Here is a 55142-nt window from a genome sequence, read left to right as displayed (position 1 = left end):
GAATATAGAGGTGAAAGAGCAATCCCATATAAGAGTATTGTGTCAGTCAGAATAGGCCAAATTATCTGCAGTAACAAATAATACTAAAAGCTCAGTGGCTTCACACAGCAGTTTCTTTCTCACTTATGCAAAGTCTGCTGTGGGTCCAGGCCAGGGCAGCTGTCCTCCACATGTTGGCTCAGCACTGCAGGCTACTTCAGTTTCACTGCACCTCATGTCAACATTAAACTTCAGGATTCAAATGCTATTCTAAGTTATTTTTATTTTATTCTGTAAGCAAAGGAGTGATCTGAAAGGTTTGACAAAGGGAGACAATTAATGAGACTTGTATATTTATAAGATTGGTACTAAGGGCAAAGAAACCAATGAGAAGTTGTTGAAATAATCCAGTGAGAACTAATGAATCCCTTCACTAATGCATGGGCAGTGGGGAATTGAAGTTATGCGTAATGATGGGTTTGAAAGATACTTATATGTAAACAATAGGAGTTATTGATTGATGGCATATGAGGAGAAAAGGAAAATATAAATCAGGGATGACACTCAAATATCTGGCTTGTATTTCTGAGTTGATGGTAGTTCATGGACATTGTTGGTATGAGAGAATGAGCAAGTCAGGAATAGAAAAATAATGACCTCTGCCCAGTGGAACTTTCAGATGGAGGCGAGAACAGACATTTGATTTGAGGGTGAGGAACTATGGGAAGACATTTAGACTAAAGAAATAGATTTGCTAGTGATCAGTATGTAATGATATTTAAAACTGCAGTGGTGGGATGTATGAGAAATATTCAGGAAGAATGGTTAAAATTGAGCTTCTGAGCTTCATGGCTTCAGGAGAGCCATCAAGTCCCTGAAATTATATGCCAAAATTCAAGAATATGTGCCTATTTAAATGTTTCTTGGAGGAAGGCTCATTCCACAAATGTTTATTAAGGTCCTACTTTGTGCAAGTCAAAGGAATTATTGTTGGTACTGGGAATAGAGCAGTAAACAAAAAATATAAAAATACTTGTCCATTTGGAGATTGTGTTATTCTAATGGGTGGGGAGCAAGCAACAAACCAATAAAAACTTAAAATAAATACCATCTTAGCTGATGCTTACTGCCATTAAGATAAATAAAACAGGATATGGGGAGAGCAAAGCTGGGTGGAAATAGAAGTAATAGAATAGATTGGCCAGAAAGGACCTCACTGAACAGGTGACATTTTTAGAAAGAATTGAAGTGAGGGAGTAAATTACGTGGCTTTATGGGGGTATTCCAGACAGAGAATCTAGCTTTCATTAGATTCTCAATGATTCACCAGAAAGATGAAAAACCATTCCTCTGAAGTAAGAAGAGAGTCAAGAAACTGGTAGAGACAGAAGGATCCACACAGGAGTGCTGGTGATTGGTTGTGGGATTCAGAAGATATAAAGCCAAGAGGATCTGATAGACTGGAAATGGAGTGGTGTCAGAGGACTGGATGTCTTGATGAGGTTGAAGTCTAGGGTTATTGAAGGAGTCAAAGACTTAGAAAGATAAGAGATGGTGGTCAGAGAATGGGGTGTTACAAGTTTAAGGTTTCAGAGGTGGATGTGGCTTTAAGTAGAGTAGATGGTTACAATGAAATGGAAGAAGTCATCATTGAAGTGAGGAGAGCAAGCAGTGAGAGTCCAGTGTCACTCAGGATGTCAGGAGGAATTGGGAAGGAGAGGTAAGCATGGTGCCACATGCCTAAGTTCCTAATGAAAGGAACAGAGGATGGGACCAAGAGATTGGAAGGTGACAGTAATAGAGATGAGTAGGGTGTGCCAGAATGATAGAAGAGCAGGGGAGTTTGGAAGGAGGGTGGAAAAGTCATGGTCATGGAAACAGCATTAGGGAGTTAGAGAAGTGATAACACTGACTCCCCTGATCTGAATCCTGCCTTTCACATGGTCTAACTTCAGCTGTCCATTTGCTTCTTAAGGCCTAATTAATCCTGTCCTATGGCTGAATCTGCTTGGGCCATGTAGTCTTAGCATCTGAGGAACTTCTGTGGGAGGGGAGACCTAATATGAGTGAATAGCAACAATAATTGGTATCAAATGGATTTAGGTGAGCAAAGGTAAGGGAGATGGGGATGCTGTATTAGCTTCCTAGGGTTGCCGTAACAAAATACCACAGACTGGGTTACTCAAGTAGTAGAAATTTATTTTCTCACAGTTCTGGAGGCTAGAAGTCTAGGTGGTTTCTTTTGAGACCCCTCTCCTGGGCTTGCAGATGGCCACCTTCTTACTGTATCCCCCACATGGTCTCCCTGCTTTCTGTGTTGTCTGTATCCTAATCTCCTCTTTTTATTATTAGATTAGGCCCATTCTAACAGCCCCATTTTAACTTAATCACCTTTTTAAAGCTCTTATCTTCAAATACAGTCATATTTTGAGATAGTGGGAGTTAAGGCTTCAACATATGAATTTGGGTGGGGGGTATAATTCAGCCCATAACAAATGGTCTATGTCTCAAGTACTTAAGAACCCCTGGATTCTTCCTTACACGTAGCCTAGCTCCTAAGAATGGCAGAACAGAAAAAAAGAAAATGTCCCCAAGCCCACCTACTGCCTCACTTCTTGCTAAGTGAGGAAAATAAACTCTGTTTCAGCTTTAGTCAAGGTGTCACTTATTACCTACCAAACAGAACCTTAACTGACCCAGTATTTGTTAATTCTGTGCCTGCGGTGCTTGAAATCAGCTTGACACCATGGTGGTATGCGCTCATGCTTTGGGAGAACTTCTGTAAGAGAGCCTGTATTAGTTTGCTAGGGCTGCCATAACAAAGTACCACAGACTAGGTAACTTTAACAGCAGAAATGCATTTTCTGACAGTTTAGGAGACTAGAAGTTCAAGCCCAAGGTGTTGGCAGGTATTTTAAGGAAGTTCAAGATCGAGGTTGTTATTCTGAGGTCTCTCTACTTGGGTCACAGGTGGCCACCTTCTTGCTGTCTCCTCACATGGTCTTTCCTCTGATTGTATCTATCTTAATCTCCTCCTCTTATAAAGATATCAGTCATATTGGATTAGGGCCCGTCCTAATAACCTCCTCTTAACTTAATCACCTCTTTAAAGGTCCTGTCTCCAAATAGTCACATTCTGAGGTACCGGGTTTGATATGTGAATTTTGAAGGGGTGCAATTTAGCCCATAAGAGAGCTTAATAATTTATTTTTTGAATGTAAATTATTTTTCCCTTCCCTGAAATCTTGCAGTCACATGACAGCATGGCTCATGGATGCTCAAAGTCCACAGGCAGGATCAAGGGGCTGCAGATGAAAAAGCCCTGGATTGAGGGTCAGGAGTCCTGGGCTCTAGATGTCCATCATCCTCTTGCTGGCACACTTAGTCTCTCTGAACCTCAGTGTCCTCAGCTGTAAACACGCGTGAATATTACATGTAATGATGTATATGAAGGTATCTGGCAGATACTAAGACTATATCATCAAATCTAAGATGCCATTAATAATAAGATGCACCATTATAAGTACCCAAAATGACAAAATCGTCCATGGGAGCTTTTAAAATTACAGATGCAGGAGCCCCACCCGAGATTCATTGAATTTGAATCTTCTGAGATGAAGCTCAGGCACTGTTTTTGTTTTTTGTTTTTTGTTTTTATTTCCCATATTATTCTGATGATCCGATAGGTTCTGAAGCCAGGGTTTCCAGCATACTGTCAGCCAATGTGTTGAATAACCTAAAATTTAATTCTAAGGTGTAATCTTTGGGGCTATTTATCAGTTCTTAGATACTCTATAGGAAGCCTGGATTTCACACTTTGCCAACAAAAACTCATTGCCCAAATATTTTACATTTTCCAGCGCATTCATGGAATTCCAGAAAGTCTGGGCTCAGGAGTTGCATATAATAAATACTTTGGTAGAACATGTAAACCAAGCCCAGTTCTAGTTGTAGGAATGCTGTAGTATTTACTCTCTTAGTAGTAGCTTTCTGATCCCTTTCCCTGACTATAAACGAGATGTTGAGCCCACATCCGTCATTCTACACTTCTATGATTCTAATTGACATACTGTTAGTTCCTTATACTCATATGTTAACCTTTTCATCAACATTTTAAAAAACGAGTTGAATCTTCTTAAAAATTATCTTTCTGAATACCTGTGATTGAATCCTGAGTAATGTAATGCTATTGTGACAACAGATAAAGCAAGTGTAAAGATCAGAAGGTCACTCTGGACTCCTTGACTCTCTTTACAGATCATTAGCAATTCACCTCCCCACCTCCACTGCAATTTCCTAGTCCTCACCCCCACATTTATATGTGCTCCACGATCTCAACGGACTCCTCTCCCCTGATTTTATAGCGGAGCAAACTGGGGTCACTCCTTCCCCTCCTCCAGCAGAGAAAGTAGGTGACTTGCCCAAGGTCCCATACGAGTTAGCCTACTCATGTTGAGCCTATTCCTAGACCACTGTCTTTTCCATTCCTCCCACTCCCCATGATCTATTCATGGCAGTTTTTATCAAGAGGTCAGGAAGGTGTCACCAATGCAGCCCAACACAATGGGAAACTGCCCTGAATCCCACCCAGATCAGTCCGGAGCCACATAGCTCCCGTTATCATGCAGATTCCATCTGAGCCTTGGCTAACTCCCAGGGAAGCACATATCAGCTCTGCTGTATATTGGCAGAACTTTGGCTCAGAACATATTTCAAATGCCTCCCATTGAGCACTGGCAGCCTTAAAGAAACATGGCCAGGAAATTATTCCAGGAGACTCAGTTACTCTCTGACATTTTGCAAGGAGAAGCTGATGGCTTTCCCTCCCAGGCTCTCCCCTCTGTGCCCAGAACAAATGACTGCATTTCCCTGGATGTGCCCTAAATTAGGAGAGGGTCAGCTCAGCTGCAGTGTTGATGGAGGGAATGTCTTTAGTGGGCAGGGCCCTCTGCATGGCGCAGGATGCTTCGTGCCAAGTTCTTTCTCCCTTGGTTTTAAAACCCTTGTATATTCCAAGAGAAATGTAGTCCATGTGTTTCTGATTCATTTGCACTTAAATCATTAAAATGTTGTGTGAGAGTTATTTGATGTTTGAGGAGCCTGTGAGTCTTCTTAATGGGACTTTTAAAGGGATTTTTTCTATCCTGCCTAACACAGAAATTTTTAGGCTGTTTTGCCAGAACGGTGCCTAGGTTCACACATATTCTCTCATCTCATATACTTGCACTCACATTATCAAACACAGCCTCTTAATAATGTCCAGATTAGCAAAGCTGACCTTTAAAAGTGATAAAATAGAGAAACTGGAGAGAAAATGGAGCCAGGAGAATTTCAGCAAGATGCAAGGCACTGTTCCCCAAAATGTGCCAAAGCAGTGTTATCAGAGGGTGGAGAATGCAAGTGTTTGCCGCCTTGGTTAGAATGGGTGGGAGCCCTCTCTTGGGTACACTGAACAGCTAAAAAAAGGACAAGGATAATTTCCTTTAAGTCTCAAAGCAACCCCCATTTTCCAGATGAGAAAACAGGATCAGAGATGTTGACAATTGGGCCCAAAGTGCACAGCCAGCTTGGATAGAAAGGGAAGATTATAGCCAACTCTAATGCTGAGTCTAATTGCTCTTTTCAAAATGCCCCAAACTGAGTTTCTTTGTGAATGTGGTGTGTATTTGAAATGTCGTATGTACTATAATATTCTAGTGAGAAGCAGTACAATATTGTGGGTAAGAATTCAAATTCTTCCCCTATCACTTTCTAGCTGTGTGATCTTGGGTAACTTACTTAAACTCTCTGGGCAGTTTCCTCATCGGGAAAATGGGGATAATATTACTACCCAGATACACAAAATGTAAAGATGATCAAAAGCAATCAGTACATTACTAGAACAGTACCTGACACACAGTGCTCAGTAAATGTTAACTGTTTGCGTTTACCGTGGTAGCAGTAAGGAGTAATAAAGGGCTGGATAATCCAGGCAAATTGTGTACCTCTCTATGCTTCAGTTTTCTTATTTGTAAAATGAGTATAATAGTATGATCCTCACAGGTTTGTGGGAGTAATTGAGATGATGTTTGCACCTAGCCATGTGCCTAACACAGAAAAGATTCTCAGTAAAATCTACTTTTTATACCCAGATGTCTCTCTCCCTATTCAGGACTGGTGGTCATTGTTGTGAAGAAAGGAATTTTCTTCTTATTCAGCTCAGCTTATATCTGATGCTGCTTTTCTCCACAAACTCCGGATCTAGCCACCTTTACAGGCCCAGATCTCTCTACAGCCATGGGATGCGGGGCTTTCTGTGTGTAGTGGGTCCTCCCCGGGCTGTACCAGGCCTCTGAATGCTGTGAGTTGGTAAACAGCACAAGCCTTGCTTTTAAGTGGTGAAGAACAACTAACCAACTGCAGTACTGACTGCTCCCTCGCATACCGGGCCAGCCGCTCTGTTCACAGGAAAGCCTGTAGTTGTTTGCAGACAGACAAGCTTTGGGATTCGGATCTATTTTCTTGCCTAGTGTAGATGTTAGAATTGCCCTCTTAGTTGATCATCCTGTTTAATTGGTGTCCTTTGCCAGTGTCCTGAACACGAGCAGAAAACTATAGCCATCTGGCAAGGGAGACGGAGAGATCAGACTTTGTCCCCCTCCACCCTCTACATACACACATACACACACACACACACACACACACACATATACACACACATACACACATACACACACACACACACACACACACACGGTGATACAAATACCTATTTGAGCTGCTCAGTTATTCTCTCTCAGGAGCTGGAAGCAGCCTTATGGGATGAAGGAGGGACCTGGAGGAGCAGATCTTTTAAGGAAGAAGACAGATTCTGTTCTGTCAGGTTCCTCTGAGTGTGTGTACGAGCAAGTCAGAGAAGAGAGAGAGGAGAGAGAGAGGAAAAGGCAGAGGGAGAGAGGGGGAGAGGGGATCTGTTGCAGGCAGGGGAAGGCGTGACCTGAATGGAGAATGCCAGCCAATTCCAGAGACACACAGGGACCTCAGAACAAAGATAAGGCATCGCTGACACCACACCGGGGACGAGCTCGCAGACAAGTCAGGCCGGGGGGACCAGGCAGCCAGGAGCACCCAAGGCAGGAAAATGAGGTGAGTGCCAGGGCAGGAGCGGGCACAGGGGGTCCTTCCAGGGACCAGGTGCCAAGTAGCCCTGGAAGGTCTGACCTTGTCTCTGGGCCGACTCACCTGCGTGTCCTGTGGGTGGTTCAGGGGCTTTTCATCACTCCTTGGGGCTCTGAGAAAGGAGACGGGCTGGGGCCTTCCCTGGGACTCCGGAGACATGCAACTTGAAACGGGAGGCTGTGTGCAAATGCCCCTGACGCCGCTGGAACTCAGATTTCTCCCTCTGCCAGCGTAGGGTGCTGTCTGCTGGCCAATGTGACTTTTCATCTGGTGCCCACAAGGCTGAGTTTTTGTTTTCCTCCTTTGTAAAGAGCATTGCTTTATCTCTTCCAACACTTTGTGAGTTAGATATGTGTTTGTGTGTTTATTTGTTCTGACCGGAAAAGAAACCAGATTCCCGTAGCTCAGCTCTGTGGCTTCTTAAACCTTCAGAAGTTTGCTAGTTTAAAACCTCAATTTAGAAAACTAAAAACCTGTCCCCGTTTTACATTCCACTATAAATTTCTGCATTTCTTACTGAAATCAGAGGCGGCCAGTGGCATGAATCAGGCTATGAATTGCACCAAATGGCTCTTAAAGGAATATTACAAATTGAAAAAAAAAAAGTCTTTGGAGTTCTGAAACTAGGACTTTAAATTCTAATTGTTTCCAAGCTCTTCAATATTTCCCATTCCTCAGCCTATACTTAGAGTTACTTGATGCTTGTTACCAGACATTTCTTGTAAGTTTTTCTCTCCAAGTGTCAAAATCCAACCACCATAATTACTTTTACTACTTATAAGTGTTAATACTGTTAAAAATACAAAAAAGAAAAAAAAAACAACACTCTGCAGATGTGTTAAGTCTCTAAACATCTTTTCCCATTAATTTTCTTCTCAATTGGAAAAGAGTTTCTATTTGTTTCTCTTCTGCAAAGTCACCTAGCAACTTTTCAGGGTCTGGGGCCAATGAGGGGCTTCGGGCTATGTTAACTCTTTGAACTCAGATTACCTGTGGTTTAGAGAGATAATCAGGTCTTTAAGGTTAATCCAATCATTCTGTTCTTTTTAAATCCATTGTAATGTTAAACCTGTTATCTAACTTCATTTTCCTTTCTCCTAAAAGAGAGGAGATTTATGCCCATCTACATGGAATGACAGTTTGATTGATCTGTCCACTATTCAAATCTCACCCTACCACCCAGTGACCCAGCCATACCAAACTACAAGGCCGATGATCAGTTCTGTATCTTTGTGTTTGCTGATCCCTTAAGCCAGAATAGCTCTCCCTCTTATTTCCTCTATTTCTAGAGGACCCGATTGTTCAAGCTGGCTCATACATCACCTCCTCTTCCCTGCCCAGTATCCCCAGAGTCAGCATCTCCTCCTTTGTGATATCTCTGTCCTTGGGAGCTACCTTTCTTAATATCTCTTTGTTGAAATGTCCACCTCCTCTTCCAAGACTGAGTGTTCCTTAAGGAATAGGATCTATGGCATGTTCATCTTTGTATGCCTAGTACCTAGCATAATGTCTGTTTCCTATTAGGCATGCAATAAATATTAGCTGAATTGAATTCAGTTGTTCAATAGCAAAACTACTACTGGAAAAGTGCTCCACTAGAAGTCTATAAAAGGTCTTCCCTCACATAGACACAACACTTCAGAGTTTGCAAAGCCCTTTCATAGGCACTGTCTCATCTGGTCTTCAGATTTTGGATGAGGTAGGATTTATGGAGAAGTGAGGATAAAAGAGTTTAGCAACTTGCCCAAAGCCACACTGATGATCTTGAAAAAGCCCAGACCCAAATTTGGATCTTTAGGCTCCAAGTTCAGGATGTTTTTCTACTATATTTTGCCAGACTCTCAACCAAGTATATTATTCTACACCAGCGGCTCTCAAACCTAGCTGCACATTAGAACCATCTATGGTGCTTTAAAAAATGTCAGTGACCAGGCCTCACTCCAGACCAATTAAACTAAAATCTGCTGGGGAGGGGCTTTGGTATTAGTTTTTTTTTTTTTTTTAATTTTCACATAAAGCTACGGGTTTTTAAATTATTTTTCACAGGATTAATTACTTTGGCCAGGTGCCTGGGCATGATATGGGCATGGGCCCAGCATCCTCTGTGAGCTTTTGTTATTCCCTTCTTCTGTTGAAGCTAATTCACCATACGGTATTGGGCATGACATGTCACCTCTTGGGGTATCCTTTTCGTCATCTGTCAAGTAAGGGTGTTGTCAAAGGGATCTATATAGTCCGTTTCAACTCTTCTACCCCAAAACAGTCTTGGTGTAGTGTAGGTTGAAGTGAGGAGTGAATGGAAAGGATAGAAAGTGCTACTCATTCCACAACCATGGATATATGCCGGCATTTTTTAAGGCATTCCTGAGAGCTTGCTCCTACAGTAGAGCTTAGGAACTCCTGGCGTTATATATTACTTTTGACATTTCAAGCAAATGTAATTAAACTTTTTGATTAGTTGGAGAATAGATAGCAGGTGTCAGAATTTGTACAGCCGGTGCCTGGTGGATAAGAAGCCAAAAACATTCAGAGAGTGTGATGGGAAATGAAAGCCGCCACTTACATTCTTTAATTTGCAGCCCTGAAAGCAAGCAAGCAAGCATATGCTCAGGCTTATTATGTGAAAAGAGAGATTTGTTTCATATGTTTGAAACTGTTTTGAGATGCAAACAAAATAGAACAGAAAGCTTCACAGGCCTTCCTCCCACGATGACCAGTTGCCTACTACACATGGTCCTAGGCCTCTGAGGATAGATGGAGCCGTTAGCCTGGGCCAGCCCTTGACAGAAGCAGCATTAGGAAGCTCAGAGTCTCCTCCATGTGGTCTGGAAAAAGCAGATGTGGAGAAAGTTGACCATTCAGCCTTACATAATCTGGGTGTTGCTATTGCAGGGAAGTCCAGTTGGGGATCCAAAGCTCATTCCTAACCCCTGCTTTTCGGGAAGCAGCATGATGGAGTAATCATATCTAATGTTTGCCTAGGGCTGGACAGTTAACAAAGTACTTATTTTCCAATCTTCCTGTATTCTGATAGCAGCCCCGGGCGATGTCATTATTATCACCAATTAAAGAATGAAGAAACTGAGAGGGAGACCTTACGTGACTTCCCCAAGATGGGTCAGATAAACAAAGTCAAAGTCTGGACTTGAATCCAGCTCTTCCAACCTAAGACCAGTGCTCTCCCCTCCCCAAGCGGAACTGAACCAGAACTCCTAGCCCAGGTACCATCGGTATATTTCCTCACTTGAAAATGGGGCTGCCTGAGCCCTGCAAGCCAGAGTTTCTAGACTCAAGCTTTCCTACTAGTTCACGGGAGAGCTTGGACCTATGCCTTCCCTTCTCTCTCCTCCACAGATTGGTTTATAAAAATATTGACCCTGGCAATTGGATTAAAACATTTTGTTTCCTTCGTTGCATCTCACATGTTGCTATTGCAGAGGCCTTGGAAAAAATTTAAATAACTCTATTTTTTTTTAATTGAAAAAATAGCACAAGGCCCTTCTAGACACATCTGAACATTTTATATACACAAAAGTAAAATTAAAAACACTCATATTACCACTTCAGAGATAACTACTGTTAATATCCTACTGACACCCTTCTAGGCCATTTTGCACTTACGTATTTACCTTTTATGTAAATATTATATAAGACAGCTAGATAATCTCATTGTAGTTATCTCATTGTGTTTACACACTCAAAAATTCATATGTGTGCATATATAAACATATGTGCATCTGTTTACGAGCAGGGTGGGGCAGCTTGGGGAGAAACAACTTCCTGATTAGCCAAATTGTAACTTAGTCTTAAGACGCTGGTATAATTTCCCAGAAGTTATTTTTTAGGCTATATAAGACTCTGACCCCACTTTCATGCTTTTGTTCATTCATTCATCATCTGTTATATACCAGGCTTTATGTTAGGTCCTTCACATACATCATCTCCAATGTTCATGTGAGCTCTGTAAATTAGAGATTATAATCTTCATTTTACATTTGAGGAAACCTGAGCTCAGAGACTAATTACCCAAGGTTTCACAGCCAGTAAGTAAGAGAACTGGGATTTGAACCCAAATACACCTAACTTCAGGGGCTGTGCCTAAAGCAGTGCTCTAATTGGAAGCATGTACAGGGAGCTGGAGTCTGGAGTGAAGGATACTCTGTGGTATCTTGGGAAGCTTTGAGCTGGATGGTGGGGGATAAATAAGACAACCAGGTGAGGAATGAGCAGGGCATGTACAATGGGACCAAGGCCTGGATGGGCATGGCATGCTTCCAGAATGATCTGCCTCAGCATGGCTGCTATGAGATGAAGCTGGACAGGTAAATCAGCACTAGATCAAAAAGAGCTTATCAGCCATCCCGGTAGCAGATGCTTTGCCCTGCAGGCACAGTGGAGCAGTGTGGACACATCTGTGTTTTAGAAAATCAAATTTGGCGGAAGATTGCTGAATGGTATGAAGTGGTGGCCAGGGAGATCAGTTAGGATGCAATAGCAACAGTCCAGATAAGAACATTTAAATTAATTGACTGGAGAGAAGCAGAGGGGTTCCCAAAACATAGGAAGCAGAACACATAGTATTTAACGGAGAAGTTGATGAGCCAGGTTTGGGATGTTTGAGTTCAAGGTCCTTGAGTCTCACAGGGGGAGCAATCTATTAGATGCCTTGGTTGTGTTGTATACTGACCATTAGGTTTTTGACAAGCCTTGGACATTCTGCCTCATTATTGCATCAGCCACTTTGGGTGTATTCTGCAAGTTTTGTTGAATTTCCCGTGCCCCTTATGCAACTCTTTTCACAGTCCATCATCTCTCATTCCTGCAGCTGGAAATAAACTGTATGTTTTTGATCCTTTTATAAAAACACTTGCCAAAAGGAAAAAACTTGTTTTGCTCATTCCTTCTTAATTCAAAATTTTGCATTTCTTGATTGATTTTGTTAAATTTGTTTTAGGTACTACAGATCCCATCATTGAGTATAAGTCTTATCTCAATATTACCATGTTACTATTACTTACTTTTTAGAAAATTGAATCAAGAGTTTATGATTCTTAAATGAAGCTGAGCTAAAGAAATGATATCAGCTTTTACCTAACTATGAAATTTATATTTTCAACCAAAAAATGATATGCCTCGGAGTCCCAAATATGGTATTTTCTGGGAAAGTTTAATACTATTATCAAATCTTTAAAAAGAGCACAACTGGAAGCAACCTTTATTTATTTATTTATGTATTATTTATTTATTTATGGCTGTGTTGGGTCTTGTTTCTGTGCGAGGGCTTTCTCTAGTTGCAGCAAGCGGGGGCCACTCTTCATCGCGGTGCGCGGGCCTCTCACTATCACGGCCTCTCTTGTTGCGGAGCACAGGCTCCAGACGCGCAGGCTCAGCAATTGTGGCTCACGGGCCTAGTTGCTCTGTGGCACGTGGGATCTTCCCAGACCAGGGCTCGAACCCATGTCCCTTGCATTGGCGGGCAGATTCTCAACCACTGCGCCACCAGGGAAGCCCCCTGGAGGCAACCTTTAAAATCAAGTTACCCCTCCAGTATTATAGGCTGGGTAAGCAAGACCCATAAGGACGGAGTAATTACAGCAGGTCAGTGGCAGAGACATGCTGGGAACTTGGTCTCCTGGCTGTTGATTTAGCTAAATGGCAAGGACCAGTGTCTGTGAATGTAAGTGAATCCATTCATGTCTTTCAGGTGGCTCCTTCTCTCTCATGCTCTGTGCTTCTCCTTGTTGAAGGCTTTGGCCCACATAGTGGAGCTTAACAATATGTTTGGCCAGATTCAGTCGCCTGGCTATCCAGACTCTTATCCAAGTGATTCAGAGGTGACGTGGAATATCACTGTCCCAGAGGGATTTCGGATCAAGCTTTACTTCATGCACTTCAACTTGGAATCCTCTTACCTTTGTGAATACGACTATGTGAAGGTGAGACCCCTGATGTTCCCTAACTGGGCCAGATTCTCTACGGGAGAATCTGCTGGGAGTTTGAGGAGCTTAGATGAATTAGATGCTGTGTTTGCCACCCAGGCTGGCAGTCTAGTGAGGGAGACATACAATGTTATAACATTATGAAGGAGGGTTGGGGGTGGCATGCTAGGTGCAGGCTGAGTAGGAAGACCTAGAAAAGGCCTTGAGGGAAACTGAAACTGGCAAAGTGTGACTCAGCCAGACACAACCTTGCCTTTTCCTTTCTGATCTCAAAGTCTTTAACGTTTCCACTAACCTCTGCTTCCAATGTCACCTTTAATTCAACAAGCAGAAAAGGGCAGAGACCCCAGAGTCAGCATTAATCAGAGTAAGCTAGCATTATATCCAAAGCTGAGGCATTAGAAAACATTGCCCTGTTCCCTAGGTAATGATCAAGTGTTTGGGAAGTGTAGAGTATGCCGCAGCGGAGAGTAGGAGGTGAAGTTGGAAGGTTGGATTGGGGTGAGATTCTGAAGCGCCTTGAATATGATGCTAAAGAGTTTGGATTTTATCAACAAAGAGTATGGGCAACAGTGGGGGGTCACTACACAGATGGATGTAAAAAACAAATGGAAGAGGAGCAGAAAATGATTACAACATCAAAACAACATTTCCCAGAATTTAAGGAGAGCCCACAAACAATGCCATGGGTGGGAAGCTGTTCTCTTTTAAAAGTGGAGCTAAGAAATGTTAAAGTACTTCTGAGAGATGACACTTATTAAGGTTGTATCTGGTTCAAAAAGATGTGGAGACCTAAGAACCTACTTTATAAGCTCTCTCTGGCTTCCTGGAAGAAGTTCTCATCAAACCACTCTAGAGTAGGCTTTCTATATTTTTGGTATTAGTATAGTCTCATTTTTCCACAGCCTGTAATTCAACAAGAGTTAACCTTGTATTTACCAGAATGTTTGATCAACAACAAAGAAGTGAGTTGACAAGGTGATTTACACTTAAAATCTCATTCAACCTTTAAAACAATCCTATGAGACAGGTACTACTATCCCATTTACAGGCAAAGAAACAACCCCAAGAAGGTGAAGCAACTCACCCAACGTTGTACAGCTAGTAAGTGATGGATCAAGATTCCAAACCCATGTCTTGTGACTTTCAATACCATGTTCTTTTGGCTCCACCAGACTGCTCACAAGCTGTACTCCACTGAGCCCTAGGATACTGCAAGGGCCGAAAAGAACAGTGGGATGGGGTGGGGCGGAGGCCTGGTAAGTGGGGCTGTGAACCCCTACCCTGATTAACTCATTTTAAATGGTGGGTGTTGCTAATTATATATGTTGGATATGCATCAAGTATCCCATTTAAAGCACATTTTATGTGACTGAAAACTTTCTAAAATTGGTGCTCCATGACACAGTTTTTCAATTTTAGCACTATTGACATTTTGAGCCAAACAATTATTTGCTGAAGAAAGCTGTTTTGTGAATTATAGGATCTTTAGCAGCATCTCTGGCTTCTACTCATTAGATGCCAATAGCACTCCCACTCTAGTTGTGACAACCAAAAATGTCTCCAGCAGTTACCAATATCCCCAGGGGAGCAAAATCTCCCCATTTGAGATCCATTGCTCTCTCTATGTGATGCTGCCCATCTTTGAATGTCCTGTGCTAGAAACTGTGAGAATTTAAGGACACAAAAATCTAATCCCTTAAAAAGAGAGATGAGCCTAGAAAAATAGCCATTGCACAAGATGAAAAAGAGTAACGACAATAAAAGATTGACAAAAAGAATGAGAAAAGGTAAAACTGGTTGCTCTAAGAGATGATGTGGCTTGGTAATCTAGATTGACATACAGTTTCTATAAATTCATTAAAAATGGAGCCAACTTCTCAGACTTGCAAGGATCAAGCAGGGAGTATTCACCAAGATCCTAAGTGTTCATCATCCTAAATTGAAATTTCTAACAAACAGGTTAGTTATGTCTTCTAGCACATAATCTAGCCTCTGGCAGAACCAAACTCCAGGATCCCAGATGCATTATGGGTAGGGGACATTAGGTTAGCAGAATCCCCCAGCCCATTCCCCTAGCTAATGCTCGCCGTACAACCATGGTATCCTCAAATATTTAGGTTGGAGAGTGAACTTAGCAGAAGGAAAATGACCAAACACTGGCTTAATAGAAGAGTAAGTTCCATAGATTTAGACAAGGCTAGATGTGAACTTCCTAACTGCTTTTTTCTCTACTTTCAAATATGTCAACCATCTAGAAATTTTGCCAGCGGAAACATTTGCCTTTATTAGTAGCTGAGGCCTCAAGACCACGGAAATTAGAATTTTTTTCTGTAGCTGTGACAATGACTTATTTTCATTATTCCTCCCTGCCTCCACCCTAAGAATTCACTCTCAATTCATATTCAATCATTTCTCACAAGTTTTCCTCTTACTTAGATGGATGCCAGGTTTGACCTTGTTAGGACTCCTTTATCGAGATGATAAACACACAATAGAGGATTTAACTCATTCCTTTGCCCCCAAATAAATTGAGTCTCCTGGCAAGGCAGATTAAAGAGTTGACATCAGCTACATTTTGTAGCGGAAAAAAATGATACTTTTCAAGGACAACAATAGACTGTGAAGACCTCTTCTGACCCGGCCCTCTGGGAGGGCAGCGTCATCCTGGTTTCTTGACTGGGATTCAGGAAATGCCTGTTCTAGTCCCAGATCTGCCACTAACTCCCAAATGATCTGGAGTAGAAAAGACAATCTTTTAGCACTCTCTCTGCTCCAAAATTAGACTTGTGACCTCTGAGCATAGCAAAGAAACAGTCTGTGTGAGGCAACACAGAGACTGAGCTGCCTACCTGAAGTGCCCAACAGTCCTTGCTTCTCTGATTCCAACACATTTCTCCAGTTCCTTTAGAAGAAGAGATTAACATATTGGACAGAGAGGTATTACTTTGCTTGGGCTTGCACAGCTCACTTCCTTCCAGAATGCCATCCCAGCACTAGCATTGGCCTCCCTGCAGAGGTTCTAGCAGCCATGGGGCCTGAGCAGGCCTTCCTTCACAGGATGCTGCACCCTGGTCAGCTGATGACTAGTGCTCACGTGGAGACAGGCCCTGTGTCCTTGCCCACACGTGCCCGGCAGAGTTCCCCTCCTGGACTCAAGAACTCACAAGATGTCAGGCCACAGGGGCCCTCTGGAGACCCACCTAGTCCCATGTCATTGTTGTTTTTCATATATTTTCTCCCTAGTGGACATTTTCTTCTTACAAATCTTCTAGTAGTCCTGATATAGGAAACAGAAGTGAGGCTGCTAGGGTTGAAGGTGGCTCAGAAGCTCACTCTGCTCGCTCAACCTTCTTGGTCCCCCTGAAGGTCACACCTTGCAGGAATTACAGCTTGAATACTCCTTAAGTTCCCAATTCAGGGACAAGACTAGTACTCTCGCCTGTGAACCCTAAAACCCAGAAGCCTTCAACATATAGTCAAAACCCGTTGACTTTTTCTAATTGTGTTCTCTCCCTAACCCTCCACCCCCAGAATATGTGGCTTTCCTGGCTATGAATGAGAAGGAGGCTCTTCCCTTTTCATCTGAATGAAGCATGAGCATGCCAGCCTTGTCACCCTTGGATAAGTCAATACCCCTCTACAAAATTCTGTCTTTTCATCTGTTCCATGAGGAGTAGAATGAGATGATCCCTAAGGTCTCTTAAATTCCAGAATTTTAATCTTCATTCTCCTTGCCAGAGCTTTCCAGATGACCCCCCCCCAAACCCTCATTATCCTAGTTAGGATAATGCCAGAAAACGGTAATAATATGTTACAGCGGCCACTTCTTGAAGTTCCGTGGCCATAAGCACTCCATTAAGAGACTATAGTCTGCTGGAGTTGCCTTAGTGACATGTCATTTGAAGAAAACTTGTAAATATATCATGCCAGTGCTGTCCTTTTCCAAGGAACTTGGAATATCACTCATTTCCGTCTGATGGGATAATATCCCCTGTTTTGAGTCTCTTTCACTCTGTGACTGAATTCCCCTGGCAGGCCTGGGAGTGGGTTTAAAGGACCGTCCAGTTCACAGGAATCCTTTCAGCCCAGCCCCAGTCCACAGACTGCCCTTCCCACCCTGGCCCATCAGGGCGATGATGACGGAATTGCTGACACTGCACATCAGCAGCTTGAAGAAGGGCAGGACCCCAAGGCTGTGGTCTGGATGCTCTCATTTTATGAAAATTCCTCTCCAGCCTGACTTCCCGCAGTCTTTGGTCTTCAAGGCACATGCACATCTGCACGACAGGATTTGCTTCCTTGGAATGTGGCTGCAATGTGTGGATTCCTACAGTGCACAGATGAGACATACGAATCACAGCTGGTTAATGCTGTAGGCGAGGGGCAGAGCACAGACACTGGCCAGGAAACTGGAGGCCTAGATTCTTGTGGCCATTCTCTACTAACTAAGTAACCCTGGGCAAGTGATTGCTTTTAGAGTGGACTCTTTCCTCCTCTCTCAAATACAGGGAGTTGAACCAGATGTTCTCTAAGGTCCACCTAGCCCTGATATTCTATGTATCTAAGACCTCAGGAATCATGTTTCAACTTCATGATCATCATGCTCAAGCCCTGGAAAGGGCAATTCATTGGCCAAGGTCACACTGGGACCAGAATTTATATCTCAAAACTCTCAGCCTTTTCTTTTCTTCTTTTAAAAACATTAAGTGACAGTGGAGTCCCCCATCTTATGGATGCTTAGGTTTTTAAGTGTAATGTAAGGCAAATATTGTCTATAGTCAAACTTACTGTCTTAAATATAGTAGAGCACTGTCTTTTAGAATGTCCAGAAGAGACTTTTTTCCCAGAAATGCAACAAATTATATAGTTCCTTTAGTTGAGCATCAGATGAAGTAGTTTGACTTGTGCTGAGAAATGAGCCCTGGAGCTATAGTTACTGAAAAAGGTACTCAGAAACCAGAACCACCAAGGGAACAGCAGATTCACACATCTTATTTTCAAGTTCACTTCATGGTATCTGTTCACTGGAAAAGGAGATAATAAAAACCTGCATTTGGCTTTTTTCTCTTTCTCTCTTTTCCCTTCTTTTATTGAGTGCATATAGCTCAACTGGCATCTGTTAAATGCTCATATGACATAACACCACTTTTCTCCTCTTAACTCAATATTCTTGATACAGTCAACATTTCTTCCATTCTCTCCACTTTAACCCTTTAGTTCCAGTTCTTATTCCTCTCACCTAGTTTATTGCAATACCATCCTAAATGTCTACCAGCTGTGGGTCTCTCCCCAACCAGTCCACCCTCTACATGTGTCCAGAGAGATCTTCTTAAACATTGCTTTGATTGTGCAACTCTCAAAACCTTTCAGTGGTTCTCCACTGTCTATGGAATGAAGTCCAAGAATTTTATTGAATATCTACCATAAGCTGGACACTGCACCAAAGACAGGCCTCATGAAGATGGGTAAGACAGTACCTGCCCTCCAAGAACTCATGATTTCATAGTGTGTCATAAGACAAGTATATAATTAATAAGCTAAAGCTGAGCAGAGTAACACAAGAGTATAGGGCAGTATGTAAGTTGTGGAGTGATCCTTTCTGTGTGTTCAAGAAAAGCTTTGGAAATAGTTAATGTTTGAGATAAGTCTTGAAGGGTAAAGAGGAATTTAACAGTGTAATTCCCTAAACTTCTTGATCTCCCTAAGCTCCTTGATCTACCTAAGCATCGGTTTTGTGATTGGTACCAAAAAAAAAAAAAAAAGACTCAATGATACTCAATGATAAAGACTTCCTTGCAGTTTATGCAAGGGTTTAAATGAAATGATGGCTATGAGTGGAATCAGTACTGCAAAAGGCAAACATGTTCAATGGTTTGGATTTCAGGCTCTAGAGCCACTCAGACCTAGAGTCAGGTCCTGCCTCCACTATTTATTGTAAAATAGGGATAACAGTAATGCCTATCTCTTGGGCTTATTGTGAATGTCAAGTGAGGTAAATGCTATATTGACATACGTCCAACACCTATGTAATTAGTTCAGTAAGCATTATTATAGTGGTAATGATGGCAAGGGTGTGAGCACTAAAGTGCCTGCTGGTATCACCAGATGCTCAATGAGTGTCAGTTTTCTCATCTGCTCTGACTTTACCACTAACTGGCTGTCTGTGACCTTGCACATATCACTCAGTTTTTCAGGCAATTTATGGAAAAGTACTCTGAAAGGGCTAATCAAATGCAAGAGGTTGTTTATTTCTCCTGTGTATTCATTTGTTGTAACCCAAGGTCTTGGCACTTTCTGATCTATTGCCTCCTTTGATTCTCATGGACTAGGGAGAGCTGGGATTACTGCACCTAATTTACAGGAAAGGACGCTGAGCATCAAGAGCTTAAGTGCATTTGTCCAGGGCTTTAGAGCAAATCCAAGTCTCAATCCTTGGTCTCCTTACTCCTAAGTCATGATTGTGTTTCTCCATTTGGCCCTTCTCAGAACAAGTTTTATCCTGGTAGGGATTTCAGGATTTTGATATGCTTCCTGGCTATAAGAGAAATTTAGTAAAATCTTGTAAAACTGAAGGACCTTGAGGGTCCCTGTGTTGTCTAGATTTTGTTAAAGAACTTACTCTTTTATTCTGACTTTGAGAGAAAAAAAAAATTTTACAAAAATAATAAAAATGGAGTCTGAGCTATGAAGGTTGGGAAAGTGCTCAATTTATCTGTTTGTGGTACACAAGTCTAATGGTGAACTCAAGGACATTGCACTAGACTGTCAGCCCCAGGAGTTCAGGGCCTATGTCTGTGTTTATTTCTAGTAGTGAGCACAGCCCTGGGGGCAGAACAGGAAAAAGCAAAAATCTCCTGGTGGTAAGCATAAAGGAAAGGGCTCTGGTCTAGAGATCAGCCACTGACTCCTGTTGAGACATTGGGCAAGTCACCTGTCTGCTCTGGGCCTCAGTTTCTCCATCTGCCCAATGAGGAAATTGGACTGGCTAAGCCCTTCCAGCCCTGATGCTCCCTTCCCAGGCCTCGTCGGGTCAGTCTGCATCCTGCTGTGTAATTGACAGATAAGTCCCTCCCATGGCCCTGCTCCAAGACTGACTCCTCTGACCCCCGGCTCCTAATTTCTGTGCATTGCTCTGTGTTTACTCTGAACATGCCCTCGACCTTCAACTACTGCCGAAGCTCTGTTCATTCTCTGGGAGTAGACAGGAGGCCTTGCCCCTGAAGGAAAAGAGGAATGGGTAAATGTTTCTCATGAATTTCAATTGTATTCCCTAGTGGAATTCTTCACTCCAGAGATACCAGGTTTCCAAATCCATTCTAGCTGATTCAGAAGAATCAGGAAGTGAAAATGAGCTTCAGAAAAAGTGTGACAAAAGCTTATTTTATGAAGGAAGTACAAACAGCACAGGCTCTGGGGTGATGGAAAACAGAAGGAAGGTCCCCAGCACTGGGGCAGAGCACAGGCTCTGGGGCAAGTGTGGGTGAGTGTGAGGTGGGAGTGCTTTGGGGAATAGGCGCCCCGGTGTGCAAATCTGTGTGCTTATGTGTACACAGGCCGCGCTCAGACACACCTTGGTAAAAAGCAGGGCTTGAATTTGCTTTGATGTGCTCATAGGAGAAAAAGTAGGGAAGGGGAGGTATTCATTTATTCAACAAATATTCATTGAATGCCTACCATTTACTAGAGCTTGGGGTATAGCGGTAATCAAGACAGAAATGCCCGTCGGCTGGGTGCTTACATGACACTGGGGGGAACAGACAATAAACACTAAACACAATCCACAGGTTAGTTATATAATGAGTAGTAAGGTGATAGGCAAATAAGTGAAACAGAGCAGGGTAAAGAGTGTCCACATGAGGTGGGGTGCATGTTAACACTGAAATATGTTGATCAAGGTGGTCCTTATTGAAAGGGTGACATTTGGGCAAAGACTTGAAGAAGTTGAGAAAGTCAGCCATGTGGCTTTCTGGGGAAAAGCATCCCAATCAGAAAGAACAGCCAAGACCTTAGTGGGAAAGTGCCTGGTGTGTTTGAAGAACAGCAAGGATGGCAGTGTGGCTGGAGCAGGAGGGACAGGGATGGGAGATGAAGACAGAGGTACAGGTGGGAGCCCCATCACCAGGGGGCCTGGGAAATAGGGTCCCTGCTAATGCTCACAGGCAATGGCAGACTTTACAAGCTGCTTTCCCACCCATGTGTCATTTGACCTCCTGACTCTTAGAGGATAGAATTAAGGTCCACCTAGTATGTTTGTGAAAACTGAGGCTGAACCCAGTGGTGCACTTATCAATGATCAACAACCTGGTCTGGACTGGGGGATGGGTTGGGAGGGCAGAGAAGAGATACCTCGGTAGCTCTCTATTCACCACTCGGATATTCTAGACATTAGTAAACTCAAGTGCTGAGATAATAGTAAAATGATAGAATAGTTAGGAGATGATGAGTTTTTATATAATTTATTTCTTTTTAATATAATTTATTTAATTGTAAATTTATGAAACAGTTTTTCACGATGGCTGTGTTTAACAACAGCATCGCAAAAATCCCTGAAAAGTTGACAGCTGGCCCCTGTAAGTTGGTAAGAGCCAGCTCCAGGGCACCAGTGCCTGGGGAGGTTAAAGTGACACATGTGAGTGGCAGGGCGGTGACCAGAAGTCAGGTCTTTTGGTCCCTATTCTAGCTCTCTTGAAAATTTTCCAAGATTTGAGGATGTGCATTTGGGCTGGGGCGGGCAGGGTCCTGGGCAGCAGCGGAGGGACATACCGGCTTGCACATTCCTGGAAAGTGCCTGGAGACGCTGGCCTGTGGCGGGTCCCTTCTCTCCGCTCAGCACTTACTTAATCACTGCTTTCACCCCAGTGCTGACTGTGACTGACCTGGAGCCAGGCTGCCTCTGCAGGAGAAGAACACAACAAGGCTTTGTTTTTGCCTGTCCCCAGGCTATTTTCCTGTCCTGAACCTTTTGGGGCTCAGCTTCCCGGTCCCACAGGGTATTTGCATGTGAATGGGCCTGGCTCTGAAGTCACAGAAGGGGTGGATGGGGAGTCTAAGCCATTCACGGGCCAATGAGAGTAAAGTCCTTCCTGGCCCCCCTTCCCAGCCATGCTTCCCAGACGCTCCCACCCACACCCGCCAGCCCTGCCGCACTGAGATGCCAGGCGCCTCCAGTTTCCCACCTGCGGGATGCTTGCTTCCCAAGCTCGCGGCCACCCCTCCCCAGCCAGCTCTTTCTTCTCCCTGTGCTCTGCTGCCTAGAGACCATCTCCCTTTCTGCCCGGAGCCCTCCTAGCGACTGGGCAATCCTCCTGGTAGCAGAGGCATGCGGGGACTCTAACACCTGCCAGCTGGGTCTCAGGTCCTCACACTGCTAATGGCGTCTAGCATTTGCATGCACACGATACATACCTTCCTAGGGGCTTACCCAGCTCTGTTAGGAGGTTTTTACTCTGACTAACAAATGTATAAGAACACTTTGCTGGGACTATCAGTATATCTGGGCCCTGATGGTGGCTCTGCCATTATCTGGCCATGTGACTTTCAACCAGTTACTTCACTTCTCTGAGCCTCAGTTTCCCCATCTAAGAGAGGAAAATGATAGGTAGCCTTTAATGTCCTTTCTATCTCTGACCTTCTGTGGTCTTGTAATTCCAGTTACTGAACAAGGCTGGAAGTCAGAACATCTGGATTTTTATCTCAGGTCAGCTACTCCTAGGCTATGTGACCTTGGAAATTCATGTCACCTCTCTGGTCGGGGGAATCACAATGTCTACCTGAAGTGCATTCATTACAAGACTGCCATCAGAAGCAAATAAAATAAAGACGGTGAAAACACCTTGTCAACTGGAAATTCCACATGGCGGGGGAGTGGGAATTATTACTATTACTACCACTACTACTACAATTGTTATTGTTATTATTATTATTATCATCATTATTATTTTATGGCCAAATGACTTGATCCAGGACTGAAGCAACAACCTGCAGCCCCTCACAAATGTGGCCAACTTGAGTCTTAACCCCACCAGCTGTGCTATTTTTACTTACATGGCTTTCAAGAGCTTCTGAAATGCAATACGCACATACACACACACACACACACACACACACACACACACACACGTCTCCTTTTTTTCTAGACCCAGGTTCTTGTCTGGCATCTGGTACCTTTACTTTGCTCCTTCTCATGATCTTTAACTGCGGTTTGGGCACCTGGATAAAGTAGCAATTTGAGCTGTTAACCCCTGGCCTAGTCCCTGGAGGGTGACAGACTTGCGGTGAAGGCGACCACAGGAGCACAGAGCACTCACTTGTGAGGCAGGGGTCCTGGGCCCAGGGCTGTCACTGAATCATTGGCCTAAATTCACACACCTAGAGAAATCCTTTGAAACACAGGAAAGTAAAGGGATTCCTGGACTTGATATTATTCTCTTGTGGATGGAAGCTTTCAGAGATCCCTTAAATTACTCTGGTCCTCTCTTATAAAATTAGGATACTACCTTTTCCATGTCACCCACCTCCCAGGACTGATAGGAGGCTTGTAAAGTTCAGAGAGCCAAAGGGACCTAAGATGCCACCTGCCAAATGAGGAGGCCAGGTTGCAAGGTCTCCCTAGGTTCCCTGCCTGCCCCATCAGCCTCGGATCTGGGGGACTCATAAAAAGAGATGTCTGTGCTGATGCCCCCAGTGAGATTAGGAATGAAAGAGTGGAACCAGGAAACAAGAGGGTATCCAGGGACGGTTTCAGTCTCTTAATTCTTCTTCAAATATGTGATATTACCTATGCCCCACTTAGCTGGGAGTCCAGAAAGGTGTCACCTCAGTTGGCTGAATCTCAGTGGTCCTGTTTTTCTCACTGATTTACTGAGTGCTGACTATATTTCAGGTAACTTTCTAAATATTTTACATATATTAACTCATGTCATGTTCACAAAGTCCTATGATTTATAAATACTATTATTTTCACTATTTTACAAATGAGAAAAACCTATATACAGAGTGTATTCAATTCCTAGGGCTGCCATAACAGATTGCCATTAACCTGGTGGTTTATGACAGCAGTTTCTTCTGTCACAGTTCTGGAGGCCAGAAGTCTGAAATCAAGGTGTCGGTGGGGCCATGCTTCCTCTGAAGGCTCTACGGAAGGATCCTTCCTTGCCTCTTCTAGCTGCCTGGTGGTTGTTGCCAGTCCCTGGCATTCCTGGCTACGGCCGCATATCTCCAGTCTCTGCCTCTGTCTTCACACTTCCCTCTGTGTATGTCTCTGTGTCCAAGTTTCCCATTTCTTATAAGGACACCAGTCATTGGGTTAAGGTCCACCCTAATCCAGTATGATGTCATCTTAACATAATTTCATAGGCAAAGAACTATTTCCATATAAAGTCAAGTCCAAGAGTTAGGACTTGAGCATATCTTTTAGGGAATACAATTTAACCTAAAACACAGAGAATTTAAATAATTTTCCTAACATCTACTAATTGGTGAAGACTCATGTGCAACTTATATAAAGATGAGATCCCACATGATCCAGTCTCAGTAAAGGGTTACATCCAAAAAAACAGAAAACTTACACAATTGAAAGCAATTCACAGTTTGACTCACCCTCTTGAGAACCAAAAAAGGGCAGAGATGTTCTTATCACAGACATTCTTAAATGTTCAATCCTCCATGCCGCCTCTCTCCCTCTCCTCTTCTTTCCCCTAAAGTCTTCATGAATTTCACACCAAGGATCTCTTCTATCTCCCCTCATACCTCCACTTACACCCCATCCTCTGGGTCCCTCTTGGACTTGACAATCACAAAAACTGTTCCCTGACATGAGACCCTCCCTGCCATGTACTGCCATATGTGAATTTTAGTTGTTCCGAGTTTCTTGATTGTTTTCTCAGAATTTTATTTTTCACCGTATTGTTTGTGTGGAATTAAAGCAAAAATTTTCACCTCTTTTTCAGCTTTGTTGGGACCCAAGGGCTAGAAAAAAATGAGAGAAGGAAGTGAGAGATTGATGAGGGGTCTCCATACATGACCATGAGGAAGGGAAGACTCAGGTTGTTATAAGAGATGGAGAGACTGGAAACCAACCCTGAACTTCCAGGCTGGTTCAGCTGCCCCACCTGTGTGCTCCCTTTGTTGGTTGACCTGAACCAACTGATTTTATGCCATTCGGTAGAAGCTAGAGGGAAGTAGCTGTGGGCCCAAATTTCTTTTTAAAATACTTTTAAAATATAAAAACAGGAAAAAGAAAAATTACCTATCATTTCACTAGCCATTGTTGTTTGCTCTAATTCCTTCCACTTTTTATTTTCAATGTATACTTTCAACATAGTTATAATTACATCGAATATACAATTTGTCCTGCTTTTTCACTTAGTATAACCTACTAAGAATGTTTCCAGATCACTGAAAATTCTCCACTAATGCAATAATTAATAGCTGCTTAACTAAGCTAATGCTAATGCAACAGTTCCCCTAGAATTGGGTATTTACATTGTTTCCAGTTTTCTATTATTATATATAACTGCTAGAAACATCATTGTTCATAAGTTTTTTCCACAATTGGAATATCTTCCCCTAAATTATATTCCCAGATATGGGGCCAAGGAAGAACTTTCTAAGCCAAAGATAATCCAAAATGGCCTCATCTATCTTGGAAGGTAGTGAGTTTCTCATCTCAGCAACTGATCGTGAAAAGGTGGTGTGAATTTTTCAAGGGTGTGGTAGAAAAATAAGAGGTTAAATGAGGTAACTTTCAAGGCCCTAAGACCCCATGAGACTGTAATTCTCAAAATTTCAGTTCACAAAGGTCAGTGTCTCTCTTTGTCCCAGATTACTTCCTTACTCCCTATAACATGTCTAGTGCTGTGTAACAAACCACTCCAAAATTTAGTAGCCAAAACAATATCCATTTTATTTGCTCATGATTCTGTGGTCAGAAGTTTAGGCTAGACTTGGCAGGATGGTCCTTTTGCTGGATTTCCCTGAGGTCATTCCTGTGGCTCCAGTCTGTATCAGTCAGAGTTCAGTCAGAAAAGCAGAGCCTCTGTGAGTATTGTGAGATAACAGCTATTTATGGGCATTAGAACTCATGTAATTATAGGAGAGGCTAGGAAAGTAAAGATCCCAGCTTCTCATAGACAGAGAGTTGGAGGACCACAGACAGTTCACTTACCCATTTTCGTGAAGCCCTGGCATGGGTGGAAATATTGGCATCTGCAGAGAAATCTGAGAATTCAAGCCTATTGAAGAAGCCAAAGTTGGGCCATGAAGGGGGAGCTCATGGAGAGAAGTCTATGAGAAGCTGTTGGCTCTGAGCAGCTAGTACATCTGTGGGGACACCTGCAAGCCTCTGGTGGGCCTGGGCCACTGTTAGTCATCAGAGCCAGAAGCAGGAAAGAAGAGCTGGGTGCAGAGAGGAGGAGAGTGAAGACAATTAGAACCTATTGGCACATCTACATCTGTCCATCTCTGTATCTGATCATAAAACAACCTCCAGAGAGTAAGGACTATTGCCTTCCAAACTCACACAAGTTCCTCTTTTGGCCAACAGTAACCTGGAACTATAGAGAGAAGGAGATTCTGGGGAACATGGTTCCCAGGTTAACTAAATTGACAGCAGGACAATTCAGCACACTCCCTGAATGTCTGCCTAAATTAAATCTGAAAAGCTCTTCAAGGGCCCAGAGAAGATGTCAGTGGGGATCCAGGATGAAGCTTGGGGACATCGACAAGCAAAGCTCTCAGGCATTTGGGCTTATAGGACGGCCTCTTTGTTTTTTTTAATTGAGCTATAGTTGATGTACAATATCATATAAGTTACAGGTGTACAACACAGTGATTCACAATTTTTAAAGGTTAAAATCCATTTATAGTTATTGTAAAAGATTGGCTATATTCCCTGTGCTGTACATATATCCTTGTAGCTTATTTATTTATACATAATAGTTTGTACCTCTTAATCCCCTACTCCTATGTTGCCCCCCCTTCCCTCTCCCTACTGGTAACCACTAGTTTGTTCTCTGTGTCTGTGAGCCTGTTTCTTTTTTGTTATATTCACTAGTTCATATTATTTTTTAGATTCCTCATATAAGTGATATCATACAGTAGAGGACAGCATTTTTTGTTTGCCTCATGTCTTAAAGAAGCATGAGCATTATTGACTAGGGAATCAGGATGCTGCATTGTGAACCTGAAGCCACCACTCACTAGAAAATGACCTTGCTTGATTCATTTAAATCATCTGGGCTTCAAGTTTCTCATTGGGTGGCTGTCAGTGTATTTGTTAAGCTCTGGTGAGATAACCTTATGGACATGTGGAAAGCAGCCATAGCTGTCCTCCCACAGAAATTTGACCAAGTTTTCTGCTGCTCTGCCTTAGCTTTGCCTAGGAGGTTTGTGCTGTTTCTACTAAGGTAGAAAATTCATAGAAAACAGGCTTTGGCTTCTTTTCCTTAGATCTCTCTCCCCTGCTCCCTGTCCTCAATAGAACCCCTTTCCTACATCAATAGAACCCCTTTCCTACATCAATAGAACCCCTTTCCTAGGTGGTGGTGGGAAGGGAGGGGCAGTTGAGACTCCTAATGCCCCCGGGACTTCGCTGTTCCCTCTGCCTAGATGTCCTCCCCTTTGCCCCCCAAACCCTCCACCTACTATTTCTACCTGCCTAAATTCTACTCACCTTTCAGTCCCCAGATCAAAGAACATTTTCTTCTTCTTAAGTGTTCTCTGATACCTCTCAGCTGGATGCAATATTTTCCCATCTTATAAGCCCAGGGGCTTCCTAGCTTTCATTGCAATAACTACAATCTGGTGATTCCCTAACACATACACATTTGAGTACTTATTCTCCTACTAAATTTTACATTCCCAGAGGCAGGGGACTTCCTTATTAAGCACGTGCAACAAATAAGTAATTTTTGACATCCTTCACATTATAATGCAGACAGAACTTGCTATATAAATATTTGCTGAGTTGAGTTGAAAGAAAGCAAGTTGAGGACATGCATCCATGTGTTGGTGCCCTAAATCACAATAGTCTGAAAGGACATGGCTGCCCATAATAAGAAGTAGAAAAATGAAGAGTCTGTGATCCCCAGCCAGATGGTTCTCTATTATTACGAATTTTGTGTTTTCATTTGATAAGGTATTTCCCTCCATCATGTTAATACGATGACCCTAGAAATGGGATAGTCTGAACAGAAGCCAGAGCTCAATCCTCCATCTGTACTCAGAAGTCAATGGTTTTTGTAGAATTTTACAATCATAGCAAGGGCTGAAGATATTAAGTAGGGCCAGTGACCCCTCTGTTTAGGTTATGGCCAGAGCTGTCACTGAGCCACATCCTCTCTGGGCGACAGTCCATGCACCCAAGATAAAGTTTCAAGAGGCCCTTGAGCCAGAAAAGTTGTTTGGCAAAGTGCCTATGTCTTTTGCCTTGCACTCTCTGGGTTGGTGGGTTCCTTTCTCCAGGGTCAAAACAGTTCCAAAAACAAAACAGGTATCAGGAAATCATGATTATCTCTCTACTCTTGAGCAAGTCACTGCCCCTCTCTGGACCTCAGTTTCCTCTAGAAGGATGGGGATTGAAACAGCTCTTAAGGGTCCCTCCTTCCATGCTCTGATATTCCAGGACTCTATTCGGAGCTGCCGGCTGAATTCCCAGGGCCCTGGGGCCTTTTCTTCCCTGCTTCTAAAGGTATATCTGGCTCAGATTTCCCCATGGGTCTCAGCTGGGGCATGCTTACCTGTCCTCTGGAATAGTGAGGCTCTGCAGGTGATGATCGTTTACCTGCCATCATTAACGGTCCTTAAGCCTGGAAGTTACAAGGAGGGAGGTTGTTTATCACAGACTTTAATTAGGTCTCTCCATAATCCAAATTATATCTGGCTGATTTCACTTGAAAGTGTCCATGCTGCAGCTACTATAGAACCCCAGAGACCTTGGGAATACCGAATTAGGAAGGAGGCTGCTGTGCCTGGAAGTGTTAATGCTCAAGGCATGACTCTTCATTAGTAATTGATTCTGTATCACATGGTTATAGACCACAAACAAGTTCAAGTTCATCAAGTTCTTCAGCAGGAAGCAATCTGTGTGTTGAAATTCCTGCTCACCATCCTCTAGTTGGTTCATTTAATGTATGGGTATGATGACTTGTTAGAATACTAGTATGTCAGGACTGGAAGAGAGTGTAGAGCTCAGCGAGTTGAAACCCCTAGTTTACCAGGTGGATAACTGAGAGCTACAGGAGTCAGCCATATAACAGTTTATGGTGGAGTCAGGAATAGGGCTCAGGACCTCTAAATGCCAGGTCCATACACTCCAAAGCAGAGGTCACCAAGATAGTGCACTCTAGCTCATGCAGTTACTCACAGAAGAAGCCTTCTCCCAGGCCCTCACTCTAAATCTATGTCGTCTTATTTTTATTAAGTTTAATGATAGCAGCTTAACTGGTTTCTATTCTACAACATATTTCAGCTAATAAACTGATTTTAAAACAGTGAATAAAACATTACATAAAGAAGACATGAGAATTGCAAAGGCATAATAGTCTGGGGACCTTCAAAGCAGGGCAAGCAACATTACATAACTCAATATCCCTAAGATAGTTGATGTTCATCACAATGTCCCTGGATCACCAAGAAGGATTAGCATGTTTTACCTGACAAAGCAGGGATTTGAATAAAGCACTTAAAAAGCATTACACCCCCCTACCCCCGAAAAATTTTTTTTAATCATAGCTAGGTAAAAACTTCAGCTACCTGGAAAACTCAGATCATCAAAACAGCAAACCAGCTGTGATGTTCAAGGAAGTGACATTTCAGCTGTGTGCAGATAGGCACATTCTATAGCAATAAGGCTGGTGTGAGTTGGGCTAGTATCTGCAGAGAAGAGGAAAAAATAGCAAAGCTATGATCTCATCTTCTGTTTACACTTCAGTTCCCAAAGTTAGTGATTAATTGTCCTTGTGTTTTGTTGCCAGGGCAAATTGTTTTTCTTTAAAACTCCCACTTATTTTAAATAAATAAATCATTAGTTTCAAAACAGAAGTGTCAAATGTTAAGATACTTCTGACATACTAAGATAATGAACAAAACAATGAATTCATTAGAAGCTACTAGAGATAGGCAGCCTTTGAGAACTTTCCTTTGACTTTGAAAGGCAGCAGAAATCATTCTTGGTCAGAGATTTTTCTCATGCATCTTGGTTAAAATACCAATCTAGAGGTTGCAAACAGAAACACTACCTTAAAAGGATCACGGTAGGTGTAAATGATAGAGTGGTAGGTAGGCCAAGTATTGGTAGTCAAATAAATATACCAACCAGCTCCAACACTGTGCTTCCCAAACCAAACACACAAATTCTGCTTTAGGCAATCAGTTTAGAATCTCTCCTTGGGTCTCTGAATTTACCCAGGGCCTCAGACTCTTGCAAAGTAGAGAATTCTTTAGCAAATAGGCAATATTTGCATCTGAGTCTTAACACAAATGCAACTATTTCTGGGTGACTCCAGTAGTTTCTGTATTATTAAGACTACCTATTAAATACAGTCCTGATTACGTCTTCCCTTTACTCACAGAATTGAGTCACTTGTTATTATGTCATTCAAGGTCAACTGTAATCTAGTTTCAACTTATTCCTCCAAATATATCTCCTCCTACAATCCCCACAGTCACCTTGGCATCTCATTGTTCTCAGAATAGGTCTTGCACTTTTAGTTCTTAATGACAAATATTTATTGGGTAACTGCTATGTTCTAGGTCCTGCACCATGCACTGAAGATACATCTATAAAGAAAAGAATCTGAAAAAGAATAGATGCATATATATGTATAACTGAATCACTTTGTTGCACACCTGAAAATAACACGTTATTAAGCAACTATACTTCAATAAAAATAATAATAAATAAAAAGCATAGGGCTTCCCTGGTGGCGCAGTGGTTGGGGGTCTGCCTGCCAATGCGGGGGACACGTGTTCGGGCCCTGGTCTGGGAGGATCCCGCGTGCCGCGGAGCGGCTGGGCCCGTGAGCCACGATTACTGAGCCTGCGCGTCTGGAGCCCGTGCTCCGCAACGGGAGAGGCCGTGATGGTGAGAGGCCCGCGCGCCGCGATGAGGAGTGGCCCCCGCTCGCCGCAGCTGGAGGGGGCCCTCGCGCAGAGGCGAGGACCCAGCGCAGCCATGAATAAATAGATTAGTTAATTAAAAAAAAAAAAAAAAGAATGTTCTGGAGGGATTGCTTTGTTTTAAAAAAAAAAAAAAAATATGCAATTTTTTTAAAACTTCCATTTCTGATACAGATATTGTATCATTTTATAAATAAAGCTCAGATATATCAATAAACAAGTAATTAATTAAAGTCTCACTCTCTTGCAGCATACATTCTAACGGGGATCCTTCACCTCTCTCTGAGCGCATCCGCAATGAGACACTTGTCACACTGTATGATAGCTCTGTCTCTGTTTTCCTCCCCCTGAACACTGCCTCCCTGTGACAGCTCTGTGTCTTACTCATCTCCCATCATCCCCACCCCACGCTTTGCTCTGTGGCAGGCACACACTGAATGTTCAATGAATGACTTATATTGTGTATAAACTTTCTTTTCCTGGCAATGTAAGTTCCTGTTGCATATAGAATCTGTGAGATTATCTAGCTCTTCTTATTTATTTATTCTATTATCCAATGTTAAAATCTATTTATTTTAACATTGAGTTATTTTTAACAAATAAGCCATTTTGTTGTCAACAGGAATGACAAATGTCAAGCTACTTCTGATGGACCTAAGCAAAATGAGTGAAACAGTGGCTGGACGGCCACATTGACTTAACCTGTAATGTGTCTTTCCTCAAATCCCAGAATCCCTAAACCCCTTTCTCTGGCTTTCCCAGGCTGCCTGGTCTACTTGTGGGCAGCCCCTCCGTCTTTTCTCCTGGAGACCAGCAGAGAAGCTAATTTGGGAAGCTGCTCATCTTGTTCCCTTTCTCTTTGACCCTAAAGGTAGAAACTGAAGACCAGGTGCTGGCAACCTTCTGTGGCAGGGAGACCACAGACACAGAACAGACCCCTGGCCAGGAAGTGGTCCTCTCCCCTGGCTCCTTCATGTCTATCACGTTCCGCTCAGATTTCTCCAACGAGGAGCGATTCACAGGCTTTGATGCCCACTACATGGCTGTGGGTAAGTTAGAGAAGTGGGTGGCTCATGCCCAGGTCTCCCTTTCTCTCTCAAGATTAAAAATGACTTGTGCTCTCTTCTTTAAAATGAACACCTTATACTCACCACATAGATTCTACCAGTAATGTCTTACTGCATTTGCTCTATCACTTATCTATCCATCTATCTATCCTCTATCCATTAATTCATCTTTTTTGATGCATTTCAAAATAAATTGCAGACATCAGTACTCTTCTTCCTAAATACTTTAGCATGCATATTGTTTATCTAATCTATTCACATTTTTTTCTTTTAATGTAAAATTTACATTCAATGAAATGCACAAATCTTAAGTACATTTAAGTTTTCAAAAATTTATATTTGTGTGTAACACAAACCCCTAAAAAGATGTTGAGCTTTATCATTAACCCAAAAAGTTCCCTTGTGCTCCTTCCCAATTGCAACCTAATCCCACCTCCTTTAGAGGCCACAACTGTCCTGATTTTTTTTCCCCCATAGATTAGCTTTACCACTTGTAAAACTACATATAAATGAACACATACCGAATATATTTTGTGAGGTGAGGATTCTTTTACTCAGCATAAAGTTTTTGATATTCATTCATGTTGTTGCAATGCATCAGTAATTGTTTCTTTTCCTAGCAGAATAATTTTCCATTGTATGAATATATTGCAATCTATTTATCCATTCTCCTATTGATGGACACCTGGGTTCTATCCATTTTTTGGCTCTCATTAATAAAATTTCTATGAACCTTTTTGTACAAGCCATTTTGTAAACATGTTTTCACTTCTGCTGGGTATATATCTAGGAGCAGAATTGCTGAGTCATAGGGTAGGTGTATGTTTAGTTCTATAAGAAATTGTCAAACTTTTTCCAAAGTGTTTGCACCATTTTGTCTCTCCACCAATGTATGAGAGTTCTGGCTGCTCCTTATCCTCACCAACGTTTGATGTTATCAATTAAAAAATGTTTAACCATTCCATGGGGTATGTAGTGGTGCTTCATTATGGTTTTAATTTGCGTTTCCCTGGTGCCTAATGATGCTGAGCATATTTTCATGTGCTTCATGGCCATTCCTGTATCTTTTGGGAAGAAATACATGTTCCAATTTTTAAACTGGGTTGAGAACATACATCTTTTTATCCTTATACTTCCAATGCCTAGGATAGGGCTTGACCCCCATAGGGACTTAGAAAGAGAGAAGCAGCATGGAGGAGAGGTTAAGAGCCCGGATTCCAGAGTCAGCCCACCTCGATTTGAATGCTGACTCCACCACTTAACTCTTGGTGTGACTTGGAGTAAGTTCTTTAATGGCTCTAAGTCTCAGTTTCATCATCTATAGAAAGGGGATCATAATGGTCCTGCTTGCTATTATCACAACTGTTAGAGAACAGTGGCACCACCAGGAGTCAGGTTGCCTGGGTTTGAACCAGGCTCTCTGTGATCTTGGGTAAGTCTCCTCATTTGTAAATGGAGGTGATGGCTACTTATGGGCCTTCGGTGAGGCTTAAATGAGGGAATGCAGGAACCACCCAACACAGTGAGTGGCCCATACTGAGTGCTCTGTAAACGTTGGCTGTTGTCTTCACCGTCACACATGAACTGGTTGACTGAGAGGCTCTACCTGCCCCGCAGATGTGGACGAGTGCACGGAGCGGGAGGACGAGGAGCTGTCCTGCGACCACTACTGCCATAACTACATCGGCGGCTACTACTGCTCCTGCCGCTTCGGCTACATCCTCCACACAGACAACAGGACATGCCGAGGTGGGGCCCAGCAGTGATTCTGTGCATCACCATTATGCACCGTATTTTCCGATAAGATTGGGGAAGCTCAGAGGAAGGACAGATATGCAGTAGGAATGATTTAAAATGAAATCAGAGAGCTGTGCCTCAGAGGCCACAGGGATAAAGATGCTGAAATGCCCACCAGCCTGGAAGTCGGGTTCAGGTTCTCAGCGGACCACATTTCAGAAGCCCTAGCCTCTACTCCGTCTTTCTTCCTGGGCAGCAGGAATTTCTTCTCTTTAGTCCCTACTTCCCCTTCTACTGTAAGTAACTGCCCAAGTCAAGGGAAAACCCAGTCCTGAACCATGAACTAGGCTTCACCCACCAGGTCCTTTTTTCCTGCTCTTTCATGGCCCCTCAAGTTCCTCTGTGATAGAGAGAACCTCAGTGCAAGGGAAAGAAGAGGGAAGAGAGGGGCAAAGACAGAGATGGCAAGAAAATGTCCCATTCCTTCTAGCTCCCTTTGCTTTCACCTCTCATCAATGTGCCTTCTCTGCCACAGTCTCCAGGCTGAGGCAGGGGTGGAGAAATAGGAGGACTCAGCCACTTTCCATGAGGACCTCCTGGCTAGCAGGTAATAGCCACATAGGAAAATGGTAAAATGTAGTAACTGCTGTAAAAGAAGTGTGGACATGTTACCATCAGACCTGAGTCTGCACAGAGAAGTGAGCAAGCACTTCTCAGAGATGGTGCCCTTGATGAAGGAGAAAGAACAAGGAAAGGAGGGCACTCCAGGCAGAGAGAACAGCTTCTGCAAACATTCAGAAGCATGACAGAATTTGGAATGTTTGGGGAATTGCCAGTAGATTAGTATGACTGCAAGGTAAGGATCTGTGTTTTAGAAAGGTCACTTGGAAGCTGAGTGAGGGATCATTGGAGGAAGGAAAGGCTGGAAACAAGAATTTTTTTCCTTTCTCCTTCAAAAACTTCTACTTACTTCCAGATAAAACCCTATAGGGCCCATCAGTACAAAGCAAGCACATACAGGAGTTTTCTTGAAGAAGGTTGTATTTTCCATGGTTTTCATTCAGTAAGTATTTATTGAGTATCTACTATGTGCTGAGTACAGAGGGGCTAAGAATGAGCAATGTTTCCCAATCCTGTTTTTCATTTTCACTTCTGCCCCCAGGAGCCTTTTTAAACATTCTCTTCCTAATTGCCTCACCCATGAAATTTTAATACTACAGACATACTGTATATATGCTTATGCACTGTATGTCTATCTGTGTATTATGCATAAAAAAAATAACAACTCCCCCTCCAAAAGAACCAGTTTTGGCCCCCTTAGGGGCGATATTCTCCCCATGAAAGTGGTTGGTGTAGAAAATGAAAGCTTTGGGATTCAGAAACGACTCTAAACCTTGTTCTGCAGCTCATAGCTGTGGGACTTCAGGTTAGTCACGCCCCCTTTCTGGCCACAGTTTTCTCGTTTACAAATAAGCAGGATAAACAAAGGCTTAGGAAGAATTGTCATGCCAGATCCAGGATGGGTTAGCCCAAGGACAATGGTTCGGTGGCAAAAAACAGGGCCTTGGCAGGGCTCAGCCATGGCCAGGATCCAGGACCCTGGGTGCTGGGTTGCAGCTGTGGTGAGGAACAGAGCAGAATCCCTGAGCTCAGGGAACTTACAGTCTAGTGGAGACAGGAAAATCAACTGACAAATATATTTCATACTGGCAAGCAGTGGTCAGCAGCATGAAGAGAAACAAAGCAAGACCAGGGCCAGAGAGTAAGGGTACGTGTGAAGGTCCTGTGTTATATGAGGGATCAAGGAAGGCTTTGAGCAGAGACCCCATGGAGTCCTTGGCTGAGGGGAGAGCAGGACAAAAGAAGACCAGGCTTTCTCCCGGACCACTCCATCTCAGACCCCTCCAGCCCCCCAACGAAGACCAGAGAATTTGACAAGAAAGCTTATCACACTCACTGCCTTTGAGTCTTGACTCTGCAAATTACTGGGTGTGTGACCTTGGTTAAATCACTTCCTCTCACTAAACTTCAGTTTCCCCATCTGTAAAATGGGGATAATGACTCCTTCCCCGCTTGCCTCTCAGGACCACTGGGAAACTTGTACAGTAGCAGATAAGAAAGGGGTTGCTGTGCCCGTGGGTGTGGTGTGCCACTTTGCTCCGGTGTGTTTCCCACAGTGGAGTGCAGTGACAACCTCTTCACGCAGAGGACTGGCGTGATCACCAGCCCCGACTTCCCCAGCCCTTACCCTAAGAGCTCTGAATGCCTCTACACCATTGAGCTGGAGGAGGGTTTCATGATCAGCCTGCAGTTTGAGGACATTTTCGACATTGAGGACCATCCTGAGGTGTCCTGCCCCTATGACTACATCAAGGTAAGAAGACAGTGGGCATAAGCCCTGGAAATGCTGGAAAATCTTGGATGAACTGGGAAAATTGACATTCTTGGCCCTCCCTTCTTCCAGGAGAGGGGGCCAAGCAGATTTCTTCCTAAAAATAATTATTTAAAATAACATCTACCAGCTTAATTGGATCCAGTCTAGGAATCTTCCCTGATCCCAAACTAGCCATTTGCCCACCTGCAAAATCCCTTCTGCCAGGTAACATAACATCATCATGAACACCAGGGTGAAGGTCACGGGGACCATCTTAGAACTCTGTCTACCACACATCATATCCTGGGAGCTATGCTATGTGCCTTATCCAGGCACGTAACCTCTTGGGGCTTCACTTTTCCCCCTTGCCACAGTAAGGCTGGCAAGATGAAGATGTACCCAGGATTATAGAATTCATCAAATGAGGGTTAAAGAGTGCTGGTCCTCAGAGGTGGAAGGAGAAAGAGTTAAAGGCATAGGCAGGACCGGGCCTGGGAGCTGGGAAATCCGGACCAGCCCAGAATGCGTCTTCCCTTCTCTCCATCCCCGATGCCTCCATCTGAGTCCAAACCCTGCTCTCTTCCGGTAAACTGCAAAGCTACCTGGCGGGTTTGCTGGCTTCCACTCTTGCTCTACACGGTCTGCTCTCTCATAGAATCCAGGGTAAACTCTATGAAAGCCAGGTTACATCAAGATTGTATTTGGAGTAAACATAAATTCCTCAACACAATATGGTCCTTGCCTGCCTTTCCAACCTCAAGCCGGGGCATTCCCTCTGTTCCAGCCCCACTGGCTTCCTTCCTGTTCTTTTATTTATTTATTTATTTTTCATTTTTTTTAACATCTTTATTGGAGTATAATTGCTTTACAATGGTGTGTTAGTTTCTGCTGTATAACAAAGTGAATCAGCTATATGTATACATATATCCCCATATCCCCTCCCTCTTGCGTCTCCCTCCCTCCCACCCTCCCTAGCCCACCCCTCTAGGTGGTCACAAAGCACCGAGCTGATCTCCCCGTGCTATGCGGCTGCTTCCCACTAGCTATCTATTTTACATTTGATAGTGTATATATGTCAATGCCACTCTCACTTCGTCCCAACTTACCCTTCCTCCTCCCTGTGTCCTCAAGTCTATTCTCTAGTAGGTCTGCATCTTTATTCCTGTCCTGCCCCTAGGTTCTTCATGACCTTTTTTATTTTTTAGATTCCATATATATGTGTTAGCATACGGTATTTGTTTTTCTCTTTCTGACTTACTTCACTCTGTATGACAGACTCTAGGTCCATCCACCTCACTACAAATAACTCAATTTCGTTTCTTTTTATGGCTGAGTAATATTCCATTGTATATATGTGCCACATCTTCTTTATCCATTCATCCGATGATGGACACTTAGGTTGCTTCCATGTCCTGGCTATTGTAAATAGAGCTGCAATGAACATTGTGGTACATGACTCTTTTTGAATTATGGTTTTCTCAGGGTATATACCCAGTAGTGGGATTGCTGGGTCATATGGTAGTTCCATTTTTAGTTTTTTAAGGAACCTCCATACTGTTCTCCATAGTGGCTGTATCAATTTACATTCCCACAAACAGTGCAGGAGGGTTCCCTTTTCTCCACACCCTCTCCAGCATTTATTGTTTGTACAGATTGCCAACAAACACATGAAAGGATGCTCAGCATCACTAATCATTAGAGAAATGCAAATCCTTCCTGTTCTTGATACTTGCCAGGCTCTTTCCCACCTTTGGCCTCAACCTCCATATAAGTTGTTTTTGCCGCCTGGAAAGTATTCTTCCCTCCTCTTCCAATGACAAGCTCCTTCTCATCCTACATATTTCAAATCCAATGTCACCTCCTCAAAGAGGCCTTCCCTGACTTCCTATTTAAAGTTATTATCTATTATATTAATGATGAATTATACAAACTACATAGATTTTACTACATAAATCATAAACATATAGCATATATTTATATTATATATGTACATCATCCTGATTATTTTTATAATGCTTACCACAGCCTGTAATTATTTTGTTTATTATCTATTAGTCTGCCCCAACTAGGCTGCAGGGTCTTTGTGAGCAGAGGCCTTTTCTGTCCTGTGCACGTGGACGGGGCTGTGCTCCTTTCTGAGCCATAATATATTCATCTATGAGCAGAGGATTATTAGCCTGCCTTGTCCACTTCCAGGGTCATTGTAAATTGTAAATGGGAGAGTGGTGATGGAACCCTTTGGTGAGTGGTAATGCCCACTAAAAATGTGAGTGAACACCATGGGCTCACATCGAAGCTTCCAGAAAACCCCCGGGTGCAGTGTAGAGACAATCCCTGCAGCAGCCACTGCCACTCAGGTGTGACCCTGCTTTTTCTCTGTCTTGCCCCTCACAGATTAAAACCGGTCCAAAAGTTCTGGGGCCCTTCTGTGGAGAGAAAGCCCCAGAACCCATCAATACCCAGAGCCACAGCGTCCAGATCCTGTTCCGCAGTGACAACTCAGGCGAGAACCGGGGCTGGAGGCTGTTGTACAGGGCAACAGGTAACACGGCCTCTCCCCTCCTGGGTCACACTTGGCTCCCATGCTCAGACCTCATGGGGCAGTGGCCAGGTGGTGAGGGGGAGCAGGCCTGGGGCTCCTCTGGGGATGTGGCAGAACTCCCAACTCTGCCAGTGAGCAGCTTGGGACCGAGGCAAATTCTCTTTGCTGACTCAGTTTCCCATCTGTAAAATGGGCGCAAGGATAGCAATGATGGTGGGTTTGGACTAGATGTAGATTTCAAAACTGGCTGCACTTCAGAATCACATGAGGAGATTTAAAAAAAAAAAAAAACTGTTTCCTGAACTTCACCCTTTCACACTGTGATTCATTGGGCATGGGGAGGACCCCTCCAGTGCCAGCCCTCCTCACGTCTGGGGCAGGAATTTGGGTGAGAGTCTGTAGCTCAAAATGTTTCACCATGGCCGTTTGCCTCCATGTGTCCTCCAGACTGACAAAGCCCACAGGCCTCATTCCCCAGTACCTCAGGGCACCCAGTCCTGGTCCATACCCTGCTGGAGGTATTTGATCCAACGGGCCTGCAGTAACTTGAGGAAGAAGGGGGTAGACATCAGTGACAAGACCACAGCTGTGTGTGACTAATCCAGTTCAGAGACTATCCTGGCCTTGCCTGCATCATCACATTTAGTGCCTGCTTGTGGGGAGAGGCAGGAAGAGGATATTAACAAAGGAGACTTTGTCCAGGAAAGAGGAATCCTATCCAATTTAGCCTTTTGAAGAGAGGGCTCAGGGGCATATAATCACAGTCTCTCTAACACTTTGAAGAATGGTCTTGGGAAGAAAGAGTGGGGTCATCGTGCGTGGCCCAAAAGAGCAAACTATGCCCACTGAGTAAAAATTACAAGGGTATAAATTTCAGTTGAATATGAAAATTCTATTCCTTTAATCAGAGGAGTCTAGTATGAAAGATACAGGTTGGGAAATATCGAGCTCCCTGTCCCTGTAGGAATGCAAATAGATGTCTGAGGTCTACTATAGAAGATGTAAAGGAAACATTAGACAGGAGTTGCACTCAGTGACATTTAATGTCTTTTCCAACCCTGAGTTTTGATGAAATCATCTGGCCAACCACTTCATTTTACAAATGAGGAAATAGAGGTCCATGTTGGAAAGTGACCTGCTCAAGTTTCCAAAGTAAGCCTTCTTCAGGGCCTGGTAGGTCCAGGCCCCCATAGCCTGGGGGTATGTTTTTTGTGTGGCTTTTCCACCTTCATCAGGCCTTGCATTCTAGGGAATGGCCTCTGGTGACCAGACTTTTCTTTGTTTTCTCACCTTCTCCTTTCATTGTTCCCCACCAGGGAATGAGTGCCCCAAGCTGCAGCCTCCTGTCGATGGGAAAATCGAGCCCTTGCAAGCCAAGTACTTTTTCAAAGACCAGGTGCTCATCAGCTGTGACACAGGCTACCAAGTGCTGAAGGTACAGGGTCCTGCCGGGGGAGGGAGGTCATCCGGGCCAGAGAAATTCTCCAGAGCCTCCCAGGGCAGATGGGCTTCTAGAGCTTGTCCTGGTCCCACCACAGTATTTCCTAGCTTCTCCATAAACCTCCAAACTGCATCAGAATTTCCAGTCTTCTAAAAATTCAAAGTGTGTGTCCCAGACTCTCATTTCTGAAAGTGACACAAAAGTCAGAGCAAAACATCAAATCCATTCAGCCCGATAACCAGTACAAACAACATTAACAAAGTTTGTCAGGCTTCTGGGGGGAACCTGGGATAGAAGTAGACATTTTAAAGGTGGCAGGTGGGCATTGCTTGCTCTCTGAAACAGTCGTTCTCCTAGGAACCCCATGGTTAACTTAAAAACAACAACAACAACAACAAAAAAAAAATCACCTCCCAACCCCACCTGAGATCAATTCAAGCAGAATCTCTGGGGCGGGGCCCAGTGACTGTTCTCTGTTAAGTTGCCCGGGTGAGTCTGATGTGAGCCAAGCTAGTGGACCGCTGCTCTCGGAGAACGATAATCCAAGTGAGGACCCCACGGCATCAGCACATCACTTGTTAGAAATGCAAGGCTGTGGTCCCCAGGCCAGACCCACTGACTCAGAAGGGCCCAGGGACCTGTGCAAAAGCCCTCGGGGACTCAGGGGTACTGCTGCTCACTCAGGTGTGAGAGCCGCTGCTCTGAAGGAGTCACGGGTCCAGGTTTCCCTTCAGGGACAGCCTCCCGGACCCCTTCTTGCACGCAGTCCTGGCCTGTCTCCAGCGTAGGAGCGGGGGGATAGGAATTCAGTATCTGTCTTCCCCTTAGCTTCAAGCCCTTGGAGGCCCATGGTTGGGAAAGCTCAGGGGAGGGCAGCCACCTTTGCTGTTCGAGCTGCTTTCACTGGGGAAAACCCACAAACCCCACCCCTCCTCCTTCTTCCCATACCTTCTTCATGTTTCTTCCCAGGATAATGTGGAGATGGACACGTTCCAGATCGAGTGTCTGAAGGATGGGACATGGAGTAACAAGATTCCCACCTGTAAAAGTAAGAACACACCATCCGTTGATTATAAGGATCATGAGCTCCCCAGCACGGGTGGGATCCGAGCAGAGCCCACACAAGGGGGGAATCCTGGCAGATACACTCTGAGCGCGTTAGGGGGGAATTCCACAGACCCATCGGGGTTGGACAAAAGTTTATTAATGTTTCTTTCAGCAATAAGATGTTAGTATTCCAAAAGGACCTTGTGGGTCCCAGTTTGTTTTCTAAATGCTAATTTTACCTCTGCCTGCATACAGGTTGCCAAATTTGCTAAAGGAATAGTTTGTTTCCAGGTTCGAAACTAGCTCTGGCAATTGCTAACTCAGGAAACTATTTTGGCACTGGTGCCCAGAGCCCAGTGACCTTGCCAGTCTTTACGTGGCCATCAGCTATATCCACTGTCTCCTGGGACAGCTCATGAGCTGGGGCTGTGCAGGAAGGGCTGTGTGGTCAACACAGTGAACCTACGTGAAGCAGGGGGTCCAGTTCTGCACTGGTTCTTGGGACCCAGAGTTCTTGCCTTGGCTCTGCTCCTAACCCACGCTGTGACCAGGGACAAGATCCTTCACCTCAGCTATAAAGATTTTGGATTAGCTTTAACATTCTAGAATATATCCCACTGGCTCGGAAATAATGTAATCCATATAAATCGCCTAGTGAGCTTTGTAAAAATACAAATCACCAACCACCACGCCCTCTGCCCCTAACCAGGTGATTTCAATGCAAGACTTGTAAGGATCACAATTTTAGAAAACTTATCTGTGGCAACGGTGATGAGAGGAGGCCTGACGACAGAGAGGGAAGGAGAAAAGAGGGAGGGAGGGAAGGAGGATATATTTTCGAATGGAGAGGTGAGAAGTCAAGAATTAGGGTGGGTCCTGCCCAGCCCCATTTCATGACCTCATATAAACTTTAGAGTGTTGTCCTCTTCCCTTCTACTAAATGGCTCGGGTCCAGTAGGCAGGCAGATCCACTCCCACTGCCCCAAGGGGACACTGTCAGGGTGGTGCTCCCTTGAGGCAAATCCCAGGCATAATTTTGGAGCAGAAAGTGCTTGTTTTCAATTTTCTTTTCTATATGATGAAGAGGCTGGAGCCCAGTGTGGGAAATGGGTGCACTTTATGGCTGCAACAAAAGGTCTCAACAGACATTTACTGGACGCCTGTGCAGAGGTCCACAGGGACTTCAGATGGAAAAGACAAGGCCCAGGCATTGAAGAACTAAATGCCAACACACACCTCTGCCACCTCCTCCAACACGTGGCTCGTGTGTGGTGCTGTGACTAAGTTCTGGGTGAAGCACTTTGCAGAACAGGACAAGGAGGTGCTCTGAAGGACAAGGCAGAGGATGAGGGGTAGAGAGGACAGAATGTTGCTTTGAAGACAGGAAGTTCTAGATTCAAAGCCAGGCTCCACCAGTTAAATAGGCATGAGCAGTTGAGTGAGACTCATTTGGCCTGAGTTTCCTGCATTCTTTATTGTTCTGTGGACTGAGTTAATGTACGTATCACACCCATGGAGCACCAGGAATAAGTAAAAGCTCAGTAAAAGCTTGTTTCTTTCCCCTACCCAACCCCCTCATAGGAAGAGGTTTGGTTTCTCTCATTCATACTCTTGGAAAGTAGGAAACGTTGGTAATAATTTTTTGTCCCTGATGAAACACACACTTTTTATTGATAGAGTAAGGCACTAATGTATCTGCTGGTGCTCTTTTATGTGACGTATGCTAGTATACAAAGGTATGCTGTCATTTTGTACTAAAGAAAAGAGGAATTTTTCCTCCCTAGTATGGCCTGGTTCTCCCAGCATAGCCTGAGTCAGGACTATTAGACTCCCCACTCAGACACACCCGGCATCTCTGCTTGTTCACTGAGTAGGTACTTATTGAGTACTTTTGTCCCAGGCATGTGCTGCGTCCTAGGCGAGATGCAAAAAAGACAAAAAAGACTGAGAAGTTGTGAGTCCCCAGGGACTGTGGGGAAAGGGGTTGGGAACAGACAGGAAGTGTGCGTGTGCAGTGAAGAAACTTGCACCAAAACAGGAAGTGGGAGTTATGGGCTGTGGTTCTGGCCCTGCTGGGTGACCCCAAACAAGTCCTGCTCCACTCTGATGCCATCTGCCAAATGAGGGTTTGGACCAGATGAATGCAAAGCTTGCTCCATGGGCAGAATGTTATCATTGCCATGAGCCAGGATTTATGACTGTGCAAATTCTCAGAATGGTACGCATTCCACAATCCCAAGCTGTCCTTCACACTGGCTGTACCTACACTATGCATTCTTAATCGATTCTGGTGGAGTGATTTCTGTATTTCCTGCAGAAACTGTTTCTGCTTTGCTTGCTAATTTTTCTTTCTCTTCTTTTTCTCTCTCCCTCCTTCTCTCTGCTTCCTTTCTCTTTACCTCCTGACCCCTCTTTGATCTTCATCATGGTGGCAGAAACGGAAATGGATGTGGAGAGCGAACCTGAGTCAGAGCAAGTGGCAGAGTGAATGGCGGGACCCCACACAGTGCAGACATCCGGGAATGGACCACTCACAAGACCCCTGGGTCCCAGAGCTCCTCCATCCCTCCCCATCCTGCCAACACTCCATTTCCCATTTCAGTGCGGATTAGAATGGATGCTGAACAAGGCAACACAGGCCTAAGCAGCTGAAACCGCGGCGTATATAACAACTCTCCTTTTGAGGGTTCACCCATCATACAAACATTATGCTGAAAAGATAATGAAAAGATAATGGGGGATTTTTCTTTTTTTAGCACTTCTAAGTGGACTATACTCTTCTCAAAGGAAAAATGGCTTTCATTCTAGAGACATTCACATGGTCTTAGGTGGACCAGGTCAAAGTGGGCCCTGATTTCCACTCCACACTTCAAGTTTAAATGGGCCAGAATGCCTGTGGCTTTATGACTTTAATATTTGTCCCCATTGCTACTTTCTTAACAACCATGAGTAGGTGAAACTAACAATAACTCATATGGCATGGATTTTTAGGAAACCTAGACCTATTCTCATGCCCAGGAGTTTCTCTTCCACCTATACCTAACACAGGGCTGAAATTCCATCATCAGAAGATCTTTCCTCTGGGGTTTACAAACTTTGCATTTCTGAAAATTCCCTAATTAAAGTTTTTCAAAAGATAGGTATCACGCTTGAAAGCAGCAGTCCTCAGCTCTGGTGCCATGGGACATCAATGGGTCATAAATAATGAGAAAGAAAGGGCTGTGGAGGGTGGGAATCTCTGCTTCAGCCTGAACAAAATCTGGGTAGACATATCAGAGCACCCCTGCATTACATTGTGACTGCTCAGTCTATTTGCTGATTGAATGGCCTCTTGATGAAAGCAGAATCCTGCAAAGTCGGACAATGAATGGTCCGGAGACTGCAGCACCATCCTAGGTCAAGGGTACCCTTGAGAGAGGAGATGGGGCAATCACTAAAGATAAGCATCAGTTGAATCAATATTTTTAAGACCACAAAGTATAACAGGTCTTGTACTCAATGTGAGAGAGGGGATCGTAATTTAGACAGAAGATATGATATAAACCCAAATAATTGCAGTACCAGGCAACTTAAGATACATGCCTCAGAGAGCAGTGAATAAAGGGCCATGCAAGGAGAAATGAGGAAGCAGCCCTATCCAATTAGAAGAATGAGAAAAGCCTTTCCAGAAGCAGCGATGTTCGATCAAGGCCTGGAGGGCGGCCAGAGCATGAACCACAGGATTTCCTGTGTAGGGAAAGCAGCAGCACAGTGAGGGGTGTGTGACGCTGGAGTGCAAGGGCACCACAGGAGAGACGAAGATGAAAGTGGGGTGGGGCAGGTCAGGGGCATCCCTGGGACCTGAGGGCCAGGTGAGCTGATTGTGTGTGGTTCCCTAGGAAGCCCCAAGACTGTGTCAATGTATCCTCAGGGCGGCAGGTCAAGAAAGACATGTCTGAAGGAAAGTAAATGGCAGGAAGTGTGACAGTGGAGACAGGGTGTGGGTGGCACAACCCAACCCAGAGACTGATGAGAATGGGAGGCCAGAGGAAAGGGGAAAGAAAGAGCGTTTTGATCCCAGAGTGTGGAAGTGGCCAGACACACTTTAGAGAAGATGATGAGACCCTTTCCCAAGCAAAGAAGATGGACTAACTGAGGAAGCAGGGTCTGGATCTAGCATCTTGGATTGTGGCAGGCAGAACTCAAAGGGCCTTCCGAAAGGGAAGCTGTCTCTAGGTCCCAGAGACACATGGCTCTTTGCCTGCCAGTGTAGACTTGGGGAAAAGGTTCACCTCTTCCCCACTCACTATACCCAAGCTGAAATGACCCTCTATTTTCCACTATCTGTCACCCCCTGTGTCTGGTTGTAAAACCAGCTTCATCAGCGGGCAAAGTTACTTCTCTGGAGTAAAGTGAAAGCAGGCCCTCCGTCCAGACAATCTCTCTGTACCGGTGCTGGCTGCGTACAGGCTCTCAATGGCCTGACCACCTAGCCATGTCTACGACTGACCCTGGAATCCTCCACCCAGAACTAGGTATTAGGTCTTGAGGATAATTTGGGCAAAATAAATTGCTAGACCGAAGTTAAGGGACTCAAGAGTAATACAAAGATCCAGGCACTAATCAATGGTATTTCCTGAAAAAGGAAGAAAAATCTGCTTAGAGACTCTGCAGGAAAATACTTTTAAAATTGTTTATAGCTTTAGATAGTAAATAGTATTGCCTCTTGTTATCATAGTGCTGACCCTTACATGCTTTCTCCTCAGAGTAGAAGGGTGTCTCTAACTTTGGGAGATCAAAACAAATGGGAGCGATTTGTCCAGGGGGATTGGAGGCCAGGAAACAACACTAGCCAGTTCTCTTGGCATTTGCCTTCCTTGTAGACAGGAGGTACCTACCTGCTTTTACTCCCATGCTTCATCCCTCTCCTCCACCCTGAAGGGTCTTAGAGAATCCTCTGTATTTTCAGTTAGATAACTCTCTGTTCAATCAAAAGTATAAATTTGGAGTCCCAAATTTAAAAATCACAACTTCTGAATAGCGTCTCAGAGGTAAATTGCCCCTATCTCTGTTTCCCGAGGTGACCAGGTAAAATTCAGGAGGAGGGAAACTCTGGCTTTAGAATATGATCCTCTGAAATTATCAGAAGATGGACAGCTAATGTCCACCATTACCCAGCTAATATTGATTACAGGCCGCTGTCACTAGAAAACAGATCCTAAGGACCGTGAGTCTGGTTTACTTAAAAAAACACTGAGTTTAAGGTCAGGTCTAGTTCTCTGACTGCAACTCACTCTGTGACCTTAGACCAGTCAAGTCTCCCCTCTGGGCTCATCTGTAGGTAAAGATCATGTTCTAGGTTGCCTGACTTCAGGTTCCTTTCCACCTGCGAAGTTCTCAGTCCTCTGGGATGCTTCAATTCTGGCAGAGGCTGTTTGAACTAAGATGAGGATTTCCTTAGAAATGAGCACCATCTTCTAACAAAGGCCCCTGAAGAGACATAGACAAATTGGGTCCTCAGCCCCCGACCTGGCTCCTGGCAGACTTGTGCTGGCGCCTCCCCTAAGACTTGGCTGGACTGGCAAGCTCTCCTAAGACCACCTCCGAGGAGCAGGCATCTTTGGTCTTGCCCTTCAGCCAGCCCCAACGTCCAGCCACCGACAACCAGAGAAAATGAGTAGGTGAAGACTAAAAGTTGGTCCCTCCTGACCCCCCTTCTGCCTTCTGTGCCTGCAGAGAGCCAGCAGGGTGCGGCTGTGTACTCATGCAGGAGCTGGGTTTCTTTTTGTTTGTTTGTTTTTATGCCAAGCTCCAAAGTGAGCACAATAATTGCTCTTACTCAGCATGTGGTTGGGTCTGGAAGAACTGAAGGTTCTTTGGTTCATGTGAGCCAGAATTTTCTCACTGAGACATGGGCTTCATGCTTGGACAGAAGAGGATAAGAGGATTGCACAATAGAACTGGAAGTCAAGGAAAGGGCCCTGGTGGGGAGAAGACTGGGATCTGCTTGAATCTCAGCAGACCTGCCCCTGCCCTGGAATTGACACCAGGCCAGGTGAGTTGACCACACAGTACTCATAGATGGGAGAGACCCCAAATGCAGGGCCACCATTTGCATAGCCTATAACGTTGCTCTCTGGAGTTGTGTGCAGTGTACAAGCTGCACATCGTATGAGACATGCACCAGATGGCCCCAAGAAGAAGAGGAAGGGGTGATTGAGGGGTCTCACTCTCTTCTCTCTCAGTTGTGGACTGTGGAGCCCCGGCAGAGCTGGAAAACGGGCTGGTCACATTTTCCACCAGAAACAACCTTACCACATACAAATCTGAGATCAGATACTCCTGCCAGCAGCCCTACTACAAGATGCTGCACAGTATCACAGGTGAGCCTTCCACGCTAAACCAGCCCACTCCCTCCTCGCACGCTCCAGGTCTCAGGGTTAGGCTGGGGGCTGAAACAGCCAGTCTGTTGGTCGTGGTTTGGGAGGAATTGGGAAGAGAAACCCTTGGAGACGTGCCTCACCTCTCCCTGCCTCAGGCCTGCACACTGAGTTAGGCTGCATGACATCCCCGTACCCACACAGACATACAACCTCTGGCAGAGAAGGAACCCTCAAGGAGATGTGAAGGCCAGTCAGTTCTGCTTCCACCACAGACTAGCACTAAGAAAATTCTCCTAATTTCTCAAAGCCTCCAAGTCCTCCTTCCAGAAAGGGAATAGTGGTAGCGCTCACAGAGCTAGCGTAAGCCTCATGAGATGGTGGGCACAAGTGTGGTTTATGAAAGGGTTTGTTAAGTGGAGAAGCGGGGGCACGGGAAGTGCACCACAGAGAGCTGTGTGACTAATGATGAGAGGTGCCTTCCAGGGGCTGGGCGGGGCCCTGACAGGCAGGAGTCAGATTGCTCAGAGCCTTGGACACCGTACTGAAGAGCATCCTGTTTATTTTTGAGGCCAGTGGGGAGCTATTGTGATTTTGAGCAGAGATGAAACGATTCCCAGTTTAGAAAGATGCTTCAAGTTGCAGACAGGACTGGCTCAAAGAGAACGGCATCAGAAAGACTCTTTGGAAGACTTGCAATGATCCACAACAGAGGAGTTAAAAACCGGGATCTATTTTCCATGTGTTATAAATCACCTATGTTCTCCTTCTTCTTCAACCTTTTCTCCCTCTCCCAGATGTATATACGTGTTCTGCCCAAGGAGTCTGGATGAATGAAGTCCTGGGGAGAAGCCAGCCCACCTGCCTGCCAGGTACCTCACCCTCAAGTTCTCTGCCTCAAGGTCTCCCACGCCAGGCCCTCGGGCCACAGGTGCTCTGGCTGTTAATGGAGTAAGGGGTGGGGGGGGTCATGATGCTTCGATTGATTTTTAAGAGATAACGTCAGAAGGTCAAAGGTCAGAAAAGCCTAGCCTCACATCTTCTCAAACCAACCAGCCTCTATGTTCAACCTGTTCTGTCACACCAGGAGCCTTCTTGCCTCTTCTCTCTGCAGTTCTGCGCCCTTCCCACCAGGTTTTTCATCCCACACAGTTGGTGTTTGCACTGGCTGTGCACCAGGAAAAGTGAGAAAGTAGACACCTTGTCCTCAAGCACTCACTGTGTTTCAGAGGAGGTGGAAATCAGACAAATACCAAATGACCATAGGACAGAGCAACAAGTTCTTCCAAAGAGCAATGCGCTCAAGTCTTAGTGACTGCTACCTCCCCCAAGCCTGTCTACTGACCCCACTTTAAAATGAACAAAGAACGTTGTGGTAATAGGAAATGTCCCTGGCCATCACAGCTGCTACGAGTTCCCAGAGAAGGAAGAAATTCCTGCATGTAGTTGTCTGGGAGTAAAGGGATGGGGACTGGTTAGGAAGACTTCACTTAAGAGGGCTTTAAGTCTAAGAAAGAACACAAAGAATTCGTGAGGAGCTGAAACAGGGGAAAGGCCAACCCGTCCACACTCCGCTGATCCCCATCATCTCAGGTAGGCTTAGCCAGGAGCACACCCAGGGGCCACGGCTGGAGAAGCCTCAGAGAAGATGGGGAATGGTGGAGCTCTGGCAAACTGGAGGCCAAACCCCCATTTTGCTAAAATACTAGGGGGGCCAAAGAAAACGGCACTGCAGGTGGATTCCATCCCGGGCAGCCATGTTGCGGTGTCTAGAAGGGGAGGAGGCACTGAGCTGGGAGTCATGGGCCCGGGTCTTGGTCCCGCTGTTGTCTTTTCCTAATTGCAAGCTTTGGTAGGTAACCTCACCTCTCTGGGGCTAGGATTTCATACCTCAGAAGCGAGGGAGCAGGACCAGGTGATCCCTGACATTCTATGACTCTTAATGGTCATCGTCCTCTAGATTCATACAAAGCATCTTGGATACAATGAGTCATGAAATTCTTTTAACACCTGGTATTGAGCAGAACATCGTGTATCATTGGACCAGGCCAGAGAATTCTAAATTCTCCCCTGCTAAAACACGGAGATTGAACCCAAAGGCAAGCCAGAATGGAGAAAGCCATTTCATCTGACATCATAATATCCCACCTTTCCAAGGAAACTGTTAAGAAAATATTATTTGCCCCTTATTTTACACATGAGAAAACTAAGGATCAGGGAGGTGTAATGATTCATCCAGGGTTACCTACAAAAAGTTAGAGGCAGAACTGGAAGATGGACCCAAGACTTTTGATGTCAACACAAGCAATGCTGAGCCATTCATGACTGTGCCATCCTCATGAACCCAGAATTCTCGAATATCACATTTCTGTTTTTAGGGCCCTCCCTCAGTACCTCCAGTCTTCTAGAGCCCAAATCTGACTTCAGCACAGCTGAAGCTCTAGTATTTCAAGGTGAATCCTTTGCCTCAGGAAAGACTGGATGGAGAACGGTAGCAGCCTAAAAGAATGGCCCCATTTCAATGAGCACTCTCAAAGGCTTGCTGCATCATTCAACCTCTTGAAAGGACAAGAGCATATCAAGAAGAAAAACAGACTTTAGTGGGAAAAAATGAAGCCAGAGTCCAAAGAAACAGGCTCCATTTCTGGCTCTGCCACTAATGACTTTGAGTATGTCACTTGCCTTCTTTGAACCTCAAGTTTTCCATCTGTAAATTAGCTGTTCTCCAAGCTTCCCCCGCTCAGACACTCTGTGACCTGGAGTATGCCACTGGCACCTTCGTGGGAAAAAGGCACCATTCAGTGCTGGCTTTGCTGTGACCATGGACTGAGCCACAGACATGTCCCTCACCAGATGAGGGCCTATGAGCACTCAATGAGCTGTTTTGCAGGGCCAGTCACAGACCTGCCTGGAGAAGTCACTTTGTAGGCTGCTGCTTATAATTGGGAGTCTGGCCTTCAGCTCTGAAAGGCCTGCCACAGACAGTTAGCAAAAACCAGCTCACGTCTGGCCTGGGGTGAACAGCAGGGTGCCTCAGGATCACGTAAGAAGCATTTGGCATCCAGAAGAAGAGCATCTGAAAAGCATTAGGTTGCTGGAAGCCTGACCTCTCAAAGTTGCCAAGAAAACTCAAATGCTCCTTGGTCTTTAAAGGACTGCTGAAAGTACTCCAGGCCAAGGGGTGTAGCCTGGCAATTTGCAACCAGGAGGAGGTCCACGCTCATACCAGGCTTAGCCCCCAGACCTAAGCGCCCTGCTGGGAGGGGCCCTTGGGAGCTTGTTCTTAGGCAGCGGGGGGCTGGTTCTGAAGACCCTCTGCTCATGGGCCAAAGGTGTTTGGCTACAGGAGGCTGGTGGTGCGTGTGCATGCTCGGGGTACAACTCGGTAGAACGAAGTTTGATCAGACCTTTCTTCTTTCCCTGAAGGTACTACAGGGTTCCCGGGTGCAATGATGGGTAGAGCAGAGCCTATGCATCATTGCTTGTAGATTATGCCACCTTTCCCTAACCTTGGATGCCCTGGGCATCCCTTCACATCATGTGTCCTTTAGGCCAGAGAAGAAAATCTTTATATGTAATGAGGCACTGTGGGATACAGGGATAAGACATTCATCTTAGAATCTAGTTAAGCCCTGCTACTCAACTTAATAGCAATGTGACTTTGGGCTAGTCATTTAACCTCTGGAGAGTTCTACTCACCTATAAAACGGGGGTGACCAGGGCAAATGAAATAAAAATCAAAGGAATTTGGAATTTAAAGGATCCTTGGAGATCATATTGACCAACTGCCTTATTTAGCAGATCAAAAATTGAAATCCAGAGAAGGAAATTTCCTTACCCAGAGTAACACAGGACAGAGGAGAGAAAAGCCAGTTCAAGGCCCCAGGTGTCTCAGTTCCCGGTCCAGTGTTTGCTGTGACCTGCTAGACAGTATTTTAATTTCCTTCCGTCTCTCAAAGCCATTGACCTGTGGTTTTCAGAAGTTTTCTAAGTACCTACAGCATGGACCACATCTGGGTTCTGAGATGGCTTTCTAGGGAAGAAAGGGGCAAAGTGACCACTGCTAGAGATAGTCCTGGCTAAAGATGATCCAGGCCACAAGTGATCTTGGCTGGAATGGTTCAGGATGGTGAAGGCCCACATATAAAAAGGTCTGGTCCATAGACGGCCCTGGCTACAGAAGGGTCCAACTACAGATGGGCCAGACTAGAAAGACTTAGGCCAAAGATGACCCCACTCGGAGCTTCCCCAGGCTAGCATGGCTCTGTTATGTAGAGTAGGGTCCGTGGTGGCATAATCTACAGTGGGTGAGATGTGCATTTCTTTCAGAGGGTCTTTCCACCTGGCTGACCTGACCCGTCTCTGTCTCTTGTCCCCACCCCCTCCTTCTCCTTACAGTGTGTGGTCAGCCCTCCCGCTCCCTGCCAAACCTGGTCAAGCGGATCATCGGGGGCCGGAATGCAGAGCCCGGCCTCTTCCCATGGCAGGCCCTGATCGTGGTGGAGGACACCTCAAGGGTGCCCAATGACAAGTGGTTTGGGAGCGGGGCCCTGCTCTCTGAGTCCTGGATCCTCACGGCAGCCCACGTGCTGCGCTCCCAGCGCCGAGACAACACGGTGACACCGGTCTCCAAGGAGCACGTCACCGTCTACCTGGGCCTGCACGACGTGCGGGACAAATCGGAGGCTGTCAACAGCTCGGCCGCCCGAGTGGTGCTCCACCCGGACTTCGACATCCAGAACTACAACCACGACATCGCTCTGGTGCAGCTGCGGGAGCCCGTGCCCCTGGGGCCTCACATCATGCCCGTGTGCCTGCCGCGGCCCGAGCCCGAAGGCCCGGCACCCCACATGCTGGGGCTGGTAGCTGGTTGGGGCATCTCCAATCCTAACGTGACGGTGGACGAGATCATCAGCAGTGGCACGCGGACCTTGTCAGATGTCCTGCAGTACGTCAAGTTACCCGTGGTGCCGCACGCCGAGTGCAAGACTAGCTACGAGTCCCGGTCAGGCAACTACAGCGTCACAGAGAACATGTTCTGTGCCGGCTACTACGAGGGTGGCAAGGACACGTGCCTGGGGGACAGCGGCGGCGCCTTTGTCGTCCTCGACGACTCGAGCCAGCGCTGGGTGGCCCAAGGCCTGGTGTCCTGGGGGGGCCCCGAAGAATGTGGCAGCAAGCAGGTGTACGGGGTCTACACCAAGGTCTCCAACTACGTGGACTGGGTGTGGGGGCAGATAGGCTCCCCGCGGGGCCTGGGGGAGCTCCAGGTGGAGCGGTGAGCTGCCTGACGTCCTTGGGGCGCCTGCCCTGGCCAGCCCGAGCGAGGCTGCACCGCACGCTCCCAAACACGGCACGCTCCATGTTACTCACGTGACCGGTGGGATGGACCACGCTGCTCCCACCCTCCCAAGACAGCCCCTGGGACCCTGAGAGGCAGCAGTGTGGTACAGGAAAAAGGCCCTGCACAGGAGACCTGGGTCGCTGGCCCCGGGCGAGTCCCCTCCCCTCTCCAGGCCTCCTTCTCCCCGCAGTACAGTGAGGGAGCTAGACTGGGGCCAGTACCCCCCTACTCCTCTCCCGAGTGCTTACCCCAGGGGCCTCGTTCACTCCTAGTCATTTGTCAAACCCAGTGGTCCTGGTCTCACTCTTGGCGTAACTGAGCTTGGACCTGACTGTTAGAAAATGTTTCCTTGCCTTGAGCTAAGTCTGTGTATTCTCCCAGCTTTGCCCTCTGGGTACGTTCTAGCAGAAAACTCCTCAGGTTTGGGGAGACAGGGATGACACCTCAAGGCCCCTCTCTCCGAGTGTAATGCCTTGTGGTACTTTTGTCCCTGGGTTTTCTCTCCCAAAACTTCTTGCAGTCCAAGCCTTATCCCTTCTGTTCCCTGTTGAAGGAATTTCAAAGGACAAAGAGAAAGCTGGGGAGCTCTGTGGTGACTGGGGGGAGGAGAAGGGCAGCGGGAGACTCCCCAACCCCTTTAAATTCCTACCGACAACTCAGAACACATCACTGGGACCCATACGTCACTCCCGAATACCAGCTGACCACAGGGGTGTCCCCACCTGACACTCCAGGCGAGCACGAAGCAAACTTCCAGCCTTGAAATGTGTCATCTGAAAAGGCTACCTGAGCCTCAGCCTCGGGGGTGAAGACTCAACTGGATTGTTTGGAGAAAGAGAAGGCTCACACCATGCTCCGCTGTGCCTCTGGACAGGGAAACAGAAGAAGGAGGGCTCAGGACACAGGAGTGACCCGATCCCACCAGACTGCCCAGCGTGTCTGCGGTCTGAGCTCTACAGAGAACACACCCAGCGTGGATGTCCAGAGAGATCCAGTCCTCCAGTTTCCAGGAGCCAGAGCCAAGAGAAGCAGGGACTTGCCCGTGAAAGACAGTGAGAAGAGAGGGAGAGCCCGGAGTCCTGGGTTCTAGCCCCAGCTCTGCCCCCAACTGGCTGTGTAACCTTTGACAAGTCACTTTCCCTCTCTGGGCCTCAGTTTCCCCATCTGTAAAAGGAAGGCATCAGATCCCCCTCGGGGTCCTTCCAGCTCCAGCGTTCGGTGCTTCCAATGCCAGCAGCCTCTCCCTGGCCCTCACGGGGCTGATCATCCTCCTTCTCCCCAGGCTCGCTCTCCTGGGGACCCTCCATCAGAGAAAGAAGAAGCCCTGAGAGGGATTCCAAGGGAGCAATTGGGAAGCGTCCACTTTTCCAGTCGGGTCCTGGAAGCACACTCCTATGTGTATGAACAGTGCATGTAGAAGATACTGTATTTTGTATATTTTATATCACAAGCTTCACTCCTCTGTAAGTTTCCTCTGCACTCCGTTTCTCCCGTCAGGGGACTAAAGTGGAAATAAACCCTCTGTGGATAACCAACAGCCTTTGTTTTGGGGTTTGCTTATTGTTGATGTTTGTTTGTTTTGACTTTTTGAAGAAAACCTGGCCCCTCATTAAGACAAAATCTCTCCCATTGCAGGAAAAGTACAATTTTTGTCACCTGGACATCTTCCAAGTAAGGGTGATGAGGAATGGAGTTGGTTCTGGACATGTGTCCTCTCAAAGGCTGCCCGTTCCATCACGGAAGTGCCTGCCATTTAATTCCTTGAGTTCAAAGAGCTCGAATGAGCATGCAAGGCAAGACCGTGTGCACCTAGGTCTCACACAGGCAAAGGGAATTAGCGTCATTAGAGGAGTGGAGATGGCAGTACTTTGGGAACTTAAGGAGGGGGAGGTTCATACAGCTGAAGAGGATCTGGATAGCTTTCCAGAGAGGTTACAAAGAACGCACTGGGAGATGGGAGAGAAGGGGAGAGGGGACAAAGATCAAGCAGGAAAGTGTGCCCTGAGTAGAGTGGGGGCAGAGGGGATGAGGGGAA

General features: G+C 45.1%; 1 protein-coding gene across 3 annotated transcripts; it reads left to right on the top strand.

The window, feature by feature from the left end:
- Nucleotides 1–6737: 6737 nt before the first annotated feature.
- On the top strand, nt 6738–54644 carry MASP1 (MBL associated serine protease 1). Of its 3 annotated transcripts, XM_068546429.1 has the most exons (11): nt 7015–7104; nt 12842–13073; nt 32068–32245; nt 33881–34012; nt 36178–36374; nt 38769–38916; nt 40233–40351; nt 41327–41405; nt 47629–47766; nt 48561–48635; nt 52162–54644. In XM_068546429.1, the coding sequence occupies exons 1-11, from the start codon at nt 7100–7102 to the stop codon at nt 53043–53045; spliced, it is 2187 nt and encodes a 728-aa protein (XP_068402530.1). In that variant the 5' UTR covers nt 7015–7099; the 3' UTR covers nt 53046–54644. The 3 variants fall into 3 exon arrangements, with proteins under 3 accessions (XP_068402531.1, XP_068402530.1, XP_068402532.1); XM_068546430.1 differs by lacking the exon at nt 12842–13073 and having other exon boundaries at nt 6738–7104; XM_068546431.1 differs by lacking the exons at nt 47629–47766; nt 48561–48635; nt 52162–54644 and adding an exon at nt 43840–44559.
- The last annotated feature ends 498 nt before the right edge of the window (nt 54645–55142 follow it).

Source organism: Eschrichtius robustus, chromosome 6 (genome assembly GCF_028021215.1).
Source record: "Eschrichtius robustus isolate mEscRob2 chromosome 6, mEscRob2.pri, whole genome shotgun sequence".
NCBI classification, from domain to species: domain Eukaryota; kingdom Metazoa; phylum Chordata; class Mammalia; order Artiodactyla; family Eschrichtiidae; genus Eschrichtius; species Eschrichtius robustus.
The sequence above is the reverse complement of the archived record's forward strand: the minus strand, read 5'-3'. Positions and strand labels throughout refer to the sequence as shown.

What these genes read in the sequence shown, in the direction of transcription:
- MASP1 (XM_068546429.1), top strand. An exon ending in GCCCCTATGACTACATCAAG is followed by an intron (nt 36,375 to 38,768) that starts GTAAGAAGACAG and finishes TGCCCCTCACAG; the next exon opens with ATTAAAACCGGTCCAAAAGT. An exon ending in GATGCTGCACAGTATCACAG is followed by an intron (nt 47,767 to 48,560) that starts GTGAGCCTTCCA and finishes TCCCTCTCCCAG; the next exon opens with ATGTATATACGTGTTCTGCC.